Source organism: Adiantum capillus-veneris, chromosome 21 (assembly GCF_014529385.1).
Source record: "Adiantum capillus-veneris isolate H3 chromosome 21, ASM1452938v2, whole genome shotgun sequence".
NCBI lineage: Eukaryota > Viridiplantae > Streptophyta > Polypodiopsida > Polypodiales > Pteridaceae > Adiantum > Adiantum capillus-veneris.
Genome location: NC_140951.1, coordinates 123,114,314 through 123,186,402, shown reverse-complemented (window position 1 = coordinate 123,186,402; position 72,089 = coordinate 123,114,314). Strand labels below are relative to the sequence as shown.

The 72,089-nt window shown below is 42.4% G+C and overlaps 1 protein-coding gene across 1 annotated transcript; it reads left to right on the top strand.

The window, feature by feature from the left end:
- Positions 1-62,368: 62,368 nt before the first annotated feature.
- VIP3 (Transducin/WD40 repeat-like superfamily protein) lies at positions 62,369-71,263 on the top strand. Its single transcript, XM_086494179.1, has 2 exons — positions 62,369-62,799; positions 70,490-71,263. The coding sequence occupies exons 1-2, from the start codon at positions 62,461-62,463 to the stop codon at positions 71,114-71,116; spliced, it is 966 nt and encodes a 321-aa protein (XP_086350305.1). The 5' UTR covers positions 62,369-62,460; the 3' UTR covers positions 71,117-71,263.
- Positions 71,264-72,089: the final 826 nt, after the last annotated feature.

Below are 72,089 nucleotides of genomic sequence, written 5' to 3'. Positions count from 1 at the left end.
AGTATGTTCGTATTCAATGCCGCAAGAAGTCACTACAACTTTCTCTAATAACCCCATAGGTTTCTCCATGTGTCCATCTGCTAATTGGAGTTTCAACCTAGTCTTCCTTATTGCTGGTTTCCCCCATTTTTTCCAGATTCCTTTTGTAGCTATGGCTACCCCAGCTCCGCTGTCTAGTATTGCCATTGTGTTCACTCCTTGGAATTCAACTGGTAAGGTTGTATTCCCCTCTTCACCTTCGCAATACTCTCCGACCTTGTTTAAGGGTACAGGCTTAGCGTTCTTTTGTGGCTTGCTCAGCTCCTCAATGCTCTCTTGCAATCTCGATGTTGGATCTTTTATCCCGAATTTCTCCAAGCATTTTCCTACAGTGGTCCACATATGTGGTCTTAGCCTCAAAAGCTCAGCTAGAGTGATAGTGCATGTCACTGGTGTTGACAAAATCTCTATCAATCCTTGCGAGTCCATGACTTTTTCTGATGAGATTTTTCGTGAGGGAAGTGCTCTAATCTCGGATTTTGCTTCATACTCTCCTAAGTATGAAGGTATGGTTTTCAGTGAATGAGGTTTGCTCTCCATTGTTCTAATAGAGCCCCCATCTTCCCAGTAAGATTGCAGATCCAAGTCCACTTGAGATCCTGCCTCAAATTCCACTATGGGAGGATTCCTGATGTCCTTTTCCCAATTTGTCTGATTAGCTTGGCAACTTAGCTCGTTTGCAAAGTTTGCCTCTCTCACTTGTTTCCAAAATTCATTGTAATCATCATCTCTTTCGTAACTCCTCTGTATGACTGGATGAAAACTCTCTATCTCCTGATCGGTTGTGTTCAATACTATGCAGTCATCCTTTTGTGTATCTTCAGGCTTTTGTGCACTAGGAGTCTTTTCAGCTACCCGTGAAACGATAGTCTCTTGCTGAATTGGGTTTTCCTTTCCACAATTAATTGTTTCTTTTGGTGGTTCTAATAAGGCTTGTGCAGTCTCGATCATTCTCTGGCACATTTCAAGTCTCTGCTTTTCCAATTCCGCGTTTGGGTATGTCATCCACCTCTGTTCTTGTGTTTGGTTGTTCTTTAACCTAGCTTCGTAAGCTCTCATTAGTGCGTCCAATGGTTCGTGTACCTTGTCGACTAGCACTGATCCCCCTGAGCTTAAGCTCGTTGTTTCTTTGATACTCTTTTGTTTCATTCTTTCCGGGCTCATCTCTCGTTTCCTGTTTTGACTCTCAAGTTTTTCTAATCTAGCTTTAGTTTGCTTTAGTTCCTCAGCTAGAATAGCGTCTTCACGTTCTTTTCTCAACTTCATGCGTGCTTTTCTAGCTTTCCATGTGTTTTTCTGACTCCGCGGTCCTTGACTAACCACTTCAGTCGCTAACTTTCCATTCTCAGGTTCTCCAGTGGTTTTCTTAGCTTGAGCTCTAGTAACAACTTGCGTTGGTATCAGAGTTTCATTTTCAGACCCACTGCTGGTAGGAATAGTTTCTAGCATATTAAATGTCGTCTTTTGCACTTTGTTTGGATTCTTTGAACAATCCTCAATGAAGTGAGTAACCCCACACTCAGTGCAATAAGCGTTAATTCGAATGATTTCCGTATGTGGGCAAACATTCATCAGATGGTCACCTCCACACTTGTAACAGGGTCCTAGTGCTGGTCTTGGTCCCGCTTGATTCGTCCTTTGTGGATAGGATGGTCTCTGTCCTGCTAACCCTCCATGAGCTATGAACATCAAGGTTCTTGCGTCCATATTGTATCTCTCTTCATCAGAAGCACTGGTAACTGTGGGTATTCCAACATTCCCCATCATGCCCCATGGTTCTGGTTGTTTTGGTTCTTCTGGTGGGTAATACACTGTCGGCGACATGTGTGCACCCGATTCTTCGTAATAGGCTTGAACAGGCACTAAGGCTTGTTCTTCCTGATTCTCTAAGGTTGGTGCATATCTAATGCCCACTGGTCTTGCTCCTGGTAAAGGTGGTTGTTGTCCCAATACCGGTTGAGGTCTTTCTATCCCCATAGGTCCAGGTACATTTCCCGTTGGGTATCGAGGTACTGGATGTACTTGAGGTGGTGCTAATTGAGCAGGAGGTGCATACTGGCGCTCCCTTACATACCCTTTGTTGTAATAACACTCCTCTATTGGATGATTTGTCCATTTTTGTTCAATAGCACACCATTTCAGTGTTTTTGGCAATGGTTTTTGGTATGGTGCCATCCTTTTTAGAGCATCTTCTATCATTTGCTCTACATTTGGCATGGTTGTTGTTTGAACATTCTTTTTAGTGGTAGTCTCACTCGCTACGGAGGAGGAGCTACTGGATGCAAAATCTGTATCCGCTGACACCTCTCCATAAACCGTACAGTTATCCACTAAGTACAATGCCTCTCTCGTTACTTGCTCGAAACTTGTACAAGCTTTCAAGTGCAAGTCCTTCTTGAGAGTGTCGTTCCTCAGTCCCTCAATAAAGAGAACAGATAGTCTGTCATCTTGTGGTCGTTCACGTACTGGACATCTCTCAATGTATTGTTTGAAGCGAAGTGACGCTTCCTTCACTTTTTCATGTTCTCTCTGTTTAAAAGCATATATTTGTGAGACCGTATTGTGCTTAATCCCTCGTTTTGAGAATTCCTCAGCAAACTCTCTTAGCAAATGGTCAATGTCATGGAATCCCCCAATGTTCATTGGTTGAAACCATGTCAATGCGGTACCTTCTAGAGTAAGACCAAATCCCTCGTATTGTGTATGGAAATCTGTTATCTGCTAAGCTCTTAAGACTTGCTTAAAGAGTGACACATGTGCATACGGATCTCCTGAACCACCATACTTCTTTGGCATACACTTGGCTACTTGAGATGGTCTCATACGTCTATGATCTGCTACCAATCTCATTGCTCCTGTGTCTCTGCTAAAGCTTTCTCTAGCATCATGGACTTCATGGGTTACCCTTGTCGGTTCCTCTGCCCTGAATCTACTACTGGGAGGTAAATGTGATGGTTCCGCTTCAAACCTTGGACCTGGCGTGGTATAGGTGGGGATTGGAACAGCACTACCTCGATTTGTCTCCGTTGACTCTCTGGAATGTAATGATCCTATTGGTCCGAGCTTCGAGTCCCAAGGTTGACTGAAAGAGTCAGCAACCTGAGTTCTTTGTCCTCCTGTTGTCATTGAGTTTTGCACTCCAGTTGTTGGTGCTGGTCTATGTGAGCTAGAAGTAACATAATACTGATGTAGTGGTCCCCCAAAGTATGTATATCCTTCTAATTCTTTCTTGCCCATTGTTGAGTATTGCCTGCCATACTTATCGTAAGCAGCAATTTTCACTTCCGATCCCTCTGTGTAGGTAAAGACATAGAGTCTTTTTTGGTCTGTCAACTCTCCGGTGTAGGGTTCTTCACATTTATAATAGAGATCTTGCTCCCCATTACTATATTTGTATAGCCCCACATAGATGTTATCAGTGTTGATCCTTGTAGTTTCATTCTCTCTTCTTAACCTCGCATTAGGGAAGTTCATTATTGGTGCTTTCTCCTCGAGTTCTTCATCTATTTTGGCCTTGGTGCCCATCAATCCCCACTTGTCCACAATGTTAGGGTTTAGGACTACCAAGTACATGGTTCCCTCGTCATCGAGATATCTATCTCCGCTATAGCTCACAGGCACTAAGTCCTTGAACTCACTAGGTCTATCTTCTATCTTTACACAATAGCGGTCCATTCCATCTTTGTAGATCTTGGCACCTTGCTCATTGTCGTACTGGTATTTTATGAACAATAGCTTCATGGTGGCGGAAGGGTTTGATGATCCCGCTGCCATATTTTCTCTGTTGTTCAGGTTCAAGTGTTCCAAGTTTTCGGTGAAAATCTCGTAAGACCTCTCCGAAGAAGTATCAGAAACACTTCCTTCAAAGATCGGCTCTAATGGTTGCACCCAACTTTGGTTTACACTTCCCTCGGTTGATATGACACTTGCTGGTTCCCCTTGTTTTGGTTGATTATTCCGGAGATTCCTGCCCGATCTCAAATTCATCAATTCCCCTAAAGGACTGTAACTTTTTCGTCTCGGCAATTTGTTTTCCCCAAGTTTTTGTAGTCAGAATTGATCCAAACTGATTGATACTTGGTCAACTGTTTAATCTTGTCAGTTGGACAACTTCTGTTTCATCAAGTGAGAATTTTGTTACTGTTATGCTTAAAAAGACATTATACGCGTATGATGTCTTTTTTCACAGATTTTGACTATTTTGGTTATGCTCACTCTCAGTGGCCTCTTTATGCTCTGTTCACTCACAAAATTCAGTTTGAACTCTGTTTGAGCAAGTTATGGCTAATTTAGGCTTTTCTTGGCAATTTTCCGCTTTGACTTGTTTTTTGGGTCAATTGTGATCCAAATGGGATGAAACTTGAAATATAACCTCTAGACAGCTATTACAATGGATCTGTGTTAGCAAAGTATCAAAATATGTCCAAAATTAGGTCAAAGACATCATACGCGTATGATGTCTTTTTCATCAAATTGGGTCCAAATTTGATATTTATGCTTCCAACAGTGATTGTAACAATCTTGTCAGGTCAGATTTCAAAAATAAGCAGTGGAAGTGCCAAAAGACATTATACGCGTATGATGTCTTTTGTCCCAGATTTTGACTATTTTTGGTTTTAAGCCTTCTCCAATGTTTATAATTGAGTTTCAAGTGTTTTTGTCAGGTTTGAATGTAAAAACAAGATTTGAATCCAAAATTTCCTATTCTTTGCGTTTCTTGGACTCCGACTTGTCTTTTTTGGGTTTCTTTGAGTGTTAATGCTCTTGTTTTAAGTTGATCTTAGGGTAAAACCCCCCTTCTAAACACTCTGGCAATGTCAAATTTTCAATTTTAGTCTCTGTTTAGGTTCTAAGACATCATACGCGTATGATGTCTAAAGTTGCAGATTTCCAGTTTTTCAGCACAGAACTCTTCCAATAGCTCTTTTAAGTGCTCAGCAACAATCAGTTACACAGAAAATTTTTCTGAACTTTGTTTATTGCATATTTCACTACCAAAGAGACTTTTTCAGTGATCTAACATGCAATCAAACACATCAAGCAAATAGAACACCAATTGATAGCTCTAGATGAGGATCAAATCAGGCCCTACCTAAGCTACTTCTAATCATAAAATGGATTTTTTGCAATTGAAAATATAAAGAGATTTACTACCACACGAGGAGTAGCAAATGCTTTTTATGTCAACAACCACTTAAACACCATCAAAAACAATCTAACCTAAGCTAAACTAAAAATACTGTCAACACGGAAGACCCAAGAATACCCCACTTCCTAGTATCTCTCGAGACCTTCGGAGTCCACCACTCCTAGATCTTTTCTAACTAAAGTATACAAAGTAGTTTATACGACTCACCTCGTAGGATTAGTCTAAGGTCACCTACTTAGGGCTCTCGTCCCCGGCAGCAGCGCCAAATGTTAAGGCGGTTACGCCGCTAGCGGAAGCTAAATAGCGAGAACTCAACCAACAACAGAATTTGTCAGACGAGGACGAAGCTTGACCCGCAGGCGCATGGAAACAACTAGGTGGGTGTCAAATCACCTACTCGACCTTCTAATGACAATCACTACTAAGGAAATCAAATCTAAGTTCTAAAATACGCAAGTGACTGAAATCCGTACTACGAACAAATGCTATACGAAACAGGATCTAGAATCATCGAATCGATCTCAAACTCAAGGGGAAGTCTATACACTAGGTAAGAACAACACCCTAAGGACTTGAACTGCAAAATCAACCTATAACCACTCCGTGCAGTAAACGCGTATGAAGACAGGCCGAAAAATACAGGTGACCGAAACTTGACCCCGATGGTACTAATGTGTAGCTCTACCCGTTGTGGTTCTATAGATATGCTGCACACTCTATTCCGACACACGAGTTGGAAGAAAACTCACACCGAAGCTCGTAGGAACTTACCTCACGTAGAAGCCGATAGCGCGCACTCTTGGTATCTGTGCGTAGCTCTCACCGTTGCTAACACAATGGCGGTGTCGCTTCTCCAATGGCGGTCCCGTAGCTCGCGTAGCAAGGAGATAAGACTCTCTCTCACTCTCTCTCTCTCAGACACAGTCACGGCGCTCAAAACTCACTTTGATTAATAATTCAATGCTCCTTAGGTTACAAAACTTTGGCTTATATACCTCAGCCTTGGAGGTGAAAACATCTCTAATTATTTACATCAGCAGGTGAAATTACGTCGGGATTACAAGCTGGAAACTCAATTGAGTCCCGTTACTTAATGAATGGTTCAAATCAAAATTAAATGTCGGAAAGACATTTATTACAATCAATGGTTACAAAATGATGGGTGTGAGCAAAAATGCGGGTGTGATCCTCTGCTGGCTCAACAGTTGCCTTGGCCGTCTTTACTGAACTCGGGTCTGATTGATAGGGTGGCCGCTCTTGCAACTTTTCTTTCTGGGACACCCTTTTCTTGGCCTTCTCGACAGCTTGCATTGCTCCTGTTAAGGGAATATAGTGTCAAAGTTAGAAAATTCTGCAAATCTGCTCTGAAATGTCCTCAACCTGAATTGCTGACAAATGATGTCCATTTTGCTTCAAATCAATTTTGGAGCATGCATAGATGCATAAAAACATGTAGAGATCAAAATCATACAGTTCATGCAAAAATTTGCAAAAAAAGTAAATAATCGCAATTATATACAGCTGGGGATTTTTTCCAACTTTTTGCATTTTTTACATGATAGGCTTGAACTATATGGCATTTAGGTGCTCTGAGTGAAGTGTGGGCTCATTTGAGTGCATTGGGTGGAAATGGTCCCAAATTTAGCTTTCAAACTCTGAAACAGTAGATATATTGACATTTTGAGTTTTTGAGATCCAAATTCGCTCAAACTTGGTCAGTGGACTTGGGACATCATGTTCTTTGGTCCCATAAGGTCAAAGTTGCAATTTTTACCCATTTTGGCAAAAAAGTAAATAATCGTGATTATTAACTTTTTCATCAAAATGTACATTTTTTGATGCAACTTGGTTCTAGGCATGATGTAGACTCTGTGTACGAGATATGGGGTGATTTGGATCAAAAAATATAATAGATAACTCAAAAATTGGATTAGAAAAACTTTGGGCGTTTTTTGACAATTTCCAAGTTTTTCTTCATCATTTTGACTCATACTTGAAATGTAACATGTAATAGATGTGCACAAATGAAGGGATCATTTTCAAGCCGAAAAAGTACAAAAGTAAATAATCGCAACTATTTACAGCAATCAATTTTTTTGCAAGACTTGACAATTTTTTTACCTAAACATATTCAATACATCTAACACAAATCCTAAATTGAATTTGGTAAAGTTTTGTCGTGTCGGCATCACTTCGTACTCTTGTCGACTCTAAAATCACCGATTTTTGTGACTAGATGGCCTGTGGAGTTGATTAGTCACTTTTGAAGCTATGGGCTTGTTTGCCACATGGTCCTGATGCTACCCATCCAGTTTTGGCCCATTTGGAGTCAGTTTGACTTCATAAGTCAAATTTGACACTTTGTAGCCTTCGAGTTGTTTTTTGCTCTTCGAGAATTTGCTCTAACTGTTTTCATGAAACCATCCATGTACATTGTGTATAGACCCAGTCTATAAGCTGTCTGTGGATTCAAAATCCAATTCTGGAATTTAGCAAAAACCTAGATTTTCTACTTGGGACCCCTACTTCGAACCCCCCTCGACCCCTCATGAATGGTCATTTGGTGATATAGAAGTGTTCTATTATATAGGGGCATGCTACAGTTCAAGTCTTGTTATATCAAGTTGAGCTAACAAGCACTGATAGCCGATTTTCAAAAATCAAAGAAAAAAAAAAAGAAAAAAGGTTATTTTTCCTCTGTCGAAGCCTTGGCGACACCGTCGGAAGGCTCGGCAATGCCCTGGCCAAACTCACGGCCCTAGCTCGTCCATACCCCAACCTAGCAGGCCACCATCTCTCTCTCTCTCCCTCTCCCTCTTGTTTTATTCCCCTGGGGGGGCGTCGTAATCCATCTCTCCCTCCATCAATCCAACTCTCTTCCCCTCTCTCTGAGCAAAGGCCCCGCGGGCATGGAAGGAAATATCCCACTCTCTCTCTCTCTTATTTTCCCTACACACCTCCCTCCTCCCCCCCCCCCCCCCCTCTCCATTCTTGGCACACACTCTCCCTCCCTCATCCCCTCTCTCTCTCTCTCTCTCTCTCTCTCTCTCTCTCTCTCTCTCTCTCCTCTCTCTCTCCTCTCTCTCTCTCTCTCTCTCTCTCTCTCTCTCTCTCTCTCTCTTCTCAGCCAACAAGGCAGCCACAAGTCGCAAGTGGCCCGGCCATCCTCTCTCTCTATCTCCCTCGTGGCCTACAAGAAGCTGAAACTCTCTTTCTCTCTCTCTCTCTCTCTCTCTCTCTCTCTCTCTCTCTCTCTCTCACACACACACACACACACACTCAGCCCTACCATTTCCCTGGCCCGCTATTCCCTCTCCCTCTCTCCCCACCCCATTGACTCTCTCCCCTCCTCTCGTCCTTGAGCTACCATGCAAAACAGGGGGATAATATTCTCTCTCTCTCACACACCACACACCCCCTTGTCCCACTTCATTGACTATACCCCCTCCCCCCGTTTGCGCCCTCTGCCGGATGCGCCTGCCTACTCCATGCTCTCTCTCTTGACCCGGACCCAGCCCATGCGGGCACCATTGAAAACGCCACACCACACACACCCTTCCCCTTCTCACCCTCCCTCACCACCTCACCCCATCTCCTGTTAGGAAATAAGACGTAGCTAAATAGATAATTGAGTAGATTACTTAATGGAGAGAGACAAATTTATATACACGAGATTATAGAGTAGAGAGAGAGAGAGAGAGAGAGAGAGAGTACACACGATATACGTGGTTCACCCAATGTGGACTACGTCCACGGGAAAGCAGCCACTCAATGGCTTTAGTACTTCAAAACAAGAAGTAGTTTACAAAGGGATTATACCCTTAATGGAGCTCCCGCCTTGCTTCACTCTCACCACCTCACACTCACCTTGTTGCATCAACTTCACACTATGAAATGTATGTAGAAATGGCCTCCTTTTATAGGCCAAAAGGGCTGCCCCCTCTTATGAGAGACAGCCATGTGTAGTCGCCCTTGTGCGAATAAGTCCAAATCGGACCCTCCAATCCGCCCATGTGTGGCCGCCCTTGAGAAGACGAGTCCGCTTTTAAATTCGGCCACCGGCCATTGACTTCCGACCACCGGCCATCCGACCGGTTGTTTTCCGACTACTTTCCGACCGCCGTCCGGCCATAATATTCCGGCGAAAAAGAATATTCCGGTGGAAAAAAAGTCTCAGGGGGCCTCCGTCCCTGAGGCCTTTAAAGTTGCCCCTAATTCTTGTCCGTGAAAATTTTGGTTTCCGGTGAGTGATTTTCCTTCACGCACGATGGCTTCTCCTCATAATGGGGGCCTTACAAATGTGCGCTTTTACCACAGAAAATTACAAGTGTAAATCAGGCTCCATACTTAACATCTCCCTCACTCTGTCGCGCTGTACACAGCCCGCAGGCGGCCTATTTCTCTCTCTCTCTCTCTCTCTCTCTCTCTCTCACACACACACACACACACATCAACTCTTGTCACCTCACTCACGTTCTCCATCTCTCTGAGCAGTCGGCTGGCCTGCGAAGAAAAAAAAATATTTTTAAAATATATATATATATATAAACTATAGATAGTTTACTATACCCTCATTCCCACCCACACACTTTTGTTCACACACACTCACCCACACGGCACACTCTCCAGCCTACAAACACACGCTCACATATACAAACACTCATGCTCACGCACCTATACATACACACACACACGCTCACATATACAAACACTCATGCTCACGCACCTATGCATACACACGCACGCATATACGCACACACCAATAAAATACCAAAAAAAAATGAAGGATTCAACAACATCGACGCCATCGACAGGAAGGAAGACGACCTAAATCTCGCGACACCGACACCAAAACAAGCAAAGACACCAAAGGTATGCCCTGGCCGACCCCGAAAGTGATGAACGCGCTACACCGACGCACCAACAAGACTACCATTCACCGGCATCACGACCACAACGCCCTCTTCAGTAAAAATCGTAGGTTATCATCATTTATTTTTCCCAGTTTCAACCAAATCCTGTAAAAATCCCAAACTTGTAATTCTCATCTCTCTAGGTGATGGTCACAAAGGCCCACCTAGAGGTTTTCCTTATAATAACTCCCAAGACAAAGCAAGGGTCAACCACCCAGGGCCCACCGCCTTGCTTTGTCTCCCCTCGTTAGATTACCCTAATCAAGCATGATTACCCTAACCTAAAGCATCCAGCACCTATAAAAAGGCACTGACAGGTCACTATCGGAGGGGGGGTGCAAGTTCATGAGAGGTCAGCACTTGGTAGTACTTTAGTGGGAGGAATTGGAAACATTTGCATCACAAGAGAGGGGACTTAGGATAGTGGTTTTCTTTGAGAATTGTATGATGTAAAGGAAGCGATGTCCACATCTCGACCCCAACGGTCGATGCACACACACTCATGTTAGCAAGTTTTCATGTCAATGAGTCATCTCTAGAGAACGCACCAAGTAGGTTCACTATCTCTCCCTATGTCTCTCTATCACCATGATGTGCCACCTCGCCGAAAATAAGGTTGATGTAAATATGGCAAGAGAATAATTCTCGCTCACACCCCCGAGGGTTTTCATCACTTGTCTATTCTCTCTATTCTATCTCTCTCTCTCTCTCTCTCTCTCTCTCTCTCTCTCTCTCTCTCTCTCTCTCTCTCTCTCTCTCTCTCTCTCTCTCTCTCTCTCTCTCTGTGTGTGTGTGTGTGTGTGTGTGTGTGTGTGTGTGTGTGTGTGTGTGTGTGTGTGTGTGTGTGTGTGTGTAGAACTCGTGATATTGAATATCACCGTTGTTTGCGTCCTAGCCGCTCAAAGCTAGGTGGTGCCCCCTGTTCACTTTACTGTGACCGGCTTGCGGCGTACATCGACTCCCGACATTTTTAGAGGCCGTCGGGGTTCGTGTCGCGCTTTGCTCCCGTCATTTGGCACCCCCACTGAAGAGGGCTTCTAAGAAACCTTCAGTTTATAATGTTTAAAGCAATGCACCTCATCAATCATGGACGAATGGCTGAAGGAATTCTCTAATTGGAGAATGGAGGAGGAAGAGACTAGAGAAGCACTAACCGCCTTCATCGAAGTGCTGCTGCCAGAATACACCAGCGTAAACATCCAAGAGGTAAACTCTCCATCTCGTATTGCTCGTGCTAACCACAAGTTGAGAGCATCAGGTGGGAAGGCTATGAAGTGCCATCACTGCTGTCAACCAAAGCATTCTATCAATGAGTGCCAACAGAGGAAGTGAAGAAAGAACGGTGAGTTTTGCTTTTGAAAACTGCGGCACTCTCACGATAGTCAGATTTTATGTAGCACCAAGTTTTTTCTCTCTAATGGTCTGAGAACTACATCAACCACAAAGTCTAAGTCCGGAAGCCTAAAGCATTTGGTGGACGCAAGTGGGCCTACACTCTCTTTAGGCCTGGGAAGTTCAAATGAAGTTCGACCACCCTAGCGCCGTTGTCGCATGCAGAATGGAAAGCCCATTGAGGTAGACTCTTCTCGCCCATTCTATTTTGAACCTAATGTGGAGGATTGTGCAGATTTCTACAAGAGGTAGGAGCATGTGGTGAAGGTGTCACCTCGTCAACACCTGAGGTACGCAACCCTAGTGGTCAAGATCCTTGCCCTACACCCGACATGGATAATAACAATAGGCCAAAAGTATTTCCTTTTCATTTCTTGCAACACATGCATGTAAACGTGTATATTGATAGGAAGATATTCTACCAGCAAATGTTGTTTTCTTATTCAAAGCCGAGATGCTTGATGAAATCCTGAGATCTCCACATCCCATCATCTTGCCCCTTCTGGATTATTACCACTCTTTTGACGTAAGCATCTTTATTCTGTTCTAGCTTTGCGATCCATTCTTTATCGTGTTTTAATCTATCCACCCAACCCTGTAAAAAGCTGCTATGAGTCGCTACTGTATTAATATTTATAAAAAATAAAGGCTTGTAATTTCTTGAGTTACTACCATGGCAAGTGTTTCTTTCCCCACGTTCAGTGGAAAGAAGGGAGAAGACGTCACCACCGACTTTCTGGATGATTTCGACATCGCTTGTGTGGTTTCCGACAAGGATGATGACGACTCACGGCTTTGAATTTTTCCTCTACTGATGAAGGTGGAGGCCAAGTCTTGGTACAATGGTTTGCCCAAGCTACCAAGAATGCATCGGATGTACTAGTGCTGCCTTTGTGAAGAGGTTTGGTGGAGGCACAACCTCGGAGAAGCTATGGCAGCTACTGACGGAATTAAAGCAGGGAGGTCTGCTAGAGTATGCCACCTATGAGTCCAAGTTTGTGGATTTGTGGGAGAGATGGGTTGCCTCACTGGATGAAGGTGAAGGAGCACCTAATTTCCTAAAGAAGGACAGTTTCATTGCTGGCCTGTGGTCGCCGCCTAAAGAGAAGGTGAAGGGAAGGTTTCCTACAACATATGAGTTAGCAGTAGAAGTAGCCCGCCTTAAAGACAAGAAGCTGCACATGCAAGCAAGAGTTAATGAGTCAGAGAAATCAAGCTCAGCCTGACTAACCCCAGTGACTGCAACAGCCGTTCATAGAGCCCAACCACAAGAGGCATCAGAAGGGCAGCAAGACCTGCTGAGTCGCATCACTACCCAACTCGAGAGTTTATCTGTGCATCCGGTGCAACAAGGACATGCACCTGTCAGAAATCCAGAACAAGGAAGAGGACAACGAAGGCAAAACCAAGAATACCACTGCTATAATTGCGGGGAAGACGGCCATGGCATGTACTACTGCCCACATCCAAGAAGGCAGAATTTCAATAGATGAGGGAGACAGAATCAGATCTCTCCATCGAGGGCAAGACCACCTCCTCCCAGGAAACCAATCTCACCTGTTCAAATCCCACCACCAGCCGTGCAACCACAACTAGCCCCACCAGTTCAATTCCTACAGCCACCAATGCAACCACCGCCACAATCACCACTTACACTCATCCTACGCCCACCACCAATTGGTACCCACACACCAAGTATCATTGCTCTTGCAAAAGAGGTCAAGATGAAGATAACAGAAGAAGGATCAAGGGAGAAGTTTGTTCAAAGGACTAAAGCCGTGGAACAAGAGGTTAAAGAATCAAAATATGCTACCCCAGTGGGGGAGGTAAGTCAAGAAAATTGTGTTACAAATGAGAGTACATCTTTAACCCTAGATGAAACAGGCACCAAAGCGATCAATCGACAGCATTGGGCAGTAAGGGTAAGAAGGCGTAGGGTGTTGGTCAGGCCTCGTCAGAGTAAGAGGAATGCAAAGAGCATGGAAGAAACAAGAGAAGAGGAAGACCGACCTGCTAGCAAGGCTTTGTAAAAGATGGACAACATATCAAGCAAAGGGGAGGGCTTTGAAAACAGAAGCCCGTGCACCAGCATGGACCAAGGAAAATGTAGCAAGCTAAAGGAATCTTGCATCAAGGAAGTTTCACTAGAGGACCATAACGAAGAGGTAAGTATGACTGAAGGTTCGGAGTTGGATATTGCTCCAAGGGCTTGGTAGCCGAGCAAGACTTTATTGTGCAAGGTCGTAGACTTAGAGATGGGTAATGCCTCTAGTCTACTGAAAGGTGTTATAAACTTGGAGATGGGTAATGCCTCTAGTTTATGTAAGGATGTTCAGAGTAATTTTGATGATCAATATGTTGCCAACCTTTTAAGGATGTTCCAAACTCCTCCACAACAGAGCATTGTGTTTGCATGGGATGCATCAGACCTACGGCTATGGCTAGCCGCTATAACATATAGAGGTAAGATCAGCATGGAGATAAGAGTTAAGGAGACATGGATAGACAAAAGGCTGATAGAATGCAAGAATGAAGGTTTCATTCCCAATTTGGTGCATTTTTTTACAAATAGTGCATCCTCTCTTTGGAGAGAGGTAAGTGAATCACGCTTGTATTTAAGCCGCAAGGTAGGTGGCTTACTATTAGCATCAAAAAAGACAACTGACATGTTTGAGCACACCCAAGAGATGCATGGTATGTTGTTGAAAGGACGCCCTTTAAACAACGTTTCCATAAAGATTCCATTAAGATCCCTCAAAGATTTTGTAAAGATTCCACATGAAGATGGTGATGAAGTAATGAAGATGAAGATGGATGCTGCAACATGAAGATACGAGTTCATGGACATCATCGAATATCCCGTTATTATTATTTTGAGCCATTACGGCCACTTTTGTAATGTTTACGGGAACCTCATATTTTAAGTCGGCACTTGTACTTTGGCCGCAGATGCTTGTATAATAAGTAAAGCCAACTCAGTTTCTTGTAATTAAGCTCTGTAGAAGCCTAGGGACAATTTAGGTCATTTGGCCAGACATTAGGTTTGAAGGCTTTGTATATAAGCTGAAACCTAAGGCTTTGTAAAAAAAAAACACATTACGTTATCTCAATTAATATACATTCGTGGGTTCTGCAGCACAGGGTAGTGAGCTTCACGCACACACACCGTCGCGCACACTAATCACATTGCAAACATGAAAGTAGGAGCGTGTTAGCATCGAGGAGCTCTCCGAGTCGACGAAAGCAATGCAAGCCGAGGACCACATCGCGAGCCCGCCTGCTACGAGCTATATTTGGTCGTAAGTACCTCAAACGACATCCGTTTTGAATGATCAAGTAGTCGTTAGAATCAGAGCGAGAAGCTCTTCGTGTTGATGTCTTTGTAGATCAGTTCCAGACACTTTGGAAATTACTGTTTTGAGCCTATCACGACAGCGATTAGAGGTCTTACAGTTATGGTTTTCAGGGTTTAGGTGTTTGGCCATATAGGATATGTCCTTATGAGTCTTGCCCTCCGATTTCGAGTCATTCCGATATGATTTGAGACTGTTTCGAGCTTGTACTGTTTCGTAGGATGCATTGTCTATTTCTTTGCTTTATGGTAGTGTTGTGGTAGGATTAGTGATTGTAGAGTGTTGTTAGTGTCTAGCTCAGGGTTGACAACCCAGAGATTGCCTCCATGCCCTAGTCAGGTCAGCTACATCCTCGGATTGACAGTTTGTTGGTTTGTGTTCTCGCTGTGCTCCATCGTCCGTCCCGGCGTACCCACTAACATATGCTTGTAAGTTTTTCCAATCGCGACAGTAAGCAAGATTCTGAAGACAACAGGAGCTCACCACACCAACAAGGCGGCCATATATGGTGGATTCTTGGTACACTCTTGGGAATCATAATTTTCAGTTCTGTCTTTGCAGGAGCCAAGATGCTCATTTCCCCTCTCGCTACTCGTGGTTACAAATTTGGGCTTATTTGGCATGCAAATTTTATTGTTCGGACACTTCAGACAATGATCCTATTTTTCACTTGGGATCTAGGAGGACACTGGCACAAAGTTCTGGAAGCCATGGGCTTCCCATTTAATCAACCGACACTATTCCAAGGAACGGGCTATCACCCGGACCTGTTGCAGATTCATGAATATCCCAAAAATCTCACCAATGGCCAAATGGAATGGCTAGTTCAGAAGGCAACTCAATATCGGCTTCTACAGATCAGCTGAAGAAGAATCAAAGTCAGGGCCAGAGACATGAATGCCTCTAGCCAAAAGGGGACGGCTAATGATAGCCGATTTTCGGAAATCAAAGAAAAAAAAAGAAAAAAGGTTATTTTTCCTTTGTCGAAGCCTTGGCGACACCGTCGGAAGGCTCGGCAATGCCCTAGTCAACCTCACGGCCCTAGCTCGGCCCTAGCTCGGCCCTAGCTCGTCCATACCCCAACCTAACAGGACGCCATCTCTCCCTCTTTTTTTATTCCCGTGACGGGCCGTCGTAATCCATCTCTCCCTCCATCAATCCAACTCTCTTCCCCTATCTCTGAGCAAAGGCCCCGTGGGCATGGAAGGAAATATCCCACTCTCTCTCTCTCATTTTCCCTACACACCTCCCTCCCCCCCCCCCCCCCCCCCCCCCCTCCATTCTCGGCACACACTCTCCCTCCCTCTCTCCCTCTCTCTCTCTCTCTCTCTCTCTCTCTCTCTCTCTCTCTCTCTCTCTCTCTCTTTCACACACACACACACACACACAGACAACAAGGTAGCCACAAGCCGCAGGTGGCCCGGCCATCCTCCCTCTCTATCTCCCTCATGGCCTACAAGAAGCCGAAACTCTCTCTCTCTCTCTCTCTCTCTCTCTCTCTCTCTCTCTCTCTCTCTCTCTCTCTCTTATCTACACACACACACACACACTCAGCCCTACCATTTCCCTGGCCCGCTATTCCCTCTCCCTCTCTCCTCACCCCATTGACTCTCTCTCCCCTCCTCTTGTCCTTGAGCTACCATGCAAAACAGGGGGATAATATTCTCTCTCTCTCTCACCACACACCCCCTTACCCCACTTCATTGACTATACCCCCTCCCCCCGTTTGTGCCCTCTGTCGGATGCGCCCACCTACGCCATGCTCTCTCTCTCGCCTCGGACAGAGCCCATGCGAGCGCCATTGAAAATGCCACACCACACACACCCTATCCCCTTCTCACCCCCCCTCAGCCCCTCACCACCTCACCCCATCTCCCTCACTCTCTCGCGCTGTACACAGCCCGCAGGCGGCCTGTCTCTCTCTCTCTCTCTCTCTCTCTCTCTCTCTCTCTCTCTCTCTCTCTCTCTCTCTCTCTCTCTCTCTCTCTCTCTCTCTCTCTCTCACACACACACACACACACACACACACACACACACACACACACATCAACCCTTGCCATCTCACTCACATTCTCCATCGCTCTGAGCAGTCGGCTGGCTTGCAAAGAAAAAAAAAGATTTTTTTAATATATATATATATATAAGCTATAGATATTTTATTATACCCTCATTCCCACCCACACACTTTCGTTCACACACACTCACCCACACGGCACACTCTCCCGCCTACACACACACGCTCACATATACAAACACTCACGCTCACTCACCCATACATACACACGCACGCATATACGCACACACCAATAAAATACAAAAAAACAAACGAAGGATTCAACGACATCGACGCCATCGACAGGAAGGAAGATGACCTAAATCTCGCGACACCAACACCGAAACAAGCAAAGGTGTCGAAGGCATGCCCCGGCCGACGACCCCAAAAGTGATGAACGCGCTACACCGACGCACCAACAAGGCTGCCATTCATCGGCATCACGACCGCGATGCCTCTCTTCAGTAAAAACCGTAGGTTATCATCATTTATTTTTCCCAATTTCAACCAAATCTTGTAAAAATCCCAAACTTGTAAATTTTCTCATCTCTCTAGGTGATGGTCACAAAGGCCCACCTAGAGGTTTTCCTTATAATAACTCCCAAGACAAAGCAAGGGTCAACCACCCACGGCCCACCGCCTTGCTTTGTCTCCCCTGATTAGATTACCCTAATACAACCTGATTACCCTAACCTAAAGCAGCCAGCACCTATAAAAAGGCACTGAGAGGTCACTATCGGGGGGGGCCAAGTTCATGAGAGGTCAGCACTTGGGAGTATTTTGGTGGGAGGAATTGGAAACATTTGCTTCACAAGAGAGGGGACTTAGCATAGTGGTTTGCTTTGGGAATTGTATGATAAAAAGGAAGCGATGTTCACATCTCGACTCCAACGGTCGATGCACACACACTCATGTTAGCAAGTTTTCACGTCAATGAGTCATTTGTAGAGAACGCACCAAGTAGGTTCACTATCTCTCCCTCTATCTCTCTATCACCATGATGTGCCACCTCGCCAGAAATAAGGTTGTTGTAAATATGGAAAGAAAATAATTCTCCCTCACACCCCCTAGGGTTTTCATCACCTGTTTATTCTCTCTATTCTCTCTCTCTCTCTCTCTCTCTCTCTCTCTCTCTCTCTCTCTCTCTCTCTCTCTCTCTCTCTCTCTCTCTCTCTCTCTCTCTCTCTATGTGTGTAGAATTCGTGATATTTCAAATCACCGTTGTCCTGCATCCTAACTGCTCAAAGCTAGGTGGTGCCCCCTGTTCGCTTTACCGTGATCGGCCTGTGGCGTGCATCGGCTCTCGGCGTTTTTAGAGGCCGTTGGGGTTCGTGTCGCGCTTTGCTCCCGTCAGCGCTATGGTCAGTTTTTGAGACAAGCCAAGATTCTCCGACATATTGTCTCAAAAACTGGCACTGCAACTGATATGAAAAAAGTGAGAGTAATTTCTACAATGCCTAGACCAATGAATGTTAAGGAATTTCAAGCATTTATGGGAAATTGTGGGTATTATCGTAGATTTATCTACATGTACGTTGTCATTGCTGAACCCATTTATGGCCTTTTCACTTAGTTTGTTGAGACCGATAAGTGTGAAGAGTCATTTAAGAACCTTAAACAAGCTTTGTCCGCAACACCAATTTTGAAGACTCCAAACTGGAATAAAAAAATTTATGTGTATGTTGATGCTTAAAAATTTTCTATTGGTAGCATATTGACACAATTGGGGGAGGGAACTGTGGATTTTCCCACCTCATATGCTAGTAAGCAGTTGAACACAATGGAAAAGAATTATACCACGACGAAAAGGGAAGGACTTGGTATGGTCAGTGATCTGCAAGTGGTTATGAGGTGTTACATCCGGATGTAGTGAAGAAAGAGCATTTTGCAACAACACTGCAGGATAAGGCCATGGATTGCAGTATGGCATGGTAGCTTTTGCTGATTAGGCAGAGATTTTTATTAAGGTTCACGGAGGATAAAACACCTGAAGACATTTTGAAGAAGTTGAGGAAATTGAAGCAGAAAGATTTGTTGGTTGAAGATTATGCGTTGAAGATTATGCATAGAAGTTCAAAAACTTGAATAATAGATTGGAGGCAGCACAACAGCCTTCTATGCAGCAATTAAGAGACTATTTTTGTAAGGGACTCAAAAAGGAGTTCAGAAGTGCAGTAGGGAGACCCCCATTAGCAAATGCACAAGATTTTACTGAGTTGGTGGAAGCAGCTTCAAGAGCTGAAAGAAGATATGGAGGTAAGGTAGAACTAAAGGAAAAGAAGAAGAAGAAGACTGAGGATTCAGAATCAGAGTCAGAAGAGTCAGAGTCAGAAGATGAAGATTTGGATTGGGATACTGAGAAAGAAACTGATACTAAGGAGGAAGATTGGTCAGAAAAGAAGAAGAAGAAAAGAAGAAGCAGAAGAAAGATAAGGGTAAGCAAGAAAATGAAAAGAAGCAAGAAATGGAAGTAGTAAGTGCAGATTCACTCAACAAAATCATCCAAGAAAAGTTAGAGACAATTGGAATGAATTAGTTTGGAATGTTAGGAAAATCGTATCGGCAGGTGTGTCAAAGATTTGGTCATGAATATGAAAACTGTTATTATAATCCAAATTTCAGGGGAAGAAGACCTAAGTATATTACTCAAAAAATGAGGGAGGCAGCTGTACATGTGGTAGCTCCTCAGGGTGCTAACAGAAGATATCAGGGACCTGCACCTCAAAGAAGGTTTCAAAACCAAAATAATTGGGGATACCAGAACAAAGGTCAAAAAAATATGCAATAGTTGCAATGCAATTACTGTGGAGTAGTAGGACATAGACAAGTCCTGATTATGAACTGTGGTGTAGACATAGAAATGATAGAGGCATTCCTATCATCAGGTACAACAATAACAATAATAATAATATTAACAAGCCTCAGGAACAAAATCAACAACCTCCACCTCAGCAGCAACAGAGACCTCCAGGTGAAGCTAATATGGTAGTGTTGGTGGAATGGATTGAGAAACAAGAAGATTTTTGTAAAAGAGAAATACAAAACTGATCAGAGGTACAGGAGAGCAACCTTGCTCAGGAAACACTTAAGCATCATAATTGTGACTGTACAGCTTGTATCCTAATTGAGGATATTACAAAACCCAGTGGATGTACTAATGCCATGGTAGTCACTATGGCTAAGGCTAAGGTTGGAAATCCACCTTAGAAGAAGTGGACAACCCAAAAAATTTGAACTAGAAAGATCAAAAAGCAGTAAGGACAAGGGCACTCAAGGAAGTGCAAGACTCTCAAAGAGGGGGTGTACCACATGAGGATTGGAATTTTGTTATAAGATCATTGGATGATCAAGGAAGAAGGACTTTAGGACACATTCCAATTGTACTGCAAGAACAGTTGGTGGTGATGAATTTTATGATGCTTTGTTGACAACTCCGATAACCATCACAGTAAAGCAAATGTTGACGCTGGTACCTTCATTTTCACAACAACTATTAAAAAGGCTTACTAAGGAAGTAACATGAAAGAATCAAGTAACCGGAATGTATACTGAGGAAACTATTTGTGGGGAACTTGAAGTTCAACCTTTGGATGTTGATTACAAAGTACCAGTAGTTGGGCCTCCATTGGAAAGGTGTTTTTCCTCAATGTTCTCTTGGATGGGGGATCAGGAGTTAATATCATCCCGGAGTCAACCTGCAAACGTTTGAATCTCCTGAAGTGGGATCCAGCTCCTTTTCAGGTGAAAATGGCATACCAGAGGGGAGTTCAACCTTTGGAAATTTTGAGGAATTTGCAGATCTTTGTTGGGGGACTGCAGTTTGTAGCCAACTTTGTAGTACTCACGTTGGAAGAACCTCTTCATTATTATCCAATAATGTTGGGAACACCATGGTTAAGAGCAGCAAGAGTAAAGCAGTTAACGGGGAGTAGACTCCATTGTGATCAAAAGAGGAAAGAAGAAGACAGAATGCAAATGGATGCCAGAAAGGTAATACCACCAGGTTTCAGGGCACTACATGCAGAGGGACTGAACATGGTAAAAGAAATTGGAGAGGATGTAGAAGAAAAATTACTGAGAACCAATTCATCAGTGGTACCTATTTTTGAAGTGGATGTGCAAAAGATAGCAACTAAGTATGTTTTGAAACATCAAGATAATGGGTTGAAGTCTTTGACTCAAGAGGCATTGATTGCTCACCGTAAGCAATCAACTACCAAATTGGGTAATAAGTTTGAAAACTTTGCAGATTAGAAACAAAGAAGAATTAGAAGCCATTGAAGCAGTAAAGCAGGCAGAAAGAGCTTTTGTACATCAGATGGAAAGAACTGCTAGGGTCACTCATGATGAACTACAAGAACTGAACCTGAACACTCAGGAGGAACCACAAACAGCGAGAGTGTCAGCAGAATTGGATGAGGAGTTTAGGGAGAAACTGAAGGAGTTGTTGTTAGAATTCAAATATTTTTTTGCATGCGAATATATAGAAATGAAGGGAGTAGATGCTAGCCTTTGTCGACACAAAATTAACTTGAAAGCAGATGTAGTTCTAGTTGTACAACAAAGATACAAGATGAATCCTAACCATGCCAAACAGGTTAAAGAGGAGATGATAAACTAGTGGCTGTGGGTTTCATTTACCCATTGGATGAGGTTACTTCGTTGTCACCAATTGTTCTAGTTCCCAAGAAGAATGGAGAGATCAGGGTGTGTGTAGATTACAGGAAATTGAATGTTGCAACAGTGACTGATCCATTTCCATTACCTTTTTGTGATACACTATTGGATGTAGTAGATTGACATGAGATTTATAGTTTTCTGGATGGCTTTAGTGGATACAACCAGATCTTAATGGCACTTGAAGATAGGGATAAAACAACTTTTGTCACTGAGTGGGGAGTTTATGCTAGCAATGTGATGACATTTGGCTTAAAGAATTCTCCACCAACATTTCAGAAGGTGGTACAGCGTGTGTTTGCTGAATTCCTTACAACATTTATGAGGGTGTTTTTGAATGATTTTAGTGTTTCTAAAAAGAAGCAGGAGCATCTTGAGCACTTGAGGTTGTGTTTTTAGAAATGCAGAGAATTCAGATTGTCACTGAATCCAGCCAAGTGTGCGACATGTAATATCTAAAGAAGGAGTATCTATAGATCCAAGGAAGGTGGAAGCAATCAGTAAAGCGCCAGAACCAAGGACAATTAAGCAATTGAGTAGGATTTTGGTATGGTGAAGTGGCATAACCGATTTTGGAGATATTTAGCACATGTCTCCACACCACTAACAAAGCTTACAAAGAAGGATGCAATATTTGAATGGGGAGAAGAGCACGGAAGAGCATTTAGGATTCTAAAGATGTTAACTGTAGCACCAATTTTAATTGTTTCTGATTGGAATTTACCATTCCACATTTTTGTGGATGCATCTCATGTGGCAGTAGGTGCAGCATTGATGCAAGAAACCAGACGAGGTTGGTTTAGACCAATTTACTATGCAAGCAGGGTACTGATACCTATAGAAAAGAATTACACAGTTACAGAGAGGGAATGCTTGGGAGTGATCTATGCATTGCAAAAATTTAGGCATTACCTTTTAGGCAATAAGGTAATCTTCCACGTAGATCATCAGGCTCTTATCTATTTGGTGAACAAACCACATTTATCAGGAAGTTTGGCCAGATGGATATTTCTCTTGCAGGAATTTGACTATGTGGTAATACATACTCCTGGGAGACTTCATGTTTTAAATGACTATCTTAGTAGATTGGAAACATGTGAGTTTGATTCCTCAGGAGTACCTGATGCAGAGTTGTTTTTAGTTCAAGTGATAGAGCAGTCAGGGGATTGGTATGAAGACATGCTTCAGTTTTTCATTGAAGGGGTGTTACCTGAAGCAATGACTAAGGATCAAAGAAAAAGATTAGCATTAAGAAGCAAACCTTACAGAGTAATTGCAGGGGTATTGTACAAGAGAGGAATTGATTAGGTGATCAAGAGATGTGTCCCTGAATTTGAGCAAAGAGCAACACTGGCAGAAGCTCATGCAGGTAATTCAGGAGGACATTTTTCAGGACATGTCACTGCAAGGAAAATATTTCAAGCAGGACTTTGGTGGCCAACTGTTATAAAAGATGCTTAGGAATTTAGTAAGAACTATTTTTTGTGTCAAAGAGAGGACAGGCCATTGGATGTAGATAAGATGGCTTTGCAACCTATATTACCTTTGGAACCATTTCAAAAGTGGCGATTAGGTTTTGTTGGTCCAATCAAGCCACCTACAAGGTTTACACAGAACAGGTATATCTTGGTTGCAACTGATTATTGCATAAAATGGGTAGAAGCTGCAGCTTTGAGAGATAACACAGCAAGGAGTGTGGTAAAAATTTTGTATAAAAATATTATGACCCCGTTTGGATGCCCTATTGAGTTAGTTTCTTATCAAGGAGGACATTTCATTAACAAAGTGATCGGTAAATTGACTGAAGTGCATATGATATTGCATAAGAAATCAATTGTGTATTATCCTCAGGAAAATGGACAAGCAGAGAGTACAAATAAGATTTTGATCAGATCAATCAAAACAGAACAGATTGGGATAAAAAGTTGGATTCAGCACTTTGGGCTTTTAGAACTACATTTAAAGTGACAACATGCATGACACCATTCAAGTTGGTGTATGGGTTGGAAGCAGTAGTTCCTATGGAATTTTTAGTACAAAGTTTAAGGGTTGCAGTTCAGCAAAAATTGTGACCTAAAGAGTCAGTAAATTGCAGAAAGGAAGCATTACTAAAGCTGAAGGAAGATAGAGTTCAAAGCATGTATATTGTAGAGGTTATCCAGCAAAGAAGGCAAGCATGGATCAATAGGAACATAAAGTTTAAAATTTTCTCTGCAGGAGATTGGCTGATGGTTCACAACAGCAAGCTAGGACACAGACCTGACAAATTGAAACTGAGGTATGTGGGTCCATGTCAGATAGCTAAAATTGTGGGGCCTAATACTTTTATTTTAGCTGATGAGTCAGGGCAAGTAATTGCCAAACCAGTTAATGGTTTTCGATTAAAGCCATTTTTTGGAGAATAATCAAGACTCGAGTGGAGCATATGTTTAATGATGATGTTGGGATAGTGACAACTTATTTCATGGGACATGGCTAATGAGGTGACTATTAGCAGGTGCGCTACGAGCTTCAATCCTCTGCATTTTTCTGCTGTGATGAGTTCTTCTCCTTGCTACAATATGTCAAGCCATCATAATACTTCTAGGGGAGCAGGGTCCGACTCGTGCTTGGAGGATGATGAACCTCTTGCCATGCTAAGGCCTTTTTGTAAAGCCAGGTATCAATGAGCTATCATCCCTGACTCCAGTTCTGAAGACGAGACTGAGTTGTTAACACCTCTCAAGGCTATGCCAATTACAAAGGAAGAACCAACACATTAATATACTTTTCTAGATTTCAAAGATGATTTGGTAGCCAATGATGACAATGTACCATGATTGAGGAGCATAGGGCTATTGGATTTTTCAAGACTGCCATGGGTGAGTTGGAGGCAGAATCAAATGCCCATGGTTTACTTGAATATTTACAGGCAAATGATGGCCATATTTTTGCTCAGAATTACCTAATTAAATCCCTGATTGCCCAAGTGTTTGATGTGCCTACTGCTGAGGACAATGAAGTCAGTAAAGCCACAGAGAAGGATATGTCAAAAGCCTTTGGGCCATCTCAGGGTGACAGGCACTACTACCAACTGTGAGGCATGAAAAATTAGGTCAGGCAGCAACAAGTCAGGTGGTTGATTGAAAGAGTGTTTTTATTGGTCAAATCAGAATACATAAGCAAGGAAAACTATGGTATAATGCTAACAGCTGAAGGCGGTAGACAAATTGGATGGGCCAATGTTCTCTTTGACAAGATTAAATTTGAGATTTATACCAAACAGAGAAGAAAGGACAAAACAACATAGGTGGGTCCATACTTGGCATCAATTTTTCAATATATCAATAACAAAAGTATCTTTCAGGGGAAGAGCTTTCTATCACCAGAAAAATGATTGAAGACTCAGGGTCTGCTCAAAGAAAGGAGAAAAGGCAAAAACTGCAACATGATAGGAAGCCCCTCCAGATGACAAAGGATATGGATACACAGATGGCTGCAGGTTATTCAAAGAAAGAACCTTTGGATGCATTAAAAGTAAAGCTAGATCAAGAATTTGGGGTTTTATTTTCTGAGTCTACAGTTCAAAAGCCCTGTGAAAGAAATGCAGTCCCTGTGGACAGTAAAAACAGGTATCAAACTCAGAAAACTGAAGGGGAAACTTACAGGAGAGGATCTTGTACTTGCAGTTCGGGATTCTACAGTTCAAAAGACGGGCATGTCTAAAGCAAGTGTTCCAAATGTATCTTTAAATGAGGTGCAAACTGCATTGGGTGTAGTAAAGGAGTATGTTGAACAACAAGCCATGGATTTTACCTTGTTGAGCAGGGAAAATGAGGGATTGCACAATGAGTTGAAGCAAATCAGAGAGGGTGCACAAAAGGAAAAGAAGACTTAATCTGAAATGGAGATTTTACAGAAGCAGGTCAAGGAATTAACTAACAGCCAAGAGCTCATGAAACAAGAGTTGGCATCTTATAAGCAGTTAGCAGTATACAGAGAAAAAACTTCAGGAAGAATTGCTCAGTGGAAAGATGAGTGGCTAGGTGTGCTACAGAGGCAATTGATTGAAATGACAACTTTGAATGCAACACTTGAAAGAAGTAACAGAGTTCTATTGAACAGAGTTACAACATGCAAAAGAGTGGAAGAAAAGATTATGGAGATGACAGAAGAAGAGCTAGATGTATAAGGTTGGTATTTAGCTTCACTTAATGTGGACAAAAAGAAAACTGAGATAATGGACTACATGAAAGGAGTGTGGGAGCAGATCAAACTGATAATGTATGATGTGGTTAGCAAACCATATCAGGCTTTTGTAGAGGAAGAAGCCAAGGAGGAATTTTTTTTTGTGCAGAACCAATTTGATGAACTGAAGAAAAAGCGTGAAGAATTGCAATTGCAGTTGGATAAACAAAAAGTATCATCAACTTAAACAATTGATTGCTGAGAATGATACTATAATGCTGGAGCAAACTGAAACTGATGTTCAGGAACAGTTAATTGAAGGTGCAGTCATAGTTTCAAATGCAGTTGTGCAGATGAAGAAGCAGGTGTTGCAAATGGACAGCATCAGTTTAAAAATCCAGCGTTGTCTATTGTGGATGAGATACTCACTGGAGAAGATGCTAAGGTTCCAATGAAGGCACCTGAAGCTGAAGTGGATGCAAGATTTGGTAAAGATGGTAAGGAAACTGCAACTGAAGGGGAAAGTTCAAAGCAGTCTGAAGTTAAAGATCAAATTGATGTTGAAGCTTTTGATCAAGGGATGGGTTCTCACAATGTTTGAGAAACATTGCACATCGAGTGTTCCAGGTGTTAGTGCCTGATATATAAAGGCACTTACTTTTTGAGTGTAGCTAAGGTCTTAGCTTTAAGCCTTAGGGGTTTGTTTACACAAGGACTTTATGCCTAGTTAGTTTTAAAGTCTCAAACGGTCATATGGCGCGTAGCAATTTTTGGATGTAATCGACATGCAGTTTTGGCAGTTCCCTGTTGTTGTACTGCTATTTTTGCTCTGTAGTTTGATTGTGATGATGAATATACAATGAATGTAGCACTTTCTTATCTTCATTATGGTGTTTCTCATTCATCTATTATGCAATTCTGTGTTTTAATACGCAGCCTCCTGCCTCGTTATCTATACACTGCATGATTCTTGTATTAATTACCTGTTAGGGTTGTGAGCCCCTAGCATGCACATGAATCAGAATGGACATGACATGAACTATCAGAATGCCTAAAAAATCTCAAACAATTAGATGAGCAAAGACTAGCAACTATTGCATACATCTATACTCAAAAAAGAAATAAAAAACATCTCTTCAACTCGCACCTAGTAATGAGAATCTTCAAGCAAGGAGAAATGGTGTTAGTCTATTCGTTAAAGCAACACATCCCTAAATTCAAGAAAAGGGAACATGGTCCTTTTGTAATTGCAAATGTTTCACCAAGTGGGGCGATTAAATTGGCCAAATTAGATGGAAAAATAATGGAAAATTGGATTAGTGGATGCTATTTGCAAAAGTATAATATTGCATTGACTAATGATGTCTTGTAAAGAATGCATGCAACAAAAGAATGCAAGATCAAAAAACAATAGGTCATAGAAGAAGCTTAAAAGGAGGCATGCATTCGCATCTTAAAGAGGAAAGCGGCAATGCAACTAATTGTTGAAGCTATGTCAGTTAGTATGCTTCAAGTGCAAACTCTACATTGCACTTAGGCTTTACCAGAAGATGAAGTAGAGATGGATGATGAATGGCTTGATGGAGTAGACATGAGGATAAGAGTGAGCCTGAAAGATGGATTCAAAGTAAAGGCATTAACAGATACAAGTGTCGAGATAAACGTAGTAAGTTATTCATCCTACAAGAAGGCGACTGCCCAATGCTTGGAATACTGCAAAGCTAAGGTCAAAGCATGCCATAGAGAGTTCACTCCAACATTGGGCATGATCAACTTGAATATTTTTGTGCACAGATCTCTTTGCCCACATACATTTATTTGCATTCCGAACGAGCACATGAATGAAGGCTTGGTGATCCGAGTTCCATGGATGCGGATGTACAAGGCTATCTAATATTAGGATGAAAAAGTTCTCGAATTAACATTCAAAGGTGGACAGTTTATCATACCATTTGCTTATAGCAAGGAAGAGTGAAAAGCAGACCTATGGGTTTCAAAGTTGACTAAAGAAAGTTTAAGTTCAACACCTATATTAACGGGTCAACACAAGATCTATTATCATAGCACATGCATGCAAGGAACCAGACAATCTTGAGTACCAAAAGCTTAGCTATGAAAGAAAATCTGAAACAGATTTGGGTGCCCAAAAAACAATCAACCGAGCAGAGAAAATCACCACAACCAACTCCACAACCCCGACAAAGCAAAAAAGAGCCGCCACCAAAGTCCAAGCGGGTGTGGTTGCCAAAGACGAAGACTGAAGCAAAGCAACCAATCAAGCCGGTATACAAATGGATACAAAAGGCTCAACCCCCATCAAAGAAATCAAACAAATTGTTTTACTAGTGGGTGCCAAAGCATCAACAATCACAATCGTCACACAACGAATCTCTCCAGACAAAGAACCGAAAAAAAAAGATGGTTGTTCGCCATCAACTATCAAAGAACAAGCACAATGGCTCCAAGGTCTACTCTTCAAGAGAGTTAATCAGCAGAAAGCCTCGACCTCGAAAGTCCTTGAGCCATTTTCTCAAGACCCTCCTCTTGTACATCATAATGTTTTGAATTGCATTGACCTCACGCGCATGGTACTACCAATCAAGACTATGCACAAACATAACTTTATCAGCCCATGCATTGCACTACCCGAGCTACACATTGTCGTCCTGGGGGACTCCACTTAGGAGGGGGAGAGGCATTCTGAATGTAGACCTTGACAGATGAAACCTATTAGAAAAAGGGCAATGCTTGAAGTATTTGTACGTTAACGTGTGATATTTTTTTGCCAACTCTATGAGAAATGCCATTATAAGTAAAGAGAATGGGGGTAACATACTATGATAACCCCTAGGTGTGTGTAGATAGTGTTCATACTATTAACAAAGCCAAAAATATTGCAAGTTTTACTCTTTTTACATGTTTTTGGGCCAAAAAAGTGATCAAAATGAAGAAATCTTCAAAAATATAGCCAAGTATATTGTTTAAGTTTATGTAATTTTTGGATTGATTTCCTATTTTTTTGTAAGTTTTCTAATTTTGTTTTAATTTTTCTAATGATAAGGTCAAGAATAGAAAATAAATAATAAATAGGCTCAAATGGAGGAATGGAATACCTTGGTCATTAGGAAGAAGAGAGAAATGAGCATGTCAAATCTTGTTCAATTCTGACGAAGATGACAGAGGCTTAAATTAGGCCCACGATGTCGGCGGATTTGTGGTCGAAAGGTGAGCTGGGAAGGCACGGGGCCTCTGGCTGTGAGAGGTGCGAGGAAGAGAGTTGCAACAGACACAATTAATGGAGACAGAGATTAAAACTGACAGCTTGATCCGGATTCCGAAGCTTGATAACTCAAAACAAATAACCAACAGTATCCTTGCTTAATCAAATGTTAATAGAGGAGTTATGCTCCTTACAAGGTTTAACCTACCTTAATCCAAGTGCTAATTAAGAAAATCAAGCTTTGTAATGATGCTAAAGTCTAATCCGATGATAACAGTACCAAATATGATCGTTTCGCCTTAATTGGTCTACCAAAACTGCCTTGATCTGCTTCGTTTTCCTTCTGCTGCTTCAAGGTTGAAAGAGAGTTGATGTTCTTCCCTCTATGGCTATGGGAGCTTTGCCTAAGGATTTATGGCTTGGTTTAGAGAGCTTGGGATTAAGCTGGCTTGCTTTAGAGAGATTATGATAATCTGGGTTAAGGTTTTGATGGCTTATGAGTGTCAAGGATTATGACTTAGAGAGCGAGAGGCTTTGGCTTAAGGAGCTTAAGGAAATCCGGGTTAAGGATTGCTTAGGCTTGACTAATGAGAGCAAGATAAGGCTTTGGCTTAAGGAGCTTATGAAAGCTTAGCTTAGAGTTTATGATAATCCGGCTTAGGCTTGGCTAATGATATTAGAGAGCTTAGAAAAGCTTGGTTTAAGCGATCTTGTCGCCTCTTAGCTTTCTTCCGCGGGAGAGAAGGGGTTCAATGAAAGAGGAGAAGAAGAGACCATCCAAGGAGGAGAGAACCCTAAGAGAGCCACCCCCTTTTCTTTATAATAGCTTACCTTTGATTGCATGCACCTTCTAAAATTGGCCAACCCATTAGCGATGTCGCTAATGGGTAGCCACCCTATGATGTGGCAGCCGCTATTTCGACCTCCATTAAATCGGGCTAGAGTGGCTCAAATTTGCTCGCCATGGGCTGATGAGTGATTCTCTCCACTAGCGCGACTTCGTTTCAGCTCCCATGCGACCTGTGGGAGTAGGTTTCTTCTCCCCTGCGCCCTCTGCACGCTGCTCACCATGAAGGATTCTTTTTTTTTACTTGCCCCATCCACACACTAAGCCCTTAATTCTTCTTTTGGGCGGCCAAGGTTGTGGCCCTTGGGCGGCCATCTGAATTGTGAGTATGGGCGGTCTTATTAATTCATTGAGGCTCTAGGCCCTTGTAGGGTACCATATTTGGCATACATATCGGCCATACCATCTCCTAGCTTAGCATCTCTCTTGAGAAACCCTTGCCAACAATCTCATCAGGGAGTCTCTCCCCTTGGGGTAAATCCCACAATCAATGCTTTCCATGAGATCACATTCCGAACACGAAGCTCTTCAAGCACTTTTTGTACTTAATGGGACATTCACCACATTTGACGTACATGTAGCTTCTATCAATGCACTGCAGGAGATAATATTTTGGACAAGATTCTCCTCTAGCACTTACTTTGCTGCACTCCAAAACCCGAGCGAGAGCCAAAATCTCCCAGATGGCACTGCGGTCAATTCGACTTGACTGGCACAGAACCAGCTCCCGGTGAATCTATAATGGCCAATAACATGGCAACCCTGACTCCAATCAATGATCTGAAAAGATTGACGCTCTCCACAAAGTGAGCACTTCAGGCCCATGTACTCATTTCATTTCTCTCCCCTTAGCTCTGCAGCTGCCCAATCCGGTATGGATCTGCTACTGACTCAACTTAAAACTGTCATAACTTCTTATCCGTAGCTCCGATTGACAGCCGTAAAGACAGGCCTGTAGACCACTTTGAGTACTTCAACTTTGATTAATAAAATCCCAGCTATGACCACTTCAAGCATACTCACTGTCTAGCATTACCAAGACATCTTTTGGACCTTAGAGCCGCATCTGGCACACTTTTAGCTTAAAATTGGCTTGTTAGCAAGCCCTTATAACTGTTGAATAATCATGTAGGATTCAAATACACCTGATTGGCATCCCTTTGCTCATTTTCTTATCATGGGAGCGGAACGGCACGACGTACACCCCCTCTGAACCTACACAGTCCCCGGTCTGTGCCAAACGGTCTTCAAGTTGCATCTGCTATAAACACCTTAAGTTACTTGTCATCAAGCTCACATAGTTGGTAAAGACATGTAAAACAAAATAAGGTTTAACTCATAGCATCAATAGTCTAGCTCAATTATCTGGTAGCTACCTCATCACAAATCTTTAAACTGTAGTGGTCATATCTCCAATGCATTCAATTACGAAAAATCTGTTTAATGAACCCCACCAGACTCAAGTGCTCCAGTTAATTATACACATGGCTTGACCATCAAGCTTGCTTTAGGGAACCTTATCAAGCTCAACTATGCCTTACTCTATCTGCACACGGAATGGTCGTCAAGTCCTTTACTTCAAGTTCTGGTAGCAAAACTATCTCAAGCTGTGAAGATACCATAACAATCATCCAAAGATGTCAACTAGAAGCTAGCCATGTAAGCTTATTGATCATATAACCAACAACACTTTTGTCTTAGCATACATCCAAAAACAAATCTACTGCCAAGTAACCTACTACTACAGGAAAATAAATGATATCCTTGAATCTGCAAGTTGCTCTTCAATAGCTCCCAAGATCAAATGGGATAATTAGAAATTGCCCAAATAGTGGAGCAGCATAATATCCACATGAGCATACATATCCTCAATCAATCAACTTCAAGCATTTCTGCTCCAAATATGCTATTCCTGGATCTAGCAGAAAGAAACCACAATATGTACCCAAAAATACCCATCCATAGTGAACCTGCTTTGGAAAATCTTTCGAATCACTTGGATCAAATATCATTAAGATCACATAGCATTGATGGGCTCCGCAATATACTAGAGCCTCACCTAAAGCATAGTGCAGCAACCATATCTCATAAACTTTTGGTAACTTAAGGTCGTTACCAGCAAGCATTAAATAATTCTGACTCCGTTTTACTGGTAGCCAGGACATCATTGACATAAGAATTACTAGGAATAGTATCCAAATCCAGCCACATTTGGCACATTGTCCAAAGAAATGAAAATTCCTGTGCACTTTATGCAGTATCAAGAATGATTTAGAATCATCACCACCTCTAGCTTTATATCCATTACAAAAAACCTTAGGACTTTCTGGACCTATATCATCAGAGAGATTTTTACCTGGATTTGAGTTTGATAAAGTAAAATAGCTTTATCCTTAAAATCTTCATCCATAGCATCCTTGGGAAAATCACCCTCGGAAGTCTCAACATTCATCAAAGCTATAGGAGTTGGCTCCTCTTACAGCCCGGATAGAGGTAAAATCCATGTCAATATCATGTTCACAATCAGCATGATCTAGGCGATCTTCAATATCATCCTCTGCTTCCTCATCTGCATCCGTGCTACTTAGCAAGCCATTATAACTTTGTAAAGGTTCATTTGGCACGCCCTCTAAACGGGTACATGCATCACAAAGCTCTCCTATACTGCTATAACCTTCTCCTTCATATTAATCCAAAAAACCATCAATTGTGGAATCTTCTTGTGTGATAACAGAATTAGCAAGCATATTTCTAGGAGCTACCATAGGTTCATTGGGATCTTCATGCTCATCCTGTGTTAGGTCCACAATCTCGTCCACTTCATCAGCTATTGTGTATATAATAGCTTTGTTTATGCAATTATCTGTAGTAAACATGTTGTCCGGCTCAACTATAGTGCCGATAAATCCATTAGATCCATTAGAAACATGTAATGGCTCATCTTCTTGCTAGACTTTTTGAGAGCATCCCATGCCAAGGTCAATAGCTTGTAAAATTTTAGTTGTACAGTCTAGCTCTTCACTAGAGCCATTATTCAAGTAACTTCCATGCAAGAAATCTTTGAAAACAATTCATATATTTGTGTTTCAGCATTAATTTCATTATGTACCTTTGCTAGGTTGCTCAAAATATGGTCCTTTGAAGTTCAATCTGCTACTTTCGAAGCTGTATTTGCCTTGGCTTTACTTCTTGCAGAAATATGATCCCAAAATTGATCATAATTAAGGAACTGCATCTGATCCCCTTCTTCTTTATAGAAAACAATGTGGCTTCGTTCGTTAATCTCTTTCATTTCCAACTCGATAATCTTTGAGCTTTCGTGAACAAACCCATTTGCAAAATAGTCCCACTGTGTAGGATATGTTTCTGCCATTTCTCGAACCTTATCTTTAAACTCGGAGGTTACCACTTCTTCGAAGGTCGAAATCATCCGATCTTCTGGAATTCCTCGGCTCTTCATCTCCGCTTTATAACATGCAAGGAGTCCTTCTGGATCATGTCCTAGAAAAATTCCATATTGTTCATGTACGGCATCAAGTGCCATCTCCACTGCATCATCAATATGCTTTTTTGTCTTCATAGCTTTTACTTCTTGCAAACATCCCTGAACTAAGCCCAACATTTTTGGCAGACCTACAGCCGTTAGATTTTTATCAAATCTATTGAAATTGTAATCTTCAATAAACTGCATCATCTCTACTAGGATCTCCATCTTTACCTCCCACCCCCGCTCGTTTTGCGTCAGGTTCACCAAGAATGTCGGGGGATTTGTGGTTGAAAGGTAAGCTGGGAAGGCACGGGGCCTTTGGCTGTGAGAGGTGCGAGCAAGACAGTTCCAATAGAGACAATTAATGGAGACAGAGATTAAAACAGACATCTTGATCCAGATTTCCAAGCTTGATAACTCAAAACAAATAACCAACAGTATCCCTGCTTAATCAAATGTTAATAGAGGAGTTTATTTTCCTTACAAGGTTTAACTTGCCTTAATTCAAGTGCTAATTAAGAAAATCAAGCTTCAATAATGATGCTAAAGTCTAATCTGATGATAACAGTACCAAATACGATCATTTCGCCTTAATTGGTCTGCCAAAACTACCTTGATCTGCTTCGTTTTCCTTCTACTGCTTCAAGGTTGAAAGAGAGTTGATGTTCTTCCCGCTATGGCTATGGGAGCTTCGGCTTAGGATTTATGGCTTGGTTTAGAGCTTAGGATTATGATGGCTTAGTTTAGAGAGCTTGGGATTAAGCTAGCTTGCTTTAGAGAGCTTATGTTAATCCGGGTTAAGGTTTTGATGGCTTATGAGTGTTGAGGATTATGGCTTAGCGAGCGAGAGGCTTTGGCTTAAGGAGCTTACGAAAATCCGGGTTAAGGATTGCTTACGCTTGACTAATGAGAGCAAGATTAGGGTTTGGCTTAAGGAGCTTATGAAATCTTAGCTTAGAGTTTATGAGAATCCGTCTTAGGCTTGGCTAATGAGATTAGAGAGCTTAGGAAAGCTTGGCTTAAGCGAGCTTATTGCCTCTTAGCTTTCTTCCCCGGGAGAGAAGGGGTTCAATGAAAGAGGAGAAGAAGAGACCATCCAAAGAGGAGAGAACCCCAAGAGAGCCACCCCCTTTTCTTTATAATAGCTTACCTTCAATTGCATGCACCTTCTAAAATTGGCCAACCCATTAGCGATGTCGCTGATGGGTAGCCACCCTATGATGTGGCAGCCACTATTTCGACCTCCTCCAAATCGGGCTGGAGTGGCTCCGAATTTGCTTGCCATGGGCTGCTCAGCGATTCTTTCCACTAGCGCGACTTCGTTTCAACTCCCATGCGACCTGCGCGAGTAGGTTTCTTCTCCCCTGCGCCCTCTGCATGCTGCTCGCCATGAGGGCTTCTTCTTTTTTACTTTCCCCATCCACACACTAAGCCCTTAATTCTTCTTTTGGGCGGCCAAGGTTGTGGCCTTGGGTGGCCATTTGAATTGTGAGTATGGGCGGCCTTATTAATTCTCTGAGGCTCTAGGCCCTTGTAGGGTACCATATTTGGCATACATATCGGCCATACCATATCCTAGCTTAGCATCTCTCTCGAGCAACCCTTGCCAACAATCTCATCAGGGATTCTCTTCCCTTGGGGTAAATCCCGCAATCAATGCTTTCCATGAGATCACATTCCGAATACGAAGCTCTTCAAGCACTTTTTGTACTTAATGAGACGTACACCAAATTTGACGTACATGTAGCTGCTATCAATGCACTGCAGGAGATAATATTTCGGACAAGATTCTCCTTGAGCAATTACTTTGCTGCACTCTGATAGCGGGAAACAGAGCAGTGCAATCGGGTGGCCTCTGTACTCGTGCACACTCCACAAACCACGCCTCATGCAAACAAGCAAAGAACAAAACAAAGGGGGCACCACCCTAAATTAAGAGGTTTAGGGACCTCACACATAGTGCACATAGGCAAGTGAGACTTCTGGCATTATGATGGCATCAAAACATATGGCAAAACACATAGAAACGAAGCTTAGGGACCTTATGTAGCATATATATACACAAGACATCGGCTTAACAATACAACGGCATCTGATCATACATAACAAGGATATAGAGAAGCAAGCCAAGGATGGCATAATCCCTTGTCAAAAACAATCAACCCAGCAAGTAGGTATGATCCTACTAGAAACACATCAATACCTTAGAGAATGATGGCGAGGATGGTGGCCATGGAGCATGAGAGAAGACTCCTTATTTAGGTTTTAGGGCTAGTAATGTAGCATACTAGAGGGAGAGGGAGAGAGGGAGAGAGAGTAGAGCTCCATCCATGGCTCCTCGTTGTGAGCAATGTCGTCATAGCTTCGTTGCTTGGTGAAGTGGGTGAAGTGTTGGTTTTGAGTGAGAGAAGGCCTCCTTATATAGGTTTCTGAGAGGGTTTAGAAATAGGGATAAACATGCTTAAATCCACTGATTGGGGTTACTTTTTGCTTAGGGTGGTCAACAGATTGAGGTCACCTGATATGTCACCATCAAGATATTCTCTAGAGTGATGTGAGAGGGGAGGGTAAATGCTGATTTTTCTGATTGTGACACATGGGGATAAGGCCTTGACCAGCATTTAAGAGCAGGTAAGGTGGCTGTTGAAACTGGAGGTTCTGCACATGTCAGGGGGGGACCTGCGGGGGGGAGGTGGCAGCTGGGTCCTCCTTAATATCAAATTCTCAAAAAATCCTCAACCATGGCTTCTTTTGACATGTGTTCTTTGAAAAAATCAGCATGTCTCTTTTCAACTCAAAAGTCTTTATCCCTGTTGACTCACCTTTACCATAAGATTTTCCCCTTTTCTCCTCCTGTAGCTGCATTGTTGATGCCCAATCACTGCTTCTAGTAACAGTGAACTGTTACCTACCAAATACTTATGGTGCAGTAAAGAATATTTACCATGGGTAAAAAAAGTTACTGTAGGTAAAAAGTGATTTGTATTTACCATGTAGGTCAAAAATATTTACTTCAGGTAAAAAATATTTACTGTCGGTAAAAAAGTGAAAACGGAGTATGCTGTGCTGTGAGTCCACACGAACATCCTCGTGTAAATTTCACTAGAAATTCACACCTAGAATGGGCTATTCTGTAAGATATAGGTTATAGGCATGCATAAGAGTCGTAGCCATGAGGCGTCGTCATCATTGTTGGAAACCACACAAGCAATGTCAAAGTCATTCAAAAAATCAGTGGTGATGTCTTCTCTCTCTTTTCCACTAAATGTGGGAAAAGAGACACTTGCCATGGTAGTAACTCAATGAGTAGGAAATTACAAACCTTTTATATATATATATATATATATATATAACATAAATGACTCAGCGGCTTATAGTGGCTTTCTTACAGGGTTGGGTGGATACTCGTTCCCACGTATCTTCTGTCCATGGCACTTTTTACTCTTTGGTGCTTGGGAAGTAGATTTTTCTTCTCTTTCGAGATCCCTTGGACTAGAGTATCCTCATCTCCCCAACAACTGACTGTGCCTTTATTGCATCTTCGGAAGGGGTCCTAAAAACCATGCATCACACTCCAAAACCCGAGCAAGAGCCAAAATCTCCCAAATGGCAATCCGATCGAGTCGAGTTGACTGGCACAGAACCGGCCCTCGGTGAGTCTATAACGGCCAATAACTTGGCAACGGTGACTCCAATCAATGATCTAAAAAGACTAACGATCTCCACAAAAGTGATCACTTCAGGCCCGTGTACTCATTTTGTTTCTATCCCCTCAGCTGCAGCATCAGCTGCCCAATCCGGTACAGATCTGCTACTGACTCAACTTAAAATTGTCATAACTTCTTATTTGTAGCTCCAATTGACGAGCCGTAAAGATGGGCCTGTAGAGCACTTCGAGTACTTCAACTTTGATTAATAAAATCTCAGCAATGACCACTTCAAGCATACTCACTGTCTAGCATTACCAAGACATCTTTTGGCCCTTAGACCCGCATCTGGCACACTTTTAGCTTAAAATTGGCTTGTTAGAAAGCCCTTATAACTGCTGAATAATCATGTAGGATTCAAATACACCTGATTGGCATCTCTTTGCTCATTTTCTTGTCATGGGAGCGGAGCGGCACGACATCCACCCCCTCTGAACCTGCACAGCCTCCGGTTTGTGCCAACCGGTCTTCAAGTTGCATCTGCTATAAATACCTTAAGTTACTTGTCATCAAGCTCACGTAGTCGGTAAAGACATGTAAAACAAAAGAAGGTTTAAATAATAGCATCAATAGTCTAGCTCAATTATCTGGTAGCTGCCCCATCACAAATCTTTAAACCGTAGTGGTCATATTTCCAAAGCATTCAATTACAAAAAAAAATGTTTAGTGAACCCCGCCAGACTCAAGTGCTCCAGTTAATTATGCACACGGCTTGACCATCAAGCTCGCTTTAAGTAACCTTATCAATCTCAAGTATGCCTTACTCTGTCTGCACATGGAATGGTCGTCTCAAGCCCTTTACTTCAAGTTCTGGTAGCAGAAACATCTCAAGCTGTGAAGATACCATAACAATTGTCCAAAGATGTCAACTTGAAGCTAGCCATGTAAGCTTATTGATCATATAACCAACAACACTTTTGTCTTAGCATACATCCAAAAAAAAAATCTACTGCCAAGTAATCTACAGGAAAATAAGGATATCCTTGAATCTGCAAGTTGCTCTTCAATAGCTCCCAGGATAAAATGGGATAATAAGAAATTTCCCCAATAGTGGTGCAGCATAATATCCACATGAGCATACATATCCTGAATCAATCAACTCCAAGCATTTCTGCTCCAAATATGCTATTCCTGAAACTACAATATATACCCAAAAATACCCATCCATAGTGAATCTGCTTTTGAAAATCTGTCGAATCACCTAGATCAAATACCATTAAGATCACATAGCATTGATGGGCTCCGCAATATACTAGAGCTTCACCTGAAGCATAGTGCAACAACCACATCTCATAAACTTTTGATAACTTAAGGTCGTTACCAGCAAGCATTAAATAATTATGACTCCCTTTTACTGGTATCCAGGACATCATTGACATAAGAAGTACTAGGAATAGTATCCAAATCCAGCCACATTTGGCACATTCTCCAAAGAAATGAAAAACCGTGTGCACTTTATGCATTATCAAGGATGATTTAGCATCATCACCCCCTCTAGCTTTATAGCCATTACGAAAAATCTTAGGACTTTCTGGACATATATCATCAGAGAGATTTTTACCTGGATTTTGAGTTTGATAATGTAAAATAGCTTTATTCTTAAGATATTCATCCATAGCATCCTTGGGAAAATCACCCTCGGAAGTCTCAACATTCATCAAAGCTATAGGAGTTGCCTCCGCTTTCAACCCGGATATAAGCATACAGGTAAAATCTATGTCAATATCATGTTCACAGCCAGCATGATCTATGCAATCTTCAATATCATCCTCTGCTTCCTCATCTGCATCCATAATACTTAGCAATCCATTAAAACTTTGTAAAGGTTCATTTGGCACCCCCTCTGAAGGGGTGCATGCATCACAAAGCTCTCCTATACTGCTATAACCTTCTCCTTCAGATTGAGCCAAAAAACCATCAATTGTAGAATCTTCTTCTGTGATAATAGAATCATCAAGCATATTGCTAGGAGCAACCATAGGTTCATTGGCATCTTCATGCTCAACCTGTGTTAGGTCCACAATCTCGGCCACTCATCAGCTATTGTGTATATAATAGCTTTGTTTATGAAATCATCTGCAGTAAACCTGTTGTCCGGCTCAACTATAGTGCCGATAAATCCATTAGATCCATTAGAAACATGTAATGGCTCATCTTCTTGATAGACTTTTTGAGAGCATCCCATGCCAAGGTCAGTAGCTTGTAAAATTTTTGTTGTACAGTCTAGCTCTTCACTAGAACCATTATTCGAGGTAACTTCCATGCGAGTAATCTTTGAAAACAATTCATATATTTGTGTTTCAGCATTAATTTCATTATGTACCTTTGCTAGGTTGCTCAAAATATGGTCCTTTGAAGTTGAATATGCTACTTTCGAAGTTGTATTTGCCTTGGCTTTACTTCTTGCAGAAATATGATCCCAAAATTGATCATAATTAAGGAACTGCATCTGATCCCCTTCTTCTTTATAGAAAACAATGTGGCTTCGTTCGTTCATCTCTTTCATTTCCAACTCGATAATCTTTGAGCTTTCGTGAACAAACCCATCTGCAAAATAGTCCCATTGTGTAGGATATGTTTCTGCCAATTCTCGAACCTTATCTTTAAACTCGGAGGTTACAACTTCTTCGAAGGTCGAAATCATCCGATCTTCTGGAACTCCTCGGCTCTTCATCTCCGCTTTATAACATGCAAGGAGTCCATCTGGATCATGTCCTTGAAAAATTCCATATTGTTCAGGTACGGCATCAAGTGCCATCTCCACTGCATCATCAATATGCTTTTTTGTCTTCATAGCTTTTACTTCTTGCAAACATCCCTGAACTAAGCCCAACATTTTTGGCAGATCTACAGCCGTTAGATTTTTATCAAATCTATTGAAATTGTAATCTTCAATAAACTGCATCAACTCTACTAGGATCTCCATATTTACCTCCCACCCCTGCTCGTTTTGCGTCAGGTTCACCAAGAATGTCGGGGGATTTGTGGTTGAAAGGTAAGCCGGGAAGGCACGGGGCCTTTGGCTGTGAGAGGTGCGAGCAAGAGAGTTGCAATAGAGACAATTAATGGAGACAGAGATTAAAACAGACATCTTGATCCAGATTTCCAAGCTTGATAACTCAAAACAAATAACCAACAGTATCCCTGCTTAATCAAATGTTAATAGAGGAGTTTATTTTCCTTACAAGGTTTAACTTGCCTTAATTCAAGTGCTAATTAAGAAAATCAACCTTCAATAATGATGCTAAAGTCTAATCTGATGATAACAGTACCAAATACGATCATTTCGCCTTAATTGGTCTGCCAAAACTGCCTTGATCTGCTTCGTTTTCCTTCTACTGCTTCAAGGTTGAAAGAGAGTTGATGTTCTTCCCGCTATGGCTATGGGAGCTTCAGCTTAGGATTTATGGCTTGGTTTAGAGCTTAGGATTATGATGGCTTAGTTTAGAGAGCTTGGGATTAAGCTAGCTTGCTTTAGAGAGCTTATGTTAATCCGGGTTAAGGTTTTGATGGATTATGAGTGTTGAGGATTATGGCTTAGCGAGCGAGAGGCTTTGGCTTAAGGAGCTTAAGAAAATCCGGGTTAAGGATTGCTTACGCTTGACTAATGAGAGCAAGATTAGGGTTTGGCTTAAGGAGCTTATGAAAGCTTAGCTTAGAGTTTATGTTAATCCGGCTTAGGCTTGGCTAATGAGATTAGAGAGCTTAGGAAAGCTTGGCTTAAGCGAGCTTATCGCCTCTTGGCTTTCTTCCCCGGGAGAGAAGGGGTTCAATGAAAGAGGAGAAGAAGAGACCATCCAAAGAGGAGAGAACCCCAAGAGAGCCACCCCCTTCTCTTTACAATAGCTTACCTTCGATTGCATGCACCTTCTAAAATTGGCCAACCCATTAGCAATGTCGCTGATGGGTAGCCACCCTATGACGTGGCAGCCACTATTTCGACCTCCTCCAAATCGGGCTGAAGTGGCTCCGAATTTGCTCGCCATGGGCTGCTCAGCAATTCTCTCCACTAGCGCGACTTCGTTTCAGCTCCCATGCGACCTGCGCGAGTAGGTTTCTTCTCCCCTGCGCCCTCTGCATGTTGCTCGCCATGAAGGCTTCTTTTTTTTTACGTTCCCCATCCACACACTAAGCCCTTAATTCTTCTTTTGGGCGGCCAAGGTTGTGGCCCTGGGCGGCCATTTGAATTGTGAGTATGGGCGGCCTTACTAATTCATTGAGGCTCTAGGCCCTTGTAGAGTACCATATTTGGCATACATATCGGCCATACCATCTCCTGGCTTAGCATCTCTCTCGAGCAACCCTTGCCAACAATCTCATCACGGATTCTCTTCCCTTGGGGTAAATCCCGCAATCAATGCTTTCCATGAGATCACATTCCAAACACGAAGCTCTTCAAGCAGTTTTTGTACTTAATGAGACGTACACCACATTTGACATACATGTCGCAGCTATCAATGCACTACAGGAGATAATATTTCGGACAAGATTCTCCTCCAGCACTTACTTTGTTGCACTCCAAAACACAAGAGAGAGCCAAAATCTCCCAAATGGCACTCTGATCAAGTCGACCGACTGGCCAATAACTTGGCAATCATGACTCCAATCAATGATCTGAAAAGACTAACGCTCTCCACAAAGTGAGCACTTCAGGCCCGTGTACTCATTTCATTTCTCTCCCCAGAGTTGCAGCAGATGCCCAATTCGGTACGGATCTGCTACTGACTTAACTTAAAACTGTCATAACTTCTTATCCGTAGCTCCGATTGACGAGACGTAAAGACAGGCCTATAAAGCACTTCGAGTACTTCAACTTTGATTAATAAAATCCCAACTATGACCACTTCAAGCATACTCATTGTTTAGCATTACCAAGACATCTTTTGGCCCTCAGAGCCGCATCTAGCACACTTTTAGCTTAAAATTGGCTTGTTAGCAAGCCCTTATAACTCCTGAATAATCATGTTGGATTCAAATACACCTGATTGGCATCCCTTTGCTCCTTTTCTTGTCATGGGAGCGGAGCAGCACGACAACGAAGCTTGATTTTGTGAAATCTTCAGAAACAGGGCAATCGAAGTCCAAATGAATTTTTCTCGAAAGGGAAGTATACTTCACGATTTAGTAGGACTAACCGAGGTGTTTGAGAGAAAGTGAGTCGGATAGCCCAAGTATGTATAGTCCTAGTTGACCAAAAATAGTCTCATTTGTACTTGCCATATTTTGGAAAGAGCTCTCAGAGGCTTCTTTGCGCCCGCTTTCTGCAATCTCTAGCGACTTCCATAGTGCACTTTCTCACACGAGACATGAGGGGTGAGTTTCTAACCTACTAATGAACATGTTTGATTGTACTTTCGTGGTCAAGGTATGTTGCCATATACATGTGGTAGTTATGTGTGTGAACACACTAGGACCGCCGAGGCATTTTTTCCCTCTTTAGGAGGTTTTTTCCCCCGAGCATTGTATATACGCCCATCACTCTAGGGCTATCTATCTTTCCATTGCATACTAAGTAACACACTCTCTATTATGTGCCTTGAGCTTCCTTCGTCTTCTCCAAGCTGTGTGCGTTTCTCTGCAACCTTAATTCCAACAATTGGTATCAGAGCAGGTTGCGTCCTCCCGGGCTTAGTCACCAGCTGCTCCAGCACACGCTTGCTCACTTTCTCCGATTTCAGTGAGGTTTGGCGAGCGTTTGCAGGTCGACAAATATTTTGGGTAAGCTTGTAGAGCTCAGTTTGCTCAGATTTTCAATTCGGGCTCATTTCGGCCTCCGTTTCCACTACATGCAGGTCTGCACAGGCAATTTCGTCATTTTGTACAAAAATTTTGTCAGTGCCGTTTTCTACATAACAGGTGCCTTATAGTCTTCTACGGTTTGTGCTATAGCACGTGTTGTTCCCGTTTCGTTTCTCCTATTTTCGGGCAGTTTTCACATCAGGTGCAGCATTTACCATGGCTGACAACAACAACACAAATGTGTTCAAGATGTTCGCTGCTGATGATAGATTGGATGGGGATAACTACCCTATGTGGGCTTATATGATGCAACATGTTCTTGTGTCAAAGGGCGTCTGGAACATTCTGCAGGGCATTGATGTACGTCCTGGTTCTGAGGATGTAGGCGATGTTGAGGACGTTGCAGGTCTTGCTGCTGTTAGAGTTGTTTTGCCTACGATAGAACAAGCTCTTTGGGATGTTAAGGATGCACAGGCTCATGCATTGATTGCATTTTCTATGAAGCGCACCATTGTTCCTCACATCCGTTCACCAAAATCTGTAAAACAGGCTTGGGATATTCTAGCAGGTCTTTATGCAAGCCGCAATGAGGCTAAAATTGCTTTGCTACGTAAAGAGCTGGAGTCGAAGATTATGCATGAGGAAGATGATATGGACACTTTCCTTGCTAGTGTCAAGGATATCAATGAGCAACTTATTTCTGCAGGTGAAGTAATTTCATACACTTCCCTTGTGCAGACTGTTCTTGATGCCTTACCAAATTCTTACCAGACTTTTGCTAGTACTTGGAGACTTATGACCCAAGGAAATCCAGAAGTTGTCAAGTTTGATGCATTATGCACATTGCTGTTGCAAGAGTCACTTTCCAGAAAAAACAGGACTAGACAGAGTGCAGTTGAACAGGCTTTTATTGCTTCTCAAAGAAAGGATGGTAACAGCAATGCATCCACTTCTTATGGTTCTGCTGCGAGTGGCAAAAATTTTGTTCCTAATGCTTCTGCTGGTAGCACTTCGTCAGGCAATTCTGGTGACAAGGGCAAAAAGAAGATGCGTTGTCATTACTGTAAAGCTAATGATCACTTGATCAAGTCATGTCCTAAGTTGAAGGCCAAAGAGGCTAAGAAGAAAGAGGATGGTTCCACTGCAAATGCTAGTTCCACTACAAATGCAGCCATTGTTGAGTCTTCTGTGAAAGGAGACTGTAATGCTGATGTTGATGCAGAATGGGCTTTTGGCGCAGAGTGCACTTACAATCCTGCTGTCCATGATGCATGCTTGTCAGTTGAGCTGCAGATTTACATGTGTGGTATTTCGACAGTGGTGCTACAAAGCACATTACCTCACATCGTGAATTGTTTACCTCTCTCGAGTCTGTCCCTCATGGGAATTCAGTCACTTGTGCCAACAATGCCTCTTATCCGGTTCAGGGAGTTGGAAAGATTGTGCTTACTACTGCAAATGGCAGTTCCTTCACACTTGTTGATGTACTTTATGTACGTGGGATCAAGAAGAATCTCTTGTCTGTATCCGCACTTGCTAGACTTGGACTAGTAGTCAAATTTGTGGATGACAGATGTACAGTTCACGATCTCAGTTTTGGTGATGAAATTGTTGCATTTGGCCTCTTGTGTCGTGGGCTGTATAAGCTAAATTTGTATGACAAGTGTGGACAAAATTTTGTAAATGTTGTTGCAGATTCAAGGGCTATTTCAGATGCAAAACTTTGCATGCACATTTTGGTCATCTGAATTTTGCCAGTTTGTTGCAGAAATCTGATATGGTTGCTTGTTTGCCGCCTCTTAAGCACCTGTCAAACATGTTTGTGAAGGCTGTATTTTGGGTAAGATGCAACGTTCTAAGTTTCCAAAGGATGGTTCAGTTCGGGCCACATGCAGGTTGCAGCTTGTGCATAGTGACGTTTGTGGGCCCATGCAAACTCCGTCCTTGGGCAATTACCTTTACTTCGTGACTTTCATTGATGATTACTCCAGGCATGCATGGGTATTTCCGCTTAAAGCGAAGTCCAAAGTTTTTATGTGCTTCAAACAATTTCTGGCTATGGTTGATGTGCGCGTATGTCGCACGTGTAATGCAAGGAACTTGCCGATACACCGTGTGCGAGCCACAAATGGCTCCAAGCACACAACAAGCCTAAACTAGTAAGCTCAAAGAAGGCAATGGTGTGTCACTCACCGCTCTACGCTTGCTTCGTGGAGGATTCCTCGCGGAGAAGAAGAAGGAGACGCCGCTATGCCGCGCCCAACCGCTTCACCGCCGTCGTGCCTTCGTAATGCTCGATCGCCCACACACTCCCTCTCTCACTCTCTCTCTCTCTCTCTCTCTCTCACACACACACACACAAAGAGATGAAGAAGAAGAAGAAGAAGATGGAGCAAGAGCACTCTTCTATTGCACAAATGAGAGAATGAGTGAATTTTAGGTTTAGTTGACTTTTATATGAGCTCGCCCCATTCACACTTGGGTGCCCATGCTTAGCCAACTAATCCCTTGAATGTTCCAGTTAGAGTGCGCCTCTCATCGGCGATCACTCTTACCCTTTTCCTATTGGACCGACAAGCCCGGTACCTGACTCTACCAAATAAATAATACAATGTGAAACGTAGGTTACAACGTCCGTCTCGTAGGTGATAGGGTGTCCGTGAGCCGTGAGGATTAACATGCCCCCCTTCCTGATGTAGATTCCGTCCTCGAAAGCTATTGAGTTGAAGCTCGTTCGTTGAGGTGGCAAAGCATTTGAGATGAATGTCCTTAGCCTTCTTCAGTCACTGCAAAATCAAACAACATTGGCACAGTAATTGCATTCTCATAAGCGATTAAAAAGCATATGCAGTTTTAGGCAAACAAATTGATTGGTAACAGAATTTTAAACAATTTGTCAACAATAAACATTAAATTGCAATATAATCAAATACATAAACAGATGTAAAGGTAAAAAATTAAACAAGTCTGGGGTCGCTAATTTAATGGTCGAAAGGTACTAGAGATCGACTATTAATACCATGGGTAAACTTCTTAATATTCTCTGGTCAGTTAAGTTGTTTAATCGCGAGAGCCAAGTATTTCATGTTCGAGGGCCGACTAGAGGCTATACCTAGAAGACCTTGTAGTTATGCTACAATAAAAGGAATTTCTCATGAAATCATCGCCTGACTGATTACCTTTTCTTGACCCCCCAAAGTCTTTTCACAGTGATTCAATTTTAATGGGTGTGCTTATTTTGTATGCCTTGGGTTTTTTGCTTTTCAAGGAAAAGCACCCACACTGGGAACCTCTAAGGCTCTAGTACCATAGGCGATACATGTGAGTGAAGTACCAAATCAAGCTGAGATTTCTCTTCCAGCTTAAGATTTTACAATGTGGCACTTTGATTTTTTGTTTGTTCATTTTCAGCATTTTAATTTTGTAACTTTGGGGGGTCATATAACACTGATACACCTCCCCAGGCTCATCACACTAGTAAACTCCCTTTATAATACTTAAGCTAAAGGTCAATAGGGTCAAGCCCACTAGAAAGCCCTAGTACATTTCACACAATGCTACCTAAATCGGATTAAGAACCTAAGTAACCATTACTTATTAGGAAGGCATTCCCCATGGTATTAAGAGAAGATCTCTAACACCTAACTTGGTCAAACTAGCTTAGTCGGACTTGCTTGATGTTTAAACCTAGACAAGTGATTATGACAAAAAATGACATTGAATTAAATGTTGGTACTAAGCAAATGCGATGAATATTATGCTACCAATCATAATTAAAGCAGACAAACATGGATGCGAAAAAGATAAGGGGCAATGCTAATGGACAAGAAACACCTGTTTGTGTTGATGGTCACACTTGATTTGAAGTGTGAACGAGAGAAAGATCCCATGAAGGTCCAAATCCTAACCACAGCAACACGTTCCTGTACACACTAAGAAACACAAAGAATACCTCTAGGAGGCACATCAGTGGGAAAAGGAACTTTGCTAATCACTCAACTCTAAAACAAAAACACTCCTATCGTACTAACCTTACCTACCCTCCATCACGCGAGTGATGAGGATCAAAGTTGTTTAATGACATAGGTTTCTCTTTCAATGTACCGGATGTGAATGTGTAGGTCTGGGTCAATGTTTTGACTTTTATTGTGCATACTCGTTTGCTAATTGCTCTTGCTCTTTATTATTTTTGTTTTTTGTGAGTATAAGTCTTTATATATACATTCCCTAAGATTGGTGATTGAGAGGTCAGGGAAGAAGGTTGAGAGGGAAGCAAGTGAATGATTACTGTCAGCAAACACTCCCCCCTTCCTTGGGTAGATCATATCGTTTGAAATGAGCTCGTCACCCTTTGAAACCAATCGTTCCAGTTGGTAATAGGTGAGGATTTTTGCCAATAGTTTTCTATTACCTTAGGTGCCTCATCGAGTTGCAAGGGTGGTAAGGTACTCTCCCATGATCGAACTTGAAGTGGTTCATCGGGTGATTCTTGAACACTGGGAGGTGTGGATTCCTTTGTAGCTTTATTGAGGTCCACTATTAGATATGGAGGCTGTGGAGAATCTTTTACCTCTATGGATGCATTACATGAGGAGCTAGAAGCTTCATGGGACACCCCCCTTCCTGAGCTAGGTGGAACAAATCGTTCTTTCTTCGGTACCCAAACTAGCTTTGGAGCGGGTGTGTAGCATTCCGTGATTTTTTTCTTTCCATGATCGTTGATTTGTTTTGGAGCTACGAGATTGGGCTCACATGGGTCAGGTGACAAGTAAGAACACAATCTACGTTTTGGCATCCAGAGTTGATCATTTCCTTGATAGTAGCCTTGGGCTTCCAATAGTCGTTTAGGAATCCATTGCCACATTTTCTTACATTTTTTGGAGTGAGTGGGACATTTCTTACAAGGCTTCTGTTTTTTAGCATCCGCCATGGTCGCTAAAGAAGCTTTAGAGACCCACTTGTATGTTTTCTTTGTTATATTAGGATGAGTCTTGCCAGAAGCTATATGCATTGCTTGTAGCATATTTAAAGGTACAGGCATTTCATCCCCCTCAGGTGTTACCTAGGTCGTCCCCCTGTTTCCCCAAGTGTCTATGGTTGCTGCTAGGTGGACCCAATCCACATTGTCCGGCTCAGTCATCCTAGGTAGTACATCCATATAAGAAGAATCTTCCCCAACATCAGTGCCTGCTTTACACGTGTAACAATACTGCAATGGGGCCGACTGAACTGTGGTGTCAGATTTATGATCAATTATAAACCTGTTTCCTAGAGGATGTGCTCGACCTGTCACAAGATCCACTCGAATGACAGAATCTTGGAACTGCAAGTAGACATGGTTTTTAGACCAGTCATGCACCATTTTTGCTTCCCTCATGAAAGGACGTCCTAAGATCATCTCCGATGCCATAGTGTGCTTGGAGAAATCCATAACAATGAAGGTAACTCTTATTTTATGTCCAAAGACCTTGATCTTGAGATCTTCTAGCATCCCAATAGGTTTAACAATAGACCCATTGGCCATCTTCACTACTATGGTTGTGGTCGCAAGGTGAGGTCTTCCCATAGTTTCCCAGCAATTTTTAGTCACAATGCTAACCCCAGTGCCACCACCAAGGATTCCCTTCACAGTTAATCCCTTAGTAGTGATTGGTATAGTCGCATTAGATTCATCACCCTCAAAGTATTTTCCCAACTTGTTAACAGGTATTTCTATAACAAGGTTCTCATCTAGGTTGGGTTGCGGATCTAAGTGTTCCTCCTCTATTGGCATCTCCCCAGCTCCATCCATCTGTGCAAATTGTGGTAGCCCAAACTTCAGTTCTCCATTGAGGAAGGCTCGAAGGGTTGAGACGAGCTTGGGGTCTTTATATAGTTTGGACATGATGGTGGTTCTAACTTCTGAAGACATGAAATCCATCAATTTGGCAATGTTTAACGGCACCTTTTGGCCTTGAGTCCCTTGACGTGGGGAAGATGGGATCTCCATTTCTTCGATAGGATCATGTAGTCCCTCTGTAAACATTATTTCCATCAAGAAGTGAGTACGCCCACTTTCCCATGACTTTAAGTCACTTTCCTCTTGGATGACACTAGGTATGTCCAAGGGTCTATGGACTTGGTGAGGTTGTTGTTGCGTAGGGAACACGGTGTCTGTAATCTGGATCTTCCTAGGTGCTGGTTCTAGATCCCTTTGAGTATCTTCTACCAAACTCCTTAATTGCTTGACTCGCTCAATCTCCTTTGTAGGGTTTGGGTAAGTTCCTATCTTCTTTTTGGATCCTGGCCATTGTGGCTCATGAAGATCTTCCTTGTTGGTTTCTATGTTAGTGGTCGTTTTGGTCTCCATGGTTTCACCTGAATCAGAATCTTCTTCAGCGTCGTTCATATATACGGGGTCATCACCAGTCCCTATGTTGGTCTTTGAACTGGGGTCTGACTTCGCTGCTTTTTGCGATCTCTTTCTTCGTGTTTTCTTCTTTTTCTAAGATTGGGCAATTGGTGCCGTGTCTCTTTCCTCAAGAATATAATTTTGTTTTTGGAGCATCGATCGTGTGAGTACGTTTACTGGTACCACGGGTGTACTTGGTGATGGCTCCTCGGTAACTTCAATCAAGTTTAATGGCGTGATCTTCGGTGCATTTGGATTATTTGGACATTGAGCAATCAAATGATCTATGCCACATCGATTACACATGAGTATCGGCATTGTAGACGTGCTCGCTTGATTGGTTTGCATTAGTGTGGCATTCTTTTGTAGCCTAATAGGACACTCGGCTACACGATGTGGGCCTCCGCACTCATAGCATTGAAGAGGTGGTCTCTTAGCAGTGTAGTTGATATTTTGGCCTCTTGCCGCAAGAGCAACTACTTGATATACAGGTTTGACTTGTCCCCAATAGTCCTCCATGTAGTATTGTGGACTTTCTTCAAGCACATCCATCCCATAGGCGATATTAGGATCTATATCTTCCTCACAGCCTTCCAAACAAGAAATAGATGACTCACAACCCACTTGATTTACAGAAGTGATTCTCGGATGTGGTGGTTGCGGTCCTAGCACTGGAGGTGGTAAGGGTGTTGTTTGAACAACATTTTGGGCCCTAGGGACCATATGTTGTGATGTTTGTTCAAGAGGTGGGGCCGGCATCAAGGCAGGCACTCGAGGTGTGTCTGTCCATGCTAAGGTTGGTCTATTGGCCATCTCACGCTTAAATACTATGCAATCCTTAGCTTGATGACCATACCTCCCACATGCATTGCAGTTCCCATTGAATTTTACTCTAAAAGTAGGGCATTCACTAGTACTATGTGGTCCATAGCATACTGAGCACCATTGTTGCTCCCTTCTTGGATACATATGATTGTTTTGCGGAGCACGATTGTCTCTAAGACTCTCTTGAATAGCCTTGGTGAGATCTGCTAAAGTCATCTCAGATATCTTTGGCTTCTTAGCAATAGGCTTTAGTGTCATTGGCTGATGCCCCGATGCTTGTGAGCTAATAGATTTAGACTCAACAGACACTCTTTCTCCTTGAATCATTAAATTATCCTCCAATTGGATCGCATTGGTGGTGACTGCTTCCCAAGTGGTGATACCTCTAATGACTAGGCCATTGTAGATATCCTCATGTCGTAATCCCCTAATGAATCTATCAAGCAATTGGTTATTGTTGAAGCGCTAATTTGGATTACAATGAAAATTCAAATGCTTCAAGCGACTTATAAAGTCTCTCACCGACTCTCCTTCCTCTCGTTGGGCTTTCTGAAGCTGAGAGGCTACACCCCAAAGCACTCCCTCTCGTATGTATTCCTTTAAGAACAGTCTCCTAAGAGTAGGGTAAACCGTTTTTTCTTCCACCCTTAGGGTTCTATACCAATCCCCAGCCTTTCCACTTAAGGTTAGGCTTAAAGCATTGCTCTTATGTAGGTCATTGTGTTCTCCTAGAGAATCACATATTTGTTCAAACACTTTGATATGCTTTCTCACATCCTCGTCTCCACTAAATTTTTGTGTGAGCTTGGCTATTTGTACTGCCTTACTTCTAGGCTCTCTATCAGGCATGTTACGCATATTCTCAGCAATAGATCGACCAATAGCTTGAGCAAATGTTGCCAAGTCACCTAAGTGAGCAGGCACCATGGGTGAAGGCGCTCCAGAGACTACATGTGGAGTAGGTATTGGCATTGGGCATGGCGCATAGGAAGCCCTTGGGTTCCACGTTGGGTACGATGTTGTGCCATGTGGTGGTCCATAGTTCATATGAGTGGCCCTAGGCATAGCAGACGTCGGATGTGACATGCTAATGCTAGCCGGTATAGTCCCATGGAAATAAGAACTTGTGTATTGTGCTTGTGGAGCATAGGTAGTTGAAACAATGGGAGGGGTAGGGACTACATGAGTACGTGGACCCATAGGTGCATACGATTGGTACGCACTTTTAGGTACTATTGCAGGCATTGAGCTACCATGTAGCGGTGCTTTACTAACAAATGAGGTCCATGGTGTGTTTCTCGGCATGCCCATCATTGGGGTAGGCATGGTAGCCGTGGTGTCATCAAGGGAAAGATGTGCTAGACTTGGAAAAGTAAAGCTATCACTTATGGGCTCGGATTGCATTGAGACCCCTGGCGAAACAACATATGGGGGATCGATGGGACTCACTGGGGGAGTCTCCATTTGTGATAGAGTGGGTTGTTTCCCTTTGCCCGTGTCTGAAAATCGCATAAGACCCGTCGAAGGTATGTTTATTCCTCGATTTTGCCTCTCGGACTGGATAATCCTATGGATGACATTGCAGATCATGTGTTGTTGTTCCTCTAAACTAGTGGTACTAGATGTGGATTGTACAACTTCTAACCAACCCACATGGTATGTGTAGCCCATGTATAGGTCGGTCAAAGTCTCCGTGTGTAGGTCATATTCCCAATTTTCATTGAGAAATACCCCATCCAAACTTGGTGTACTAGAGGGTTGCCGTGAGGTGGATGCATTGTTGCTTCCCGTGTTTTGACTTTTAGTCATCGCTACCTTAGAGGCGACTTTGGAAGGTGGTAGCTCGGTAGGGCCCTCATTAAATGAGGTAGGTAGAATGTCCACGTGGACACTCTGAGGGAGTGTGGGGTCTATAGGAGATGTGAATGGTGATTCTACTTCCCCACCCCCTTCGTTTACTTCACTAGCCGTAGGTTCAGAGCGCGTAGCTCTACTAAAAGTTTCCATCAAACGGCTAAGAACACTAGTTCCAGGTTGTTGGGCCCAGCTAGGTACGGTTTCATTTGTTCCCCCGGGGCTTTGTGTAAGATGATCTTCCATAATATCGTAGTCAGATGAAGAGTCGGTAGCCGCTATATTTGGGTCTTGGGTTGCACTACCTTGGGTCCCCGCCGAGGGCGTAGATCCTAGCGTCGAAGGATAGTGAGTACCCCCGTAAATCGAAGCACTAGCTAGTTGTTCGGACTCTAGCACACGACCAGAGCGTAGATACATGTGCTTTGGGTGCCCTACAAGTGTCGGCAAGTACCCTTAAAGGTTACTTGCTTTGTTTTGTGGGTGTTTTGCACCCCGTTTTCTACTTGATTTTTTCTTGTTTTTGATGTTTTTTGAATGTTTTTTTAATGTTTGATTTTTTTGATTGAAGTGTGTGATAGCTCGAAACGAGCGTATCACTTAAAGGGTCACTGTGTGCTTTACGACACAATTTTCGGGCATCTGACGTTCCGTTGGTCCTCAAAAATCAATTTTTAGCTACGTGTGAAGCTAAAATTCGTTTTTTTAAAAGGCGACTGAGGATTAAGCCTGAGCGTGAGCTTGGGTTTGGGTCTGGGAGATATTCCCGATCCCGGTCCTACCTTTAAAATTTTTTTATTTTATTTTTTTTTAATAAATTTTTTTTAATTTTTTAAAGGATAAGGTCGCCGCGGCCTGCGCGAGAGCACACACACACACTCTATCTACCTACTTCTAACTAATATACCTACTCTTACACACTAAGACACTCTATTAACTCTCACTAATCTACTTCCTACTTACTGTACACAGAAAACTAACTCCCTTAATACACAGAGAATAAACACAAAACCTTTGAAATCTCTATTAACAAAGAAAACTAACTACCTTAATACACAGAGAATAAACACAGAACCTTTGAAAACTCTATTAACAAAGAAAACTAACTACCTTAATACACAGAGAATAAACACAGAACCTTTGAAAACTCCATTAACAAAAAAAAACACACAGTATAACACCAAATCCCTCTTCTCAACACACACACACTCCTTCCTTACCTTTCCTATAATTGAAATTGCACCACGGAGAAGCACAGAGTGCTACTTGAGCTTAATGCACGGCATTCCCCGGCAGCGACGCCAAAAATGTGCACGTATGTCGCACGTGTCAATGCAAGGAACTTGCCGATACACCGTGTGCGAGCCACAAATGGCTCCAAGCACACAACAAGCCTAAACTAGTAAGCTCAAAGAAGGCAATGGTGTGTCACTCACCGCTCTACACTTGCTTCGTGGAGGATTCCTCGCCGTGAAGAAGAAGGAGACGCCGCAACGCCGCGCTCAACCGCTTCACCACCGTCGTGCCTTCGTAATGCTCGATCGCCCACACACTCCCTCTCTCTCCCTCTCTCTCTCTCTCTCTCTCTCACTCACTCTCTCTCTCTCTCTCTCAAACACACAAAGAGATGAAGAAGAAGAAGAAGAAGAAGATGGAGCAAGAGCACTCTTCTATTGCACAAATGAGAGAATGAGTGAATTTTAGGTTTAGTTGACTTTTATATGAGCTCGCCCCATTCACACTTGGGCGCCCATGCTTAGCCAACTAATCCCTTGAATGTTCCAATTAGAGTGCGCCTCTCATCGGCGATCACTTTTACCCTTTTCCTATTGGACCGACAAGCCCGGTACCTGACTCTACCAAATAAATAATACAATGTGTGCCGTAGGTTACAACGTCCGTCTCGTAGGTGATAGGGTGTCCGTGAGCCGTGAGGGTTAACAGTTGAAAATGTCTCGAAATGTACTATGGGCACCCTCCGTTTCTATCGAGGGGGGGAGTATATGTCTCATGAATTCAATCCATTTCTGGCTAGTCGTGGGATAAAACACCAATGTGCAGTGCCTTATACACCTCAGCAAAATGGTGTTGTTGAGAGGAAAAACAGGTCAAGCTTTACCGCATTCTTTTTGGCTTGAGGCCATCATGTGTGCCACTTATGTACTTAACAGGTGTCCTACGAAAGCTCTGCAGTCTATTACTCCATATGAAGCATGGCATGATAGAAAGCCTTCTATTGAGCACATGCGTGTTTTTGGTTGTTTGGCATATGCTTTGGTGCCACAAGTGCAACGCAGAAAATTGGATGATAAGGCTGTCAAATGTATTTTTGTTGGTTATAGTGTTGAAAGCAAAGGTTACAGGTTGTATCATCCGCAAACAAAACGTATTCTGGTTTCTCGGGATGTAGTGTTTGTGGAAGATTCTGTTCAGCCCTTGCTGTCATGTACTAGAGACAGTAATGTAAGCTCACAGGATATTTATGACACTTTGTTGCCTCTTTTCAATGGTATAAATACAAATGTAAGTTCCAATGAGGCAAATGTACAGCCTATGGGCGTTTTTGAAAATGTTTTAGATCAGCCTATTACTGATGCAGATGTACATGATGTACTTGATGAGGAAAGGGCTGAAAATGAGCACACTAGAGGTATGCCAAAATGGCTGGTGCACACTTTGCATGACAGTAAATTGGATGCACCTTTGTCTAGTTGTACTTGTTCAGGCTCTCGCCATGCATCTTATGCATCAGATTGTTATGCTTTGGCTGTGTCTAGCTTACATGATGTTGAAGAGCCTCTGTCTTTTGTTGAAGCACAGATTCAAAAAATTGGATGGCTGCCATGCAATCAGAATATGATGCACTTATAAAAAATGACACATGGACTTTATGTGATTTGCCTCCTGGCAAAAAGGCCATTAGTACGAAGTGGGTTTACAAGTTAAAGGGCAAGCCGGATGGTGAGATCGATCGCCATAAGGCTCGACTTGTTGCAAAGGGTTATGCACATCAAAAAGGCATTGATTATGAAGAGACTTTTGCTCCCACTTTCTGTATGTTTTCTATGTGCATTGGCAGCTCATTTTGGTTGGGATGTACATCAATCAAACATTGTTACTGCTTTCTTGATTGGTGACATATTTGAGGAAGTTTATGTAACGCAGCCTCGTGGTTTTGTCATAAAAGGACAAGAGAACAAAGTGTGCAAATGTAAGAAGGCTTTGTATGGGTTGAAGCAATCTCCTCGTGCTTGGTATGAGAAGGCTGACACTCATTTGGTTAAACGAGGCTTTCGTAACAGTCCAACAGAAAGCACATTGTATGTAAAGCGTGAGGATGATGTACTTTTCATTGTGGTTCTTTATGTCGATGATTTGTTGATCACTGGACCAAATGAGAGACATAATGTTGAATTTAAGGCTGATTTGAATGCTACTTTCAAGATGAAAGATTTGGGGATGTTGCATCATTACTTGGGCATACAGTTTAAGCAGTGTGATGGTGGTATTGCCTTGTGTTAGAAAAGTTACATAGAGACCTTTCTATGTAAGTTTGGACTTGAGGATTGCAAACCTATTTCCACTCCCATGGAAACACGTTTGAAGTTGAGTCTACATGATGCTGGCGATCCTGCTGATGTCACTCTTTACCAAACTGCTGTTGGCTGCCTCATTTATGTATGCAACACAAGGCCAGATATTCAGTTTGCAGTCTCACAGGTCAACAGATTTATGCATAGCCTAGGGTCTAAGCATTGGCAAGCTGTCAAGAGGATTTTTCGCTACCTTAGTGGCACTTTACATCTTGGCTTGTTTTATTCCAAGGGGGGATCATTGCCGCTAGACCTACATGCTTTTTCGGACTCAGATTGGGCTGGTTGTTTTGACACGCGAGTGTCCACAAGTGGTTTTTGTTTCATGCTTGGCAGTTCATGCATATCATGGTTGAGTAAGAAGCAACCTACTGTGGCCACTTCGAGTTGTGAGCCTGAGTACAGGGCAGTCTTCACAGCTACGGTTGAGTGTGTATGGCTCAGAAGCCTTATGGCTGGTTTGGGTGTTGGACAGGACACTGCCAACACTATCTACGCTGACAGTCAGAGCGCATTGGCAGTTGTGAGGAACCCAGTTTTTCATGCTCGCACAAAGCACATTGAGGTGCATTATCACTATGTCAGGGAGAGGCTCTCAACAGGAGAGATCAGCTTGGCTTATGTGCCAACACAGGACAACCTTGCAGACCTTTTCACAAAGGCATTGTCTCGTGAGAAGCTTGAAGCTTTCCGCAAAGCTTTGGGCTTACTCCCCTTTGTGGATTGATCATGTCCTCAGGGCATGGCACTTCCCTTTACTCATGTGCCAACTCTCGTTCACCGCATCACTCCAGGGGGGATTTGTTACCATATACATGTGGTAGTGATGTGTGTGAACACACTAGGACCGCCGGGGCATTTTTTCCCTCTTTAGGAGTTTTTTTTCCCCCGAGCATTGTATATACGCACATCACTCTAGGGCTATCTATCTTTCCATTGCATACTAAGTAACACACTCTCTATAATGTGCCTTGAGCTTCCTTCGTCTTCTCCAAGCTGTGTGCGTTTCTCTGCAACCCTAATTCCAACAAGGTAGTCCAAAAAAACCCTAGGTTAGCAGAAACTCCCTGGGAGAGAATGAAAGAAAAAATGATTATGACAACTAAGTCATTGTGCCAAATCCAATTAAACTTGAAGGGAGCTATAGCATAGGTATACAAAACCTTTCCACAAGCTCAAATGAACATTTCATGTGGACTGGGGAGTATATAGATGATAAGCCCAAAATTGGCCTAGTGTTAGAATCAAGTTCTGACTTCACAGAACGCTCTCCCATAGATGCCTTAAGCAATGTACATAGGTGGGACCAAACAAAAACATCATTTGGGACCTATGGCACAAGAAATCGGGCCATAAGACTACAAAGCATCAGTTTTGACCCATAGCCACAAATCTAATCCAAATAGGACAAAACTTGACAAGGTTGATCCCTACAACCTATGGAACATGCTTACAAGCGTGGAGTGAAGAAAAAGACCACCACCAAGTGTCGGAGGCAAAACCATCATAGTCAGAGGTGAAATGGAGAAAACAAATCAAGGGGACCAAAATCAATTCAAAGAGAGATCCTTACCTACTAGGCCTGTAGGAGAAGTGTCTATCATTGCATGTCAATTTCGTCTGAAATTTGCAAGTGTAGATAACAAGTGCCCTTATTCTCTTCAAGCACAATTTACATCCCAATTTGCACTCACCATCGACGTTGTTGGATTGGCCACTTGTTCCATAAAACACCATTGTGCGTTGTTCGTACAGATTGTGGATGCACTCGAATTACTTGAGACCATAGAAATATATTACTCTAATGTGATCCCCATCCATCTTCAACTAGCTACTTTCCGACACCCTGTTGAGCACACGTGCAAAACTACTTTCTCGATATAGGCCAATGTTTTTATATTTTTTCCTCGCACTATAATTAGATTGCTTTGTTGGTCTCATTCGTGTTGGATTGACATGTTTAAATTTGTGCTACGCTTTTAGATTGTATTAATTCTTTGACTCATTCTACATCAATATTTCCCTTGTAAACATCAAACAATCTATACTTATAAATCTATACTTATATGATGGAGCTTAAAAATTTTGAGCGAGGAGAACGTATCCACGTGTCTCTCATTGGGAAACTTTCATTAGAGTATATAAAAAAATCATCACTTCACTTCACTTTTTTAGGAAAAGAAAAACCTCTTCAATGCCCTCTGCCACTTATTGGAGCCTTCCTTTCACTTCAACTTGACTTGGAATCTTGGATAACAAAAACGGAAGGCCTCAATCCCACTGACTTGCATTGGAGAGGATTCTCGGAGGAAATTGAATAGCATTGCATGGGAGTTGGCGAGGCTATGCGAGTGAGAGAGAGACTCGATAGCATGGTTGGCTATTGGTTCCCTTTGCATGTGTGTGTGTGAGAGAGAGAGAGAGGGAGACAAAAACCTGCTCGCTTCTAAGGACTCCGACTCAATGATGATGAGCTATTGTGTGTGAGACAAAGAGAGACAACACTTGAGTTGCAACTATTGAAGTTGGGAGGTGTGTGTGTGTGTGTGTGTGTGCACGCATGCGTGCGTGCGAGAGAGAGAGAGAGAGAGAGAGAGAGAGAGAGAGAGAGTCTTTGATATGGGGTTGCAGGTGTGTGTGTGTGTGTGTGTGTGTGTGTGTGAGAGAGAGAGAGAGAGAGAGAGAGAGAGAGAGAGAGCTACAATTTGAAACTGTCTTGCATCCGACTGCTCACAGTAATCGAAGTGGTGTGTGTGTGTGTGTGTGTGTGTGTGTGTGTGTGTGTGAGAGAGAGAGAGAGAGGCTTTATGCGACATGTCCTCACTATCTCACACAGGCATGAGTTGGAGGGGATCAATGGCCCACGCCCATTTCGGGGATCGGGTGCGATCTGAGCCGTCCGATGCGGTTTAGTGTAGATTCGGGAAAATAGGTAAATTCGCCCCCGGAATCGAACCTAGAACATTGCCTTTGCAAGCCTATCACCTTAACCACCTCACCTGTGCGTGTTTGTTGAAAGCATTGGGAGAAGGGGTTCCCTTATGATGAACCGGCCACTGTGTAGACTTGGGTCAATTTAGTAAATTCGGGCAAATTGGTACATTCGGACACGTTGCAACATCCGACGGCCCACGATGCACACGCTCCCAGAAATACGCGTGTGCATGCCCGTGTGAGATAGTGCTGAGGTGGAACTTGGCCCTGCAACTGACTTCGCTCACAATAATTGATGGAGCTTCGTGCAACTCGCACTGCGCAGTTATCAAAGGTGCGTGTGTGTGTGTGTGTGTGAGAGAGAGAGAGAGAGAGAGAGAGAGACACACACACACACACAGAGAAGCTTTATGACACATCGTTATTTTCGGCCATTTCTACCTCCAAAAAAATCATCGTTATTTTTTATCATTTCTACCTCTAGAAAAATCATTGTTCCAAAACATACATAATTCTTTTCCTTCAAGTCACTATTTTTTCCTATTTTGGGCATAATTTCTCCCTTTTCTTTTGGACGTCTCTACTTAGGGAAAAGTCATTGTTCCAAACATACAAAATTCCTTTCGTTGAGTTTGCAAAGAGGAGATTTTAAAAAATTACGGGTGTTTTACAAGTTTTTACACTATTTTTTTCTATTTTGGGGCAAAATTTCTCCTTTTCCACTTGCCCTCAACCGGCATTTTTGAAATTCGGATTTTTGCACTACTTTTTTCTATTTTGGGATGGAATTTCTCCTTTTCCCCTTGCCCTCAATCGGCCTTTTTGAAATTGGAAACGACACGTGATTAAGCTAAGACACATTTTTTCGAACACTGTTTACCTTTGAATCATGTCGACATTTTTGAAATTGGAAACGCCCGCTATTAAGCCCAGGCACATTTCTCCAAAACAATGTTTACCTTTGAATCATGTGTAAATCAACCATCGATGTGAGAGTATTTTTTCAAATTTTTATACTATTTTTTCTAATTTGAGGTGGAATTTCTCCTTTGCCCCTTGCTCTCAACTGGCATTTTTGACAGATGGGTTTTTGAACTATTTTTTTCTATTTTGGGGTGGAATTTCTCCTTTTCCCCTTGCCCTCAATTGGCAATTTTGAAATTGGAAACGACACGCTATTAAGCTAAGACACATTTTTTTCGAACGTTGTCTACCTTTGAATCATGTGTATATCAACCATGTGTGCGTGTGTGCGTGTACGTGCGTGTGCATGTGTATCATGGGCCATCAAAGGCAAGTGAAACCAAGACGGATGACGAATGGCCCCAATGCGGTGTAGGCAGACCCGAAGTGGCACAAGCAAATCCGAGGTGGAGAAGGCGAGAGATGGACAAAAAACTTGACGATGTTTGAAGGTTCTTTTGCACTAAATTTCTCTATTATTTGTGCTAAACTTGGGTTTTTTTCTCACCTTAAGTTGCATTGAATAGCTAATTCTCAAAATTTAGCGGTGCGATTACATTTAAAGTAGGTTTAATTCCATCTCACGTTCAAGTTACAATGAATAAATAAATCTCAAAATTTATTGGTAGAATTACACTAAACCTAAGCTTGCTTCCAGTTTAAAAACCGACATATGAATAAAAAATTCAACTTTATTGTGTTTCAAGGTTCTTTTCCTAAAATTTGTAGGTTTTCTCATCTTTGAATCAAAATCAAAATCGGGAAAGAAATTTAACCGTGAATTTTAAAATTGAGAAGAAATACACAAAACCTACGTTTTTTCAAGCAATCAGATACCACTTAGATACATAATGCTTGCTTGCAGTGGAATGACCAAATCCGAGGTGGCAAAGGCCCGAGATGGACAAAAAATCTTGACACTATTTGAAGGTCTTTACAATAAATTTCTCTAGGATTTGGTCGCCTTAAACTTACAATGAATAGTTGTCGATTAGATTACACTAAACCTAGGTTTACTTCTATCTCACCTTCAAGTAATTACAATGAATCGATAAATGTCAAAATTTATCACTAGGATTGCACTAACCCTAAGTTTACTTCCAGCTTAAAAATCGACAGATGAAAATTTTTTAAATTTACGGCGACTTCATTGTGTTTCAATGTTTTTCCCCTAAACTTTGTAGGTTTCTCATCTTTAAATTGATCCGAAATCGAAATCGAACATAGAATTTAGAGGTAGATTTCAAAATTGAATATATGGGAATACACAAAACCTACATTTTTTTCAAGCAATTGGATACCCACTTAAATACACAATGCTTTTTCTTGGACACTTGAAAAATGTGCATACGAGAAATTTTAGATGCAACCTACTTTTACTTTACAACAATAGAGACAACACCCAATCAGATCATGTGTATGCGCGTGCGCGCATGTGTGTGTCTTCATCCTCTCCTCATGAACCTCCTCTCCCTTCACAAGGAGCGCAATAATTGAGAGAGAGAGAGAGAGAGAGAGAGAGAGAGAGAGAGAGAGAGAGAGAGAGAGAGAGAGGCTCTTAGCAGTGGTGTTTGACTCATTATGGGGGAATTTTGAAATATTATCGCTTTCGTATACATAAACGAGTAGATTTGTGCAGCTCTTTATGCATATCTGCGAGTGATCGAGAGCTAAGATATTGTTACAAATTTAAGAGTTACAGTGGTATTGATACTGTGCTCTTTTGGTTTGCACCAACATATGGGTCACCTACTATAGTTGTTATGTTGATTCAACTTTGATTTTCATGAAAAGCTGATGTTATGATGTTTCTTGGATGAGGTTGAAATGTTCTATTTATAGATGCCACATCAAAGAAGGCATTGGACACTATCTACATTTAGTTGGATGCTTCATCATCCACCATTTCATATCTATGGTAACATCTAAGTATTTCCTTTGTAAAATTTTCAGCTTGGTGTTCAAACAGACAATTTTCTCATGTAGATCCACCTGGTTGGAGAGGCCCACTCACTACGCACGATGTAGTACACATTATTGAAAGCTTGGAAGTTGTTAGGTAAGGAACATCAATGAAGCACGATGATTTTTTATATTTTGTTTGGTTATTGAACTTATTGTACTTAACCCATTGGCTTGCAGGAATCACCGTTATCGTGATAACATTTTAATCGAAGTGCATGAGTTTTTGGAGGACTCCAATGATACTTTCACATCAGTGTGGCTATGAATCGTAATGCAGGTTCAGCTCACATAAGGGTTCATGAGCTCGAAGATCGCTGGCTGGCCAGTGCATAATGCTCTTATAAGAATAGGTATGAGAATTTGAGGATTGTATTGTACACCTTGCATGAGGGGCATCGTCGTTTTGGTAGGAGCATTCGTTGTGTGGGTCCATGGGTTTGACGAGTACCAAATGCAACATCCCGAAGGTTATCATTTTGAAATTGCAACAATTTTGTTAGTTAAGATTTAGTGTCTTTCAAAAAACTTTTTCTTTAGAGACGAATATAAGGTTATTCTTACAAAGACTACTTACAATAATGGAAGTGGATTGTTGCTTTTCTTTTAGTCCCCCCCTCCCTCTCGCTCTCCGTGTCTCTCTCTCTCTCTCTCCTCCCTCTCCAAACGTGCAGTTTTTTAAATTTATGTTCTAAAGTTGTTATGTTCATTCAATTATCTGTGTACTTTCTGTTGTTGCACAAAGTCGATGTGATTTAGGTTGATGTCATAAAGCATTTAAAACTTTATTGCACATAATAAAACATTTAAGATATGGTTGTCACTACTTTGAATTGGATGCATAAAGAATACCGACACATGTTATCCCTTTTAAGAAAGGGAGAGGGGAGGTTACCCAAAATTGAATGATACTCCTTCTTGACCGCAGCAACGCGCGGATCACGTACTAGTTTCATTAATATGTTTAGTTACGTTCTCAATTTATCGATGTTCTTCTTTCATGTTCTTAAGCCAAACAATCGTCAAATCTTGTCGGTGCAGCTAACAAAGCAATCTAGTTTTTGGTGGGGTGGTGTTCCGTGCCTAAATGGAGACTGAATGAGCCCAGGCCCGAGAGAACGTTTGGAATGAGTAAAGTGAACTCAGCAGCAGTAAAGAAAACGTTTGAAGAGAGAATCAGGGAAGGTGGAAAGCTATGAAACTAGCAAGCTTGAAGACAGTAAGCAATGCCCACAACGATTCCATCTGGGCGGTAACGTGGGCACCAGCAACAGAGGCGCGCGGGGCGCTGCTTGTCACTGGGTCGCTAGATGAGAGCGTGAAGCTATGGAGAGGGGACGAGCTCGAGCAGGATGGCGTTCACACAGGCCACTCTTTGGGCGTCATCGCTGTGGCTGCCCACCCCTCGGGGAACATCGCAGCCTCTACGTCCCTCGATAGCTTTGTTCGCATCTTTGATGTTAATTCCAATGCCACCCTCGCCGTCCTTGAAACCGCCCCCTCCGAAGCCTGGCTCATGCAGTTTGACCTCAAGGTACCTCCTCCCCTACTTGCCCATTTCTTCTTGTTACCCCACTTGTGTTTTGGATTTCTGTGTCCTTTTAACGTCTACAATAGTGTGCAAGCTTTTGTTTGTTTGTTTTGGAGCAGAATCCCATCTTCTGCTATTCTCCAGCTGTGAACAAAATTCTTAAGATTTATAGACCTAGAAAATTTCTTGTGGATTGACCATCGCACCCCTCCATTGGGAATTTTCAAACCTTTGAAGTACGTCACACACTTCTCACCCAGCTTACTAGTATTATATCTAGGGGTGGGTGACAACTTTCATTGAGGAGCTTAGCAAGTTATGTTTGGCCCATTGTTTATGTTGCGTGATAGTATGCTGGAAATTGTTAGTATCTAAAGCAAGAGCCAAAAGGATGTTAATGAAGAATTTGTAGGTAGACGCTTGCTTTTATGCATCTGGGGATCCCATATCTTATGATGCTAAGGTCCCATAGCCTTGTGCATGTAAGCATTGCATCCTCAGTCTAAATTTTGTGATAATCACTTTAATGTGCTCGGGAATGATTACGACACTAGCCAAGCAAATTTTACGTGCTTACATGTTTGGTTAGAAAGATCTCCTTACCATCAACAAGGATAGATAAAGAAAAGGCTAGTGACTAAAGAGATAAGAATTTGTACATATGGACTATGGTTGTCAAGTAGTGTTTTGGCAACAACAGGAGGCTAGCGTTTTTGCAGCAGGATACAGTTTCAGCCTAGCGTTTTTGGTTCAGCATAGCAATTCAGCGTTTTGCAGCTTCATCGCGACAAGATCCACAGTAGCATCAATGTTTTCAGTTTTCAGCACTCAAAACATCGCAGAACAAGTCCCGAACCTCGCAGATCTCACCTTCCCACAGTAGATCCTCGCTGCACGGTCAGATCCTGCGAAGTTTGTAGTTTCAGCCCGGAAAACGCAGATTTCAGCATCTGCATTTTCAGCGCATCGTCGCCATCGACATCATCACCGACATAGAGTCAAAATTCAGCAGAGCAGATTTCAGTCATTAGCATTTTCAAATTTCAGCACGTCTCGTCGTCGTCCTCATCGTCGTCGACATCGTCGGCAAGTCCAAAGCATTGTAGAGATTTGTGCAATCAATAGTAGACCGCTTTCGCCATAGAGAGTGGGGTCTTCGGAGGAGGGTTTGACAACTTCTCTGGTGTCGTATTCTTCTCTCTCTATCTCTGTCTCAGCACCTTCATTCACAGTGTTCACACTTTGTTTGTGTCCATTGCACTCTCTCACTAAAGGAACGGAAGGCTCTCCCTTCCGTAAGTAAAGGGAACCCTTGAGCACAGTTCGGAGCACTCATCTTGAGCAAAGTTCAACATTCACTTTCGTTGTAGCTTATAGTACACTCATCCATTTGCTCATGGTCTGTCCCCACGAAATCTGCTACCAATCCAGCTGCTCTATAACTCTTAGGTTTGTCCTATGGCTGTTCTTTTGGTGCCTTGTAGGGCACCTGGCTAACACATGCCTGTGTTGACCACAATCATAACATTTCTCCTCCTTGAAGTATTCAGCTCGTTGCTCTGCCAACAGTTGAGGGCCTGAACGTCTCTTCTTCCGTCGGTTTCCCCTTCTTTTGTTACTATTGTTTGACTTGCCCGGTCCGAATTGTGACCAATCTATCTGTGGCGTACGTAAGAGTGTCCCCATGCATTGCAAACCCTTGCTTTGCATGTCTTATCAGTTGTTGCATGGACTCGAACTTTTGTAGCAGACAATAATCTCTTATCTCTTTAGGTAGATCACCACAAAATCGCTCTTTCTGCTGTTTGAACGTAATTTTCTTGAAAGAAGAAGCCGGTAAGAAAGTCTCCCAAAATCTCTGACAATAAGTATCTAGTGTATCTTCCTTGGTCATCGTCAGATGATTCCAACCTATAATCACATCACGTTCGTATTCTTGAGTGAGCCATGAGGAAGTAAATACTCTTTTGAACTGAAGCAACTTTGTTGGTGCCTCCCTTCGTAAAAGCGAGGTAGACCACCAAGCTTGTGTATTCCCCTTGAGGTAGGATGCCGCCCTCCGGACTTTGGAATGCTCTAAATAGCGTCCTTCAGAGTATACAATGTCAAATTGTTGAATGAAAGTGAGGGCCTTATGAGTATCCTTAAAGCGAGAAAAAGTATCAAACTTTATTGCTCGCTGGTGCTCCATAAAATCTTTGGGGTTCTTCTTCCTGTCCTCGAGAAAATCATATTGGTTGGCTCTGTAATTCCTCTTTGTGAACATCGGCTCATCAGACTCTGAACCGTCCGAGGAAGAGGAATCCTCTTTTGAACCGTTAAAATACTTCGAGATCTTCTATGGATCTATTCTTCTTTGCCTTCTTCTTGCCTTTTCTTCCCTCGTCACTGGACTCGGAGGTTGAAGAACTGTCAGAGCGTAGAAGAAGAGGACGAACTGGAAACATCCTAAAATCTAACTCATGTCTTTGCCTTCTTAGCATAGATTTCCGACCCAGGTAGCTTGGGTAGTCTGTTGCTTGACTCTGCTTTCCGGGCAACTTCTTGGTCTTCATGAGCCTGCTAACTCGTCGTTCTACCGCTTCTTCAAACTCATCCTCCGAATACACCTTCTAAGCAGGAGTCCTAGGTGTGGTCAGCTTCTTCAATGCTGACTTCAGAGGTGATCTAATGGCAGAACGCCATCTGGAATGCATCTCATCAAGCGGGTGCTTGGCCAACAATTTCGCATACTGTGGGTCCTTGGAGTAGTGAAGGGCACAAATGTCAATTCGCTATTGCTGCTACATCTCCATCCTTTCATACTTTGTAGGAGGAGATGGCCCGTACTGCTCCAAATCTTTAGAAGATGGACAATGTCCATTGGAATCTTCATCGTTCTAGCTCGAGTTGGAATGGTCGGTGTTACTAAATTGGCTTTTGACATAAAAATAATTCTAATTGAATTATTGGATTTAAAAGTGAGAGGGTTTTCTCGCTTGGAACACCAAGAAAATAATTCTAAATGAATTATTGGAATTTTAAGTGAGAGGGTTTTTCTCACTGGAGACATCCGAGTACAGAGTATTCCTAGTGCGTCATTCAAAGTAATGACGGGAGCACTGTGAATGGGAATATCTGTAAGGCCACCAGGAACGGGTACTTCAGATGCGTCACATCGGATGGGTGACAGGGAGCATCGGAAAGAAGTATCTGACCATCCGGGAACAGATATCTTTGATGCGTCATAGGATGGGTGACAGAGCATCGTGAACGAGATTGTACCGTAAGTTCGGTAGGAAAGGACTAGGTGATGGGTATTTCTAATGCATCACAAGGTGGGTGACGGGTGCATCGGAAAGGGGATATCCATAGTCGAGAGGAAATCCGAACTTGAAAGAGGAATACGCGTAAAGACGCAAGCACAAGAATAAAGATGGGTTCTGAGAAGCTTTTCTTAAAAAGCGGAAAATTTTAACGAGTTTTCCGGGAAGAGCAAACGCTTTCCCGTGAGGAATCTATGTTTGCATTGCATTTGTGCATGTGGTTGCATCCAGGGACACCTGGGAAGTGTTGCAAAAAGCATTGTTTTAAACTAATAAGGTTTTATTGAGTTTTTGGGCAGGTTCAGACCAATTTTAAAATATGCAGACCGCCCACTTAATAAGTGGGCAGCCACTTAGAAAATAAAGCAACAAAACTAGCCAGCGAATTCTCTCTCCCTATTTCGGATAGAACATTATTATTAATTTTTTTTTAAAAAAACGAAAATTAAAAAAATGTACTCAAAAGTGTACATAATTCTTAAGCTGTGTTAGAGTTTCGGTGAACCTGGGAAATTTCCTTCCCTTCGTAAGATCCTTAGAGTGAAGACGCTCAACTTGACGATCCCTTGGCTCGATCTTAGAGCAAAACCCGCTCATCAAATAATCTAGGATTTCAATCCTTGGATTCCTCGAGCACAGGCCGTAGTCGTCGCTTGTTCCTTCCCTCGTAAAGAGAGTGTTCATTCACTTGTGCGAAAAGCGCTACGATATCTTCCCTTACCGGGTAGGGGATGTGAGCTTAAAGAGTATTCAAGCTTAATGAAAGCTTTTCTTTGCTTGAAAGCTCAGAATGGTTCCTTCATAATTTCCTACCCGCAGTAGCAGGTAATCTGTTCGAGAATTACTGGATACCAGATCAACAGTTGACCTTCCGGCTAGTTAAGCAAACCAATTCATTTCAGAAAACAATGTTTCAATTTGATCCTGCTCTCATAAACACTCGAGAGTGAGTAGTCCCGATTAGACATAACCATACCTCGTGCAAAAGAGCAAATAAGCACGATGCACTTTATGATTTTCGCAAAGATGTAACTTTGATCGAAAACCTGCCCTCTCACTTAAAGTTCGATGGTCTTTTATTCCAGAACTCAGGAGTTAGATTGAATTCCCTTACTCCAAACTTTCTATGTTCAATGGTTCTCGTCCCACTGCAGGGATTGTATTCTATGTACATCAAGGTGTACACATTCAACTTTTATTGCTGACTCCACCATCTTCTGCAAAGTATCTTGCAGATTGGTTTACAAAATTCGGGCAAAAGTCCCTCGTTAAATTTGTTTATCTTTCCTTCCTCAGAGAGGATCAAGAATGGAGCTATCTTGGCAAGAGTGAACACACTACTTGCTTTGACTTGCTCGTGTTCCTATTAGGCAAACCGATCCCAATCTTCTTGGATGCCTTCCTCAAAGCGTAGAGGAAAAAAATTTGTCGGAAAATTCAGCCTTGAATTGAATCCAAGTCTTGTTGTAAGTTCCTTGCAGAGCTTTGGTATACCACCAAGTACTTGCCATCCCCTTGAGGTGTTTGGTCACAATACCTCACCTTCGACGCTTCTCAGAAATTGCCGTTTGCAAAGGCAACTTCAAACTGTCGAATGAAAGCAGTAGCTTTCAGGACATCTTCCCTTCCGTCAAAAGTATCAAACTTGATTGGAGTGTTCCTAGGTCTAAAGACCTTCTTCATATTCTTCCCGAAATGACAGGATTTCTTGGATATGGTTATGGTTTGATGTTCATGGATATTTTCTGGATTCTGAAGGATCTTGAGCATTCCGCTCCTTGGATTCTCTAGGTTCTTGAGCATCATGCTCTTGTCGCCTTCTCAGAGAATCCCAAGTCTTGTGTCGACTTCTTGCAGAGATTAAAAAAAAATTCTCAACTCTGTGAGCTTTTTCCTACAGGACTTAGTGTTCCGCCTGCTTACTTCTCTCTTGGCTTCTCATGGCTTCTTCCCGTATTTGCCCAGAGTCGTCCTCCTTTACAGAGAAAGAGAGGAGACCATGCTCTGATACCACTATCACAAACGAGAGCGCATAACAATATAAAATATACTCAGATAAATATATTTTATCTCTTAATATTGAATCCAAAGGATATAGAGAGAAATAGATAGAGAGAGAGAGAGAGTGAGAAGATCGACACAATACTGGGACCAGAAGATGGGCTGGTCCCCCCATAAAGAGAATTCTTTATTAGGGAGAATCTTTTTTTACAAGCACAAGAACCAGAGAAAACCCCTCCGTTCTAAATCTCTAACTCGATGGTCGTTCCTTCCCGTAAGGGAAATTCGAGAGACGAGCTCTCAATCCTTTTTCCGTCTATACTCGGAGTTGAGACTCCGCAGACAATTTCCGAATTCCGTTTCCGAAATTCCCAATCGTAGGACGAAGCCTTCTCGCTTCTCCTTGGTGATGAAGTACCTGCAAACACACACGCAAACACGTGACAACCATTTGTATAACGAATTCCACAATAGATACCTGTCACTCTTGCGCGGGAAAAGCGACTTCCGTGCTTCGTAGTCTCGCGATCTCTCGCGTCTTCTGGCGGCAGAGTCTTCTCTTGCTGGCGTTGGTAACCTCCCTTTCAGTGAGGGCATGTGGTGCTTTTATAGCTTCTTCGCCACGGCACGAATAGCTGCTCGCGTAGAGATCGCGGTCGTTTCTTTTTTTTTTTTCAAAAATTGTTTTTTTCCAAAAAAAATAAATCGTTGTTTTGCCAGAAAAAGAGAAAGAGAAAACGCTGGCTGATCTGTTGCCTTATTTATTGGATGGCTGCCACTTATTAAATGGGCGGCTGACGTATTTTTAAAATAGTCTGAATCTGCCCAAAAACTCAATAAATCCTTATAAGTTAAAAACAACGCTTTCACAACACTTCCCAGGCGTCCCTGGATGCAACCACATGCACAAATGCAATGCAGACATAGATTCCTCGCGGGAAAGCGTTTGCTCTTCCCGGAAAACTCGTTCAAATTTTTCCGCTTTTTAAGAAAAGCTTCTCAGAACCCATCTTTATTTTTGTGCTTGGGTCTTTACGCGTATTCCTCTTTTCCAGTTCGGATTTCCTCTCGACTATGGATATCCCCTTTCCGATGCACCTGTCACCCACCTTGTGACGCATCAGGAATAGCCATCACCTAGTCCTTTCCTACCGAACTTACGGTACAATCCCCTTCACGATGCTCTATGTCACCCATCCTATGACGCATCAGAGATGTCCGTTCCTAGATGGTCAGAACTTCTTCCCGATGCTCCCTGTCACCCATCCGATGTGACGCATCAGAAGTACCCGTTCTTGGCGGCCTTACAGATATTCCCGTTCACAGTGCTCCCGTCATTACTTTGAATGACGCACTAGGAATACTCTGTACTCGGATGCCTCCAGTGAGAAAAACCCTCTCACTTAAAATTCCAATAACTCATTTAGAATTATTTACCTGCGAAATGTTTCGGTGAAACCTACAAAACATGCAACCTCATTTAAAATTAAAACTTATGTGTGTGTGTGTGTACATGTACATACATGAAATTAAAACTCTCTTTATGGAGTCTAGACTAGAGTCATGTGTAATATATATGTGTGTGTGTGTGTGTGTGTACATGCATTACCAAAAAAAAAGAAGTGTGAACATGCACACACTATTTCTAAGCATGCATATTTACACACACATATTAACTTGTATATGTAATATAAATATATATGCATGCACACACACACACACACATGCATGCATACGAACACAGACCTATATATACACACATACGTATGTGCACGTGTGTCTGTGTATGTATTATGCAAAACCCATATGTGGGCATGTGTGTGTATGTATTATACGAAGCCTGTTTTGATTTTTTTATGCCCTGAAACGAAACGTTTCCAGCGAGAAGGTGTCATGTGCTTGGTAGCACCACTGTCAGTATTTAGTTGGTGCTTGGTAGCACCACTCTCGATATTTAGTTGCCCTTCAAGACCATAGGAATCTGAGCTCGGGAACTATCTCCTTACAGATCAATCTGGGACAATGGATAGAGCATGAATAAACCAATGTGTAGGGGGTTCCTTATGCTCAAGGTGAACCTCATAAAGGCTTATGCTCAAGGTTCCTTATGCTAAAGGTGAACCTTATAAAGGCTCTTTTCTTCGATGAAAGCTTTTGTATGATTACTTGCATGGTTATTGTTTATCTGGTAAACATTCTATGGTTTTTAAAAGCTGTATGTGCATGCCTAGTTGGTACAGTCTTTTCTTTGCTAACATTGCATGAATGTGGTTGCGTAGACATACATATTGTGTGATGTGTCAAAGCGCATGAGCTGTCACCTTGGATGAGGTTTGATGATGTGCATAACCTTTTGTGGGTCTCTTATTGTTGGCATGGTTTCATAGGGCTCAACTCTTGCAGTAGCTGGTGGAGGAAGCGCATCAGTCAAACTGTGGAACACCTCTGCATGGCGATTGGATGCTAGCCTTTCTGTGTTGAAGAGTGATGCTAGCGTCAAAGGATCTGAGAAAACTGCTGGGAAGTTTGTACTAGCGGTGGCATGGAGTGTAGATGGAAAACTCCTTGCCTGCAGCACCATGGATGGGACAGTAGGTGTTTTTGATGTTTCTCGCGGGAAGCTCCTCCATCTTCTAGAGGGTCACAATATGCCAGTAAGGTCCTTGGTCTTTTCGCCAGTGGACCCTCGTGTTCTTTTCACAGCTTCAGATGACAAGCATGTGCGAATGTATGATGCAAAGAATAATAGCCTTATATGTGCTATGTCGGGACATGGGAGCTGGGTGCTGAGTGTTGATGCCAGCCCAGAAGGGTCAGCTTTGGCCACAGGATCCAGCGACCGCACCGTGCGTCTTTGGGATTTGTCCATGAGGGCATCCGTCCAAACAGTTACTGACCATACTGACCAGGTCTGGGGTGTTGCCTTTCGACCTCCAGGAGGAGAAGGGGTTAGGGCAGGCAGGCTTGCGACCATCTCGGATGACAAAAGCATTAATCTATATGATTATTCTTAGTGCGTTATTTGAGGTTTGGCTGGTTTGCTCCCATTTTTGCTGGTCGGGCCAGTCATTTTTTATCATAGAAGTGACAAGAGTCCAGAGCTTGATACAAGGTTTTCATATCAGTAGTCAATCAATGCAGTTTTTATTTCTGGTCACAAAGAGCATATAAAGCCGTATTGGCTGCTGTCTTGCATGGATGTTGTCTTATGTTGTCGAACATGTGTGGAAAAATGTCTTCCAGCAGGAGGCTGTGCTGTTGCAAAGCATCTAAAAACGGAGGTGTTAAGAGTGGGCTCCTGTAGACCTAGAGATGTGGACGGAGGGCCCTTGGGAAAATTTTGCCACACCCCAGTAGCAACATCACCAGTTAGGCTAATTTTTCGGCAAACTGCGGGCCATCTTTGCTGGGGGACCTTCGACCGCCTCCCAAGCGTTTGTTACTACACTGGCTATCACCTGTCGATTCTATTCATTTACCCTCTCGTCGCCAGTAAGTGCTTCTTCAATTGCCATTGATATTATAACAAAATTCCAGTTCGAGCAGCCATGATCATGCTTATCCTTGCTTTGTCAGTCCTCTCAAACATGGAAGGTTGTTTGAAACATACTGCCTCTAGAAGGCTTATGAGACCCCCACGAAGAGCAGCTTTTACTAGAAGAGCATTTTGTGTCACTGCTTCATCATCTGTGTTTTATCCATTATGAAGTCTACATCAAAGTTTGCACCAAGGTATCTCTTTCTTTTCAATGATTATCACGTATGAAAGCAGGTGACTGTTTCCAGGGATGTGAAGCTTTAAAAGAACCAAGTATTTACCAAGGTAGCACTCCCTTCTCTGCATTTTCTTTTTGATCGCAACCATGGAAATACAGAAGTAGTAAAGTGACTTTCTTCTTGATTTACTCCAATTGAAGTGTTGGCTTTTGCCTTGGCTAAGTCGTATCACGTCTCGGGTCTGTGAAGACTCCACCCTTGTTTATCTGT

Coding starts and splice junctions, on each gene's coding strand:
- VIP3 (XM_086494179.1), top strand. CDS start 62,461: ATGAAACTAGCAAGCTTGAAGACAGTAAGCAATGCCCACAACGATTCC. Junction 62,800..70,489: donor TCATGCAGTTTGACCTCAAG/GTACCTCCTCCC, acceptor ATGGTTTCATAG/GGCTCAACTCTTGCAGTAGC.